The following is a 72,089-nucleotide window of genomic DNA, read 5'->3' as shown; positions in this document are numbered from 1 at the left end:
AGGGTGGAGGGACAGGAGGGAGACACGGGGCATGAGCGGGTGGTGGGGGATACAGGAGGGAGACACGGGGCATGAGTGGGGGTGGGGGAACAGGAAAGAGACGCGGGGCATGAGCAGGGGTGAAGGGGACAGGACGGACACAGGCATGGGCCGTGGTGGGGAGGTCCACGAGGGAGACATGGGGCATGAGCGGGGGGTGGGGGGTACACGAGGGAGACACGAGGCATGAGCGGGGGGTGGTGGGCGAAAGAAGAGAGACACGGGCATGAGCGGGGGTTTGGGGGGTGGAAAGAAGGGAGACACCGGGCATGAGCTGGGGGTGGGGGGAAAGAAGGGAGACACGGGTCATGAGCGGGATTGGGGGGGATGAAGGGAGACACGGGGCATGAGCGGGGGGTTGGGGGGAAAGAAGGGAGACACGGGGCATGAGCGGGGGAGGGGGTGAACACGGGAGACAGACACAGAGCATGACCGGGGGTGAACAGGGGAGACACGGGGCATGAGCGGGGGTGGGGGGAACACGAGGGAGACACGGGGCATGAGTGGGGGAACACGAGGGAGACACTGGGCATTAGCGAGGGTGGTAGGTAACACGACAGAGACACGGGAATGAGCGGGGCGTGGGGGGACATTTCAGACACGGGGCATGCGCGTGGGGTGGGGGGGACACGGGGCATGAGCAGCGGGTTTGGGGGACACGGGACATGAGCGGGGGGTGGGGGGACACAAGGGATTGAGACACAGGGCATGAACAGGGGGTGGGGGGTACACGAGGGAGACTCGGGGCATGAGCAGGGGGTGGCTGGAACAGGATGGAGACACGGGGCATGAGTGGGGGGGTGGGGGTACAGGAGGGAGACACAGGACATGAGCAGGGGGTGGGGGGTACAGGAGGGAGACATGGGGCATGAGCAGGGGATGGGGAACAAGAGGGAGACACGGGGCATGAGAGGGGGTGGGGGGATCAGGGCCGACACGGGTCATGAGCGGGGTGTGGGGGGCGAAAGAAGGGAGACACGGGGCATGAGCGGGGGGTGAGGTGGGACAAAAGGGAGACACAGGGCATGAGCAGGGGTGGGGGGCTGAAGGGAGGCACGGGGCATGAGCTGGGGGTGGGGGGAAAGAAGGGAGACACAGGGCATGAGCAGGGGTGGGGGGCTGAAGGGAGACACGGGGCATGAGCAGGGGGTGGGGGGAAAGAAGGGAGACACGGGGCATGAGTGGGGGTGGGGGTGCACAGGGGAGACACGGGCCATGAGCGTGGGTGGAGGGAAAAGGAGGGAGATAGACACAGAGCATGAGAGGGGGTGAACAGGGGAGACACGGGGCATGAGGGGGCGTGGGGGGAACATGAGGGAGACACGGGGCATGAGCGGGGGGTGGGGGGAACACGAAGGAGACACTGGGCATGAGCAGGGGGTGGTCGGTAACACGACAGAGACACGGGGCATGAGCGGGGGGTAGGGGGAACAGGGCAGACACAGGACCATGAGCAGGGGCGGGGGGACACGGGGCATGAGCGGCGGGTGGGGGGGACATGGGACATGAGAGGGGGGTGGGGGGACATGAGGGATTGAGACACAGGGCATGAGTGGGGGGTGGGGGGTACACAAGGGAGATACGGGGCATGAAGAGGGGGTGGCGGGAACAGGAAGGGACACAGGGCATGAGCAGGGGTTGGGGGGAACAGGGCAGACATGGGGCATGAGCGGGGGGTGGTGGGGTACACATGGGAGACATGGGGCATGAGCGGGTGGTGGGGGGAACACGAGGGAGACACTGGGCATTAGCGAGGGTGGTGGGTAACACGACAGAGACACGGGAATGAGCGGGGTGTAGGGGGAACAGGGCAGACACGGGGCATGCGCGTGGGGGGAACACGGGGCATGAGCAGCGGGTGGGGGGACACGGGACATGAGCGGGGGGTGGGGGGACACGAGGGATTGAGATAAAGGGCATGAGCAGGGGGTGGGGGGTACACGAGGGAGACACAGGGCATGAGCAGGGGTGGGGGAGAAAGAAGGGAGACATGGGGAATGAGCGGGGCTGGGGGGGAAAGAACGGAGACACAGGGCATGAGCAGGGGTGGGGGGAAAGAAGGGAGACATGGGGCATGAGCGGGGAGTGGGGGGGAAGAAAGGAGACACAGGGCATGAGCGGGGGTGAGGGGAAAGAAGGGAGGCACAGGGCATGGGGTGTGGGGGACAAAGAAGGGAGGCACAGGGCATGAGCGGGGGGTGGAGGGGAATAAGGGAGACACGGGGCATGAGTGGGGGGAAAGAAGGGAGACACAGGGCATGAGCGGGGGTTGGGGGAAGAAGGGAGACACGGGGCATCTGCAGGGGGAAAGAAGGGAGACACGGGGCATGAGTGGGAGGTGGGGGGAAAGAAGGGAGACACAGGGCATGAGCGGGAGGTGGGGGGAAGAAGGGAGACATGGAGCATGAATGGGGGGAAGGAAGGGAGACACGGGGCATGAGCGGGGAGTGGGGGGAAAGAAGGGAGACATGGGGCATGAGCGGGGGTGGGAGGTGGAAAGAAGGGAGACATGGGGCATGAGCAGTGGTTGGGGGTAAAAGAAGGGGACACAGGGCATGAGCGGAGGTGGTGGGGGACACGGGGCATGAGCGGGTGGTGGGGGGGACACGGGGCATGAGCAGGGGGTGGGGGTACACGAGGGAGAGAGACATGGGGCATGAGCAGGGGGGTGGGGGTACACGAGGGAGACACGGGGCATGAACGGGGGTGGGAGGGAACAGGAAGGAGACACGGGGCATGAGCTGGGGGTGGGAGGAGCAGGGCAGACACGGGGCATGAGCGGGGGTGCGGGGTACAGGAGGAAGACACGGGGCATGAACGGGGGTGGGAGGGAACAAGAGGGAGACATGGGGCATCAGGGGGAGTGGGGGAACAGGGCAGACACGGGGCATGAGCAGGGGTGCGGGGTACAGGAGGGAGACTTGGGACATGAGCGGGGGGTGGGGGGAACAGGGCAGACACGGGGCATGAGAGGGGGGTGGGGGGTAACACGAGGGTGACACGGGGCATGAGCGGGGGGTGGGGGGAACACGAGGGAGACACGGGGCATGAGTGGGGGGATGGGGGTACAGGAGGGAATCACGGGGCATGAGCGGGGGTGGGGGGAACAGGAAAGAGACACAGGGCATGAGCGGGGTGGGGGAGACAGGAGGGAGACACGGGGCATGAGCGGGGGGTGGCGGGGTACACAAGGGAGACATGGGAGACATGGGGCATGAGTGGGTGGTGGGGGGATACACGAGGGAGACACCGGGCATGAGCGAAGGGTGGGGGAACAAGAGGGAGACATGGGGAATGAGTGGGTTGGGGGGAACAGGGCAGACATGGGGCATGAGCCGGGGTGGGGGTCGAAAGAAGGGAGACACAGGGCATGAGTATAAGAAGGGAGACACGGGGCATGAGCGGGGGTGGGGGGGAAGGGAGATACGGGGCATGAGCGGGGGGTGGGGGGAGAAGGGAGACACGGGGCATGAGCGGGGGCTGGGGGGAAAGAAGGGAGACACGGGGCATGAACGGGGAGTGGGGGTGAACAGGGGATACACGGAGCATGAACGGGGTGAGCAGGGGAGACACAGGGCATGAATGGGGGTGGGGGGGAAGAAGGGAGACACGGGGCATGAGTGGGGGTGGGGGGAACAGGGGAGACACTGGGCATGAGCGGGGGGTGGGAGCGAACAGTGGAGACATGGGGCATGAGCGGAGGGTGGAGGGACAGGAGGGAGACACGGGGCATGAGTGGGGGTGGGGGAACAGGAAAGAGACGCGGGGCATGAGCAGGGGTGAAGGGGACAGGAGGGAGACACGGGCATGGGCCGGGGTGGGGAGGTCCACGAGGGAGACATGGGGCATGAGCGGGGGGTGGGGGGTACACGAGGGAGACACGAGGCATGAGCGTGGGGTGGTGGGCAAAAGAAGAGAGACACGGGGCATGAGCGGGGGTTTGGGGGGTGGAAAGAAGGGAGACACCGGGCATGAGCTGGGGGTGGTTGGAAAGAAGGGAGACACGGGTCATGAGCGGGAGTGGGGGGATGAAGGGAGACACGGGGCATGAGCGGGGGGTTGGGGGAAAGAAGGGAGACACGGGGCATGAGCGGGGGAGGGGGTGAACATGGGAGACAGACACAGAGCATGACCGGGGGTGAACAGGGGAGACACGGGGCATGAGCGGGGGTGGGGAAGAACACGAGGGAGAAACGGGCATGAGTGGGGGAACACAAGGGAGACACTGGGCATTAGCGAGGGTGGTGGGTAACACGACAGAGACACGGGAATGAGCGGGGCGTGGGGGGAACATGGCAGACACGGGGCATGCGCGTGGGGTGGGGGGGACACGGGGCATGAGCAGCGGGTTTGGGGGACACGGGACATGAATGGGGGGTGGGGGGACACGAGGGATTGAGACACAGGGCATGAGCAGGGAGTGGGGGGTACACGAGGGAGACACGGGGCATGAGCAGGGGGTGGCTGGAACAGGATGGAGACACGGGGCATGAGTGGGGGGGTGGGGGTACAGGAGGGAGACACAGAACATGAGCAGGGGGTGGTGTCATGATCTCTGCTTCCAAAAGGTCAGGGTTTTCCCAACTCCCTTGGAAGCAGATCCATAACCCAGGTTCCGAGTGCCAACCAGTCCCAATTGGGACCTTTTGGACCCAGTCCTGGCGCCAGTGGCACCAGGCTCATAAATATGCCCAGTCCCAGCGCTGGAAGCGCCGGGCTCATAATGCTTGGGTGGACTTATCTGCAGCAGACCATGCTGCTTACTTGCCTGCCAGTTGAGTCTCTGATCCTCTTCTGTTTGGAACTACTTTTCCTGTTGGGTGGGGCAGGAGCCACTCCCTAGATTCAGAACACTGGAACTCTTCTGGAAAGCAGGAACTCTTTTCTTACCTAGGCGTGGCTGTGGAAGGAGACACCTAAGCACTACAGGAGGCTATTTAAACCACACCCGATGGATGAATCTTGCTTTGCGTTATTCTGCATCCTCAGCAGCAGAACGCTCATCGTGTCTTCTGCATCTGATCCTGGGCCTAAGGAAAAAGGCTTACCATTCTGAATCCAGTCTTCAGCAACACCTATAAAGACAAGAAAGAACAGGTTAGCATTACGGACTTCAGTGACAGCTCTTCACTTACCTGGTCCATCGGCTGTCACCAACGCCTCGCGCTGCATTCCGGCATCTGAAAGACAAAGGCTTACCTACTCTTCGTGCGCTCCGGAGGTCTTCACACTGCATTCCGGCATCTGAAAGACAAAAGCTTACCAACTCTTCGCACGCTCCGGAGGCCTTCGGCGCTGCATCCCGCATCTGAAAGACAAAACAAGGTGCATTTAAAGACATTGGGGAACTTTAATACTCACGTGCCATTACTCCTTTCCACATCTAACCCAGTGGGTATTCCGGCACCCTGCAGCCGCCCCGAACTTGTACCTGCAAAATAAAAAGACAGTTAGAGTGCATCGTGAAGCAGACAACAAGCGCTTACTTACGTGCTTCCAGGCGCTTCTATTCATCACATGGGCTCCATCTTCAACTCACTTCAGCCCGCCATCCGCCATCGCCGGAACCCTGCAAAACAAGAGACATCATTACTAAAAGACATTAGAATTACTCGAAACTTACAGTTCGTGCAGTAAACGACGGACAGCAGTCCTCTGAAGTCAAGAGGCCTGCTCCCCTTATCCAGTGAAGAAACTGGTTACAGCACCCTGCCCCGAGGCAGATGGAGAGCACAGCGTTCACTTACCTAAGGTGAGAGCGTTAACCTTTGGGGTTCTACAGGAGAAGAGAAAGGGAAGAAGAGAGAGACATTCAATAACCCAGTTCATTAATCCCACATTTTCTATCTGCAGACATCTTACCCTTCGAGCCAGACATACAGTGCACAGAGGTCCAGCCCGAAGAGCCAGCCGTGTGTTACACATCACCTTTGAAGATACGGTATACGCCCAGTCAAGACCGGCGCCTCTACGGGAATCAGGTGAGCGTTACAGAACGCAAAGCCTACCACAAAACTCCCGTCCAGGCGCTATGGAAACCTCGGATACCGACCAGCTAGCCCAGTTACTTGGGGAACTAAGGGCAGAAGTGCATGCAGCCCGTCAGGAAACGAACGCTCTAAGAAGGGAACTGGTTATTTCCAAGGAGCGAACAGATGATCTCGCTAGACAATTGCTACAGTCACAAGCCGGACAGACCCCGTTACCCGCATCTGGGGGAAATCTTTCTTCTACATCCTCTATGAATCCAGTGCAGATCAACCTACCTGGGAATGTACCTCTGGCTCCGCCCGAACGATTTTCTGGTGACCCAAAGAGGTTTGCAGTATTTATCAATCAGTGCCGGTTGCATTTCTTATGCCGGCCAGCAGCCTTTCCAACTGATCAAGCTAAAGTAGCTTTCGTGCTTTCGTACCTTAGTGGCAATGTGGCAGACTGGTCGATCCCTCTAGTAAATCAAGATGATCCAGTCCTCCATGATTTTCAAGCTTTTCAGCTCAGTATGGAAAAACTGTTCGCAAGACATTCACAGGGGCAGGCCTTGGACAATGAGCTTCTTTCGTTGCGACAAGGTAATCAAGACCTTTTGGCTTATATTGCGTCTTTCAACAGACTAATAGTGGAAACTCACTGGCCTGAGGACAAAAGGATTACGCTGTTTTATAGAGGTCTACGCGGAGAGCTCAGAGATGTGTTAGCCCAAGTAGTGAATCCCCCACAAGATTGTTCGGACTATATAGACTTAGTCGTTCAAATAGATCACAGACTGCAGAACAGGAAGGCCGATCGTTCCAAGTTTGATGCTCGAGTATTTTCCAAACCGCCAACTCCTTCCAAAGGAGTAGACTCCGGGGAACCCATGCAAATAGGGGGTCTGAAAGGTCCTCTAACACAAAAGGAGCGGGAAAGGATAAAACAGTTGCAATTATGCCTCTATTGCGGAAACTCAGGGCACTTTCTTCGAGACTGTCCGGTGAAACCTGCCAAGAAGGCAGTAGGAGCTGCAGTTACCAAAGTTACAAACTCTGAGCAGGGAAACGACCTCGCCCGACAAGAATAGAGGTCCTCTTGCCGAGCGTGAAAACCAGTTCCGTGACCTCGCATTTCGTGATACCTATGGTCCTCATTAGCCCTGATAATCCGGATCGATTACATGCAATTGAAGCTTACGTCGACAGCGGTGCCATCGGCAATTATGTGGATCATGAAATGGTTTTGAGGATGAATCTAACTCTTTGTCCCAAGGCTGTAAAGGACGTCATTACTACGGTGGATGGTACGGAGATAGCCTCCGGGCCAGTAACGCATACCACTCAAGAAGTGACGCTAGTAAGTCAAGATGGACACCATGAGAAGATCGTGTTCGATGTGATCAAGGCCCCTCAGTTTCAGATTATTCTAGGAACACCTTGGTTAGAGAAACACAATCCTCTGATCGATTGGCGAGCAAGAACGGTCCAGTTTCCAGAATGTGTCTCTACTTGTCACCCTCCACAAGGTGTTGCACTGGCAGCAATTTCTTCAGAGACTCCCCAGTTACCTCCCGAATACCTAGAATACCAAGATGTTTTCCGGAAGGATCAGGCTAACTCTCTACCTCCTCATAGGTCTTATGACTGCCAGATCGACCTGATACCTGGATCTACTCCTCCTTGTAGTAGAATTTATGCCCTCACCGAGCCTGAGAACCTTCACCTTCGACAATACCTGGATCAATACCTGGCAAATGGGTTTATTCGTCCTTCCAAGTCCCCTGCTTCTTCAGCTTTGTTCTTCGTTTCAAAAAAGGAAGGAGACCTTAGAACTTGTATAGATTATCGCTCCCTGAACCAGATCACCGTTAAGAATAGATATCCGTTACCTTTGATCCCTGAACTCCTGGACCAAGTCAGAAAAGCATGCATATATACAAAGCTGGATCTTAGAGGAGCTTACCACTTGGTACGAGTAAAAGAGGGCGATGAATGGAAGACGGCCTTCCGCACCAAGTATGGGCTATTTGAATATCAGTTCATGCCCTTTGGACTTTGCAATGCCCCGGCCGCCTTTCAATATTTTATGAGCGATGTCCTCAGAGAGCTCATAGATGTGTGTGTTGTTGTTTACATTGACGACATCCTCGTTTATTCTTCATCGGAATCTGAACATCGGAAACAGGTGAAAATGGTCCTCGAAAGATTGCGTCAACACAAACTTTTCGCTAAGTTGGAAAAATGTGTTTTCAACGTGACTGAAGTTGAATTCTTGGGATTCATATTATCACCTGGCGGAGTGCGTATGGATTCAAAGAAGGTCGATGCAGTTCTCAAATGGCCATCACCATCCTCCGTAAAAGGTGTGCAAAGCATGTTAGGCTTCGCTAACTTTTACCGCAGGTTTATCCCCGAATTCTCTCGAATAGTCCAGCCCATCACTGCCTTGTTAAAGAAAAACAAACGTTTTGAATGGTCTACCGAGGCGGAACAAGCTTTCCAGGATTTGAAGACTAAATTTATCTCTGCACCAATCTTAAAACATCCTCGCCCCGAACTCCCCTACATCGTGGAAACTGATGCTTCAAGCCTTGCCATGGGGGCAGTTCTATCACAAAAGGACCCGGTAACCAATCAGTTGCATCCCGTGGCATTTTGGTCCCGCAAATTCTCGCCTCCTGAAATCAATTACTGACAAGGAACTTCTGGCTATCAAGTCTGCCTTTAAGGCTTGGCGGCATTATCTGCTGGGGGCCCGACACACCGTTACTGTGATTACGGATCACCGAAACCTGCAATATTTGAAAACCGCAAAAGCCCAATCCTCTAGACAACTCCGTTGGGCATTATTCTTTGCCGAGTTTGACTTCATAATTACCTATCGACCTGGTACAAAAAACGATAAAGCTGATGCCCTTTCTCGGATGGGAGTGGAAGAACACTTGATCAACCCTAAACCTGTACCAATCATTCCCGAACAAAGAATTCTGGGTGTAATCGCCACAGAATCCATAGAGGAAGTTAAGGATAAAGCCAGGCAACTTGTAACTCCAGCAGACATACAGAATTGGCATCTGCAGGGAAAGGACTTTGCAGTAAAGGACAACTTATTGTATTTCCAAGAACGATTATACCTACCCAGCACAGATTTACAGAAAAAAGTAATCTCTTGCTATCACGATTCTTTAATGGAAGGACATCCCGGTATGGCCAAGACCTCAGAAAAGATCAAGCGCTACTTCTGGTGGCCGTCTTGGAAAAAAGATATCAGAGACTTTATAATGTCCTGTGGAGTATGCGCCCAAAACAAGAGTCAAAAGGAAAGACCAGCAGGCCTCTTACGCCCTATTGACATCCCACCTCGCCCTTGGCATACGCTTTCTATGGACTTCATCACCGATCTACCTCCATGCTCCGGATACAATACGATTCTAGTAATCGTGGACTTATTCTCCAAGATGGCGCATTTCATTCCGCTCAAAGGCTTGCCAACAGCAGCAACTCTGGCCCGAGAATTTCTCGAAAAAATCATCCGGCTGCACGGTTTTCCTTCGGTTCTAATTTCGGATCGAGGTAGTCAATTTATTTCTCATTTTTGGCGAAGTTGCTGTCGGTCGGCTCAAATTGATGTGAGACTATCGACCAGTCACCACCCTCAGACCGACAGACAAACCGAGAGGACCAATCAAACTCTGGAACAGTATTTACGCTGCATGCTGCAACAAACTGAAAAAACTTGGAAAGACATCCTTTGGATAGCCGAATATGCCTACAATAACTCTGTCCATTTGGGAACTGGGAAAACCCCGTTTTTTCTTTTGTACGGCAGTCACCCTCGAACCTCGGAGTTGGATCCCCTCCAAGATCTTGAAACACCAGCAGTAGACTACCTGCATTCTACAATCACCCAAGCCTTTAAGGAAGCTGTTTCTCACCTTCAAAGGGCTAAAGAACAATACAAGAAAGGAGCAGATCAACATCGGAAGGAAGCCCCTCAATATCAAGTAGGGGATCAAGTCTGGTTATCCACCAAATATCTACCTCTAAAAGGGCCACGCACATTCAACCCAAGATACCTTGGTCCCTATTCCATCACTACCATAGTAAACCCAGTAGCGGTCAAGTTGGACTTGCCCCCGCACATGAAGATACATCCGGTCTTCCACGTCTCTCTATTAAAACCCGTGCAACCTCAAACCCGACTAACTAAATCTCCAAAACCTATCTTAGTTGATGGAGAACTCGAGTTTGAAGTCAAAAGCATTCTGGACTCCAAGATCTCCAAATCTAAACTATTCTACCTAATTGACTGGAAAGGCTACGGCCCCCAAGAGAGATCCTGGGAACCTGCTGAATATGTCCACGCTCCTCGCCTAATCAAAAGATTTCACCGAACATTTCCTGACAAGCCAAAACCCCCGGAGAAGCCCGGTTTGGGAGGGGCCTTGAGGGGGGGTACTGTCATGATCTCTGCTTCCAAAAGGTCAGGGTTTTCCCAACTCCCTTGGAAGCAGATCCATAACCCAGGTTCCGAGTGCCAACCAGTCCCAATTGGGACCTTTTGGACCCAGTCCTGGCGCCAGTGGCACCAGGCTCATAAATATGCCCAGTCCCAGCGCTGGAAGCGCCGGGCTCATAATGCTTGGGTGGACTTACCTGCAGCAGGCCATGATGCTTATTTGCCTGCCAGTTGAGTCTCTGATCCTCTTCTGTTTGGAACTACTTTTCCTGTTGGGTGGGGCAGGAGCCACTCCCTAGATTCAGAACACTGGAACTCTTCTGGAAAGCAGGAACTCTTTTCTTACCTAGGCGTGGCTGTGGAAGGAGACACCTAAGCACTACAGGAGGCTATTTAAACCACACCCGATGGATGAATCTTGCTTTGCGTTATTCTGCATCCTCAGCAGCAGAACGCTCATCGTGTCTTCTGCATCTGATCCTGGGCCTAAGGAAAAAGGCTTACCATTCTGAATCCAGTCTTCAGCAACACCTATAAAGACAAGAAAGAACAGGTTAGCATTACGGTCTTCAGTGACAGCTCTTCACTTACCTGGTCCATCGGCTGTCACCAACGCCTTGCGCTGCATTCCGGCATCTGAAAGACAAAGGCTTACCTACTCTTCGTGCACTCCGGAGGTCTTCACACTGCATTCCGGCATCTGAAAGACAAAAGCTTACCAACTCTTCGCACGCTCCGGAGGCCTTCGGCGCTGCATCCCGCATCTGAAAGACAAAACAAGGTGCGTTTAAAGACATTGGGGAACTTTAATACTCACGTGCCATTACTCCTTTCCACATCTAACCCAGTGGGTATTCCGGCACCCTGCAGCCGCCCCGAACTTGTACCTGCAAAATAAAAAGACAGTTAGAGCGCATCGTGAAGCAGGCAACAAGCGCTTACTTACGTGCTTCCAGGCGCTTCTATTCATCACACGGGCTCCATCTTCAACTCACTTCAGCCCGCCATCCGCCATCGCCGGAACCCTGCAAAACAAGAGACATCATTACTAAAGACTTTAAAGACATTAGAATTACTCGAAACTTACAGTTCGTGCAGTAAACGACGGACAGCAGTCCTCTGAAGTCAAGAGGCCTGCTCCCCTTATCCAGTGAAGAAACTGGTTACAGCACCCTGCCTCGAGGCAGATGGAGAGCACGGCGTTCACTTACCTAAGGTGAGAGCGTTAACCTTTGGGGTTCTACAGGAGAAGAGAAAGGGAAGAAGAGAGAGACATTCAATAACCCAGTTCATTAATCCCACATTTTCTATCTGCAGACGTCTTACCCTTCGAGCCAGACATACAGTGCACAGAGGTCCAGCCCAAAGAGCCAGCCGTGTGTTACACATCACCTTTGAAGATACGGTATACGCCCAATCAAGACCGGTGCCTCTACGGGAATCAGGTGAGCGTTACAGCTGGGGGGTACAGGAGGGAGACATGGGGCATGAACAGGGGATGGGAAACAAGAGGGAGACACGGGGCTTGAGAGGGGGTGGGGGGAACAGGGCAGACACGGGTCATGAGCGGGGTGTGGGGGGCGAAAGAAGGGAGACACGGGGCATGAGCGGGGGGGTGAGGTGGGAAAAAAGGGAGACACGGGGCATGAGCGGGGGTTGGGGGGGTGGAAAAAGGGAGGCACGGGGCATGAGCTGGGGGTGGGGGGAAAGAAGGGAGACACAGGGCATGAGCAGGGGTGGGGGGATGAAGGGAGACACGGGGCATGAGCAGGGGGTGGGGGGAAAGAAGGGAGACACGGGGCATGAGTGGGGGTGGGGTGCACAGGGGAGACACGGGGCATGAGCGGGGGGTGGGGGGAAAACGAAGGAGACACTGGGCATGAGCAGGGGGTGGTGGGTAACACGACAGAGACACGGGGCATGAGCAGGGGGTAGGGGGAACAGGGCAGACACAGGACCATGAGCGGGGGTGGGGGGACACGGGGCATGAGCGGCAGGTGGGGGGGACATGGGACATGAGAGGGGGGTGGGGGGACATGAGGGATTGAGACACAGGGCATGAGTGGGGGGTGGGGGGTACACGAGGGAGACACGGGGCATGAAGAGGGGGTGGCAGGAACAGGAGGAAGACATGGGGCATGAGCAGGGGTTGGGGGAACAGATCAGACATGGGGCATGAGCGGGGGGTGGGGTGTAACACAAGGGAGACATGGGGCATGAGCTGGGGGTGGGGGGAACACGAGGGAGACACAGGGCATGAGTGGGGGGTGGGTGTACAGGAGGGAGACACAGGACATGAGCAGGGGGTGGGGGGTACAGGAGGGAGACATGGGGCATGAGCAGGGGGTGGGGGGAACAGAGCAGACACAGGGCATGAGCGGGGGGTGGGGGGTAACACGAGAGAGACACGGGAAATGAGTGGGGGGTGGAGGGACACCAGGCATTGAGACACAGGGCATGAGCAGGGGGTGGGGGGCACACGAGGGAGCCACGGGGCATGAGCAGAGGGTGGCGGGAACAGGAGGGAGACACGGCATGAATGGGGGTGGGGGGTAACACAGGGCATGAGCAGGGGGTGGGGGGAACAGGGCAGACATGGTGCATGAGCAGGGGGTAGGGGGTAACACGGTAACACGAGGGAGACATTTGGCATGAGCTGGAGTGGGGGGAACTCGAGGGAGACACAGGGCATGAGCGGGGGTGGGAGAGACTGGAGGGAGACATGGGGCATGAGCAGGGGGTCGGGGGGTACACGAGGGAGACATGGGGCATGAGCGGGTGGTGGTGGGATATATGAGGGAGACACGGGGCATGAGCGAAGGGTGGGGGAACAAGAGGGAGACACAGGGAATGAGCGGGGGGTGGGGGGTAAAGGAGGGAGACATGGGGCAAGAGCGGGGGTGGGGGGTAAAGGAGGGAGACACGGGGCATGAGCAGGGTGTGGGGGGGAAGAAGGGAGACAAGCGTCGTGAGCGGGGTGTGTCGGGGGAAAGAAGGGAGACACGGGGCATAAACGGGGGTGGGGGAAAGCAGGGAGACACAGGGTATGAGTGGGGGGTGGGGGGAAAGAAGGGAGACACGGGGCATGAGCGGGGGGTGGGGGGAGAAGAAGGGAGACACAGGCATGAGCAGGGGGTGGGGGGAAAGAAGTGAGACACGGGGTATGAGCGGGGGGTAGTGGGGAAGAAGGGAGACACGGGGCATGAGTGGGGGAAAGAAGTGAGATATGGGGCATGAGCAGGGGGTGGGGGGAAAGAAGGGAGACACGGGGCATGAGTGGGGGGTGGGGGGGGGAAGAAGGGAGACACGGAGTGGGGGAAAAAGGGAGACACGAGGCATGAGTGGGGGGTGGGGGGAAAGAAGGGAGACATTGGGCATGAGCGGGGGGTGGGGGAAGAAGGGAGACATGGGGCATGAGCGGGGGGTGGGGGGAGAAGGGAGACACGGGGCATGAGCGGGGGGTGGGGGAAAGAAGGGAGACACGGGGCATGAGCGGGGTGGAAAGAAGGGAGACACAGGGCATGAACGGGGGGTGGGGGGGAAGAAGGGAGACACGGGTAATGAGCAGGGGTGAGGGGAAACAAGGTTGACACGGGGCATGAGCGGGACTGAGGGGAAGAAGGGAGACATGGGGCATGAGCGGGGGGTGGGGGGAAAGAAAGGAGACACGGGTCATGAGCGGGGGAGGGGGAAGAAGGGAGACACAGGGCATGAGCAGGGGGTGGCGGAAAGAAGGGAGACACGGGGCATGAGTGGGAGGTGGGGGAAAGAAGGGAGACACGGGGCTTGAGCGGGGGGTGGGGGGAAAGAAGGGAGATACAGGGCATGAGCGGGGGTGGGGGCAAGAACGGAGACACGGGGCATGAGTGGGAGTGGGGGGGAAGATGGGAGACACGGGGCATGAGCGGGGGGTGGGGGAAGAAGAGAGACACAGTGTTAGGGAGAATTCTCTGTTTAGGCTGAATTTCCTAACCTAGTGAGTCCCCCAGCAGCTTTGCTGGATTTCGGGAGTTTGTTTTTTCCATCGGGCCAAGAGTGAGAGTCTTTTTCTCCCACTCTTGGACATGTATGTGTGTAATTCCTTCAAATGTCAATGTGTTCGATGGGCTATGGGTTCTTTTACTCCATAGGGTCTCATATGTTTTTCTATGTGTGTTACACCGCACCCTACGTGCTGTAACACGAGGGCGTCCTAGCGGATCCCCCACCATAGACTCAATACCCGGGGACTGACTACTGTCTCCCCGGGCATGTAAAGTCACCATTGGCTTTACTAGACCTAAATTTACTAACATGACTAGTACCAACCATCTTATTGTGGACGTACTAGTAGGGGTAATTCGATTACTCCTGGATATGTTACTCGAGGGGGAACTGTCCCGTCCCCCCTCGTCGAGTTTTGGCTGGTGGCAGTGGAAACTACTTGTTATGTTCGACCCCGGACATAACCCTATGGGATTCGTCCCATTGTTGGAGATTGATACTTTTTCTCGTTAATCTCTAACGTACCACCGGTCTACTTATCTTAAATAAGTTTACCGGATGGTATTTTCTGCCAGAACTCGTTTTTTAAAATGGCGTATGTTTTCGTCTCTGTGACTCCTAAACCAAAGGTTGAGCCCTTTGTTCCGCTTTTGGCGGGTTCTGTACAGAGACCCTCCAAAGTGGTGCCATTCTGTCTGGGTTACCACAGGGGTGTGGGAGGGGGTTTAGGCACCTTGGACCGAGTTGCCTTGCCAACTCCGGCCGCACTCTGGAGTGATTGGCCCAGGTGGTGAGCCTTCCCGCTCACCACTTAGCATGTGTTGATTGACAGCTAGGCTGAATGAATGGGGGTTTTCTGCATAAAAGCAGGGCTTTTGGGACTGGATCTTCAGAAGTCGCCACAGGACCTAAGAATCCGACGAGGGTAACGCTGAGCCGACCTGCACGACGACACCTCCGGTGGAGCCCTGCGGAACCGACCCACCACTTCCCGACGACAGAGGAGATCTCCCTGCCGGAGAGTCTCTTCCCCTGACTGGTGGAAACAACCAGTCCCCTTTGCTTTTTATTCGCCTCAAGACACAGTGGTCGAATTGCCCGTGCAGAGCACCTCGGCAACCGGATAGCCACTACCCCTGAACCGCGACCAAAAGGTGGTGCCTTGTGACGGAGCACTCCGCGGCTGGTCTATTCCCTGGTGGTGCACCGGACTTCACTTTTCTTCGACGACGAGATCATCTCTACTCTTGGCAAAGACCCGACGTGCATCCACCACCAGGAACAACTGCCCCCGCCGGAGCTGCCCTCCACAACAAGGTACCTTGTCCGCCTGGCTTCCCTTTCTATTGGTTCGAGTGAGGTGTCTTAATCCTCTCCGTTCCGTTGGGTCGCCTCCAAGCTTTTCTCATTCTTTGTTCTGAACTTGTTCAATCTGCCGATAACAATTTGCTATAAAGACTTGAATGCATCTCCACTAGAGACTTTTCGGTACATCGCGCCTTGCCTCTCTCCGAGTGGGCCTGGCCTCTGAACTTTGTGATTCTTGCCTTCCTGCCTTGCATTTTATCCTCGTAGGATTGAACTGTGTTGATTTCATAACTTGCCTATCTTTTTCTCTCCCGTCCTAACAAATATTCGAGTGTCCTCTAGGTTGAGGTATACACCTCTGTCTGAAAATAAGTGGTACCGGTAGAACCTAGAGTTGTCGATATATTGCTAGGGGGATTGATCGTTTTCTACTTCGTAGAGTAATTGTGTTTGATTTGTTTGCCGTGATTTGCCTTAGTGTTTTCCATAGATGTTTCATTATAAATAAATACCGTAATATCTTTACACTAAGTCTCGTTGCCTGTTTACTTGTCTTGCTGTGAAGGATTGCCCTATTTTGTATACTCCACATAATGCTCAACTCTTCTTGAGGGAAGTCTGACTGCTCAGCCACAGCTACCAAGTGAATTTGTGTGGTACAGACTGCTACCAAGTGGGTTCACCGCCCAACACCTGTAGTCCTAAATCTTTTGCAGTGGTCCCAGAGGGAACTGCACAGGTTTCCGCCTAACACACAGGGCATGAGTGGGGGTGGGGGGGAAAGAAGGGAGACATGGGGCATGAGCGGGGGTGGGGGGAAAGAATGGAGACATGGGGCATGAGCAGGGGTGGGGGAGAAAGAAGGGAGACATGGGGAATGAGCGGGGGGTGGGGGGAAAGAAGAGAAACACCGGGCATGAGCGGAGGGTGGGCGGGTAAGAAGGCAGACATGGGCATGAGCGGGGGTGGGGGAATGGAAAGAAGGGAGACACAGGGCATGAACGGGGGGTGGGGCGGAAGAAGGGAGACACGGGGCATGAGCGGGGCAAAGAAGGTAGACATGGGGCATGAGCAGGGGGAAGAAGGGAGACACGGGGCAAGAGCGGGGGGTAGGGGGGAAGATGGGAGACACAGGTCATGAGCGGGGTGTGGGGAGGAAAGAAGGGAGACACAGGGCATGAGGGGGGTGGGGGGGAAGAAGGGAGACATGGGGCATGAGCGGGGGCTGGGGAGGGAAGAAGGAAGACATGGGGCATGAGCGGGGGGTGGCGGGCAGAAGGGAGACACGGGGCATGAGCAGGGGTTGGGGGGAAGAAGGGAGACATGGGGCATGAGCAGGGGTGGGTGGAAAGAAGGGAGACACTGGGCATGAGCGGGGGTGGGGGGAAAGAAGGGAGACATGGGGCATGAGCGGGGGATGGGGGAAAGAAGGGAGATATGGGTCATGAGTGGGGGTGAGGGGAAAGAAGGGAGACACATGGCATGAGCGGAGGGTGGGGGGGAAGGAAGTGAGACATGGGGCATGAGCGGGGGGTGGAGGGGAAAGAAGGGAGACACCGGGCATGAGCGGGGGTGAGAGGAGAAAGAAGGGAGACATGGGGCATGGGGGGTGGGAGGGAAAGAAGGGAGGCACGAGGCATGAGCGGGGGGTGGAGGGGAATAAGGGAGACACGGGGCATGAGCAGGGGGTGGGGGGAAAGAAGGGAGACACAGGGCATGAGCTAGGGGTGGGGGGAAGAAGGGAGACACGGGGCATCTGCGGGGGGAAAGAAGGGAGACATGGGGCATGAGCGGGGGTGGGGGGAAAGAAGGGAGACATGGGGCATGAGCGGGGGGTGACTGGAAAGAAAGGAGACATGGGGCATGTGCGGGGTAAAAGAAGGGAGACGTGGGGCATGAGCGGGGGTTGGGGGAAAGAAGGGAGACACTGGGCATGAGCGGGGTGTGGGGGGTGGAAAGAAGGGAGACACAGGGCATGAGCAGGGGGTGGGGATGAACAGGGGAAACACAGGCCATGAGCGGGGGTGGGGGGAAAAGGAGGGAGACACAGGCCATGAGAGGGGGTGGGGGGTAACATGACGGAGACACGGGCATGAGCGGGTGTGGGGGAACAGGGCAGACATGGGGCATGAGCGGGGGGTGGTGGGGGGCACGGGGCATGAGCGGGTGGTGTGGGGCACACGGGGCATGAGCAGGGGGTGGGGGGACACGGGGCATGTGCAGGGGGTGGGGGGTACACGAGGGAGAGAGACATGGGGCATGAGCGGGGGGTGGAGGGGTACATGAGGGAGACACGGGTCATGAGAGGGGGGTGGGGGGAACAGGAGGAAGCCATGGGGCATGAACAGGGAGTGGGAGGGAACAGGAGGGAGACACGGTGCATGGGGGGAAAAGGGCCGACATGGGACATGATTTGAGGTGCGGGGTACAGGAACGAGACTCGGGACATGAGCGGGGGTGGGGGGAACAGGGCAGACACGGGGCATGAGCGGGGGTGTGTGGGAACACGAGGGAGATACGGGGCATGAGCAGGGGCTGGGGGGTACAGGAGGGAAACACGGGGCATGAGCGGGGATGGGGGGAACAGGAAAGAGACGCAGGGCATGAGCAGGGGTGGGGTGACAGGAGGGAGACACAGGGCATGAGCAGGGGGTGGGGGGTACAGGAGGGAAACATGGGGCATGAGCGGGGATGGGGGGAACAGGAAAGCGATGCAGGGCATGAGCAGGGGTGGGGTGACAGGAGGGAGACACAGGGCATGAGCGGGGGGTGGGGGGAACAGGGGGAAGACATGGGGCATGAACGGGGGCTGGGAGGGAACAGGAGGGAGACATGCGGCATGGGGGGTTGGGAGGAACAGGGCAGACACGGGACATGAGCGGGAATCCGGGCTACAGGCGGGAGACTCTGGACATGAGCGTTGGGTGGGCGGAACAGGGCAGACACGGGGCATGAGAGGGGGGTTGGGGGTAACACGAGGGTGACACGGGGCATGAACGGGGGTAACGTTGAGCCGACCTGCACGACGACACCTCCGGTGGAGCCCTGCGGAACCGACCCACCACTTCCCGACGACAGAGGAGATCTCCCTGCCGGAGAGTCTCTTCCCCTGACTGGTGGAAACAACCAGTCCCCTTTGCTTTTTATTCGCCTCAAGACACAGTGGTCGAATTGCCCGTGCAGAGCACCTCGGCAACCGGATAGCCACTACCCCTGAACCGCGACCAAAAGGTGGTGCCTTGTGACGGAGCACTCCGCGGCTGGTCTATTCCCTGGTGGTGCACCGGACTTCACTTTTCTTCGACGACGAGATCATCTCTACTCTTGGCAAAGACCCGACGTGCATCCACCACCAGGAACAACTGCCCCCGCCGGAGCTGCCCTCCACAACAAGGTACCTTGTCCGCCTGGCTTCCCTTTCTATTGGTTCGAGTGAGGTGTCTTAATCCTCTCCGTTCCGTTGGGTCGCCTCCAAGCTTTTCTCATTCTTTGTTCTGAACTTGTTCAATCTGCCGATAACAATTTGCTATAAAGACTTGAATGCATCTCCACTAGAGACTTTTCGGTACATCGCACCTTGCCTCTCTCCGAGTGGGCCTGGCCTCTGAACTTTATGATCTATTGTGATTCTTGCCTTCCTGCCTTGCATTTTATCCTCGTAGGATTGAACTGTGTTGATTTCATAACTTGCCTATCTTTTTCTCTCCCGTCCTAACAAATATTCGAGTGTCCTCTAGGTTGAGGTATACACCTCTGTCTGAAAATAAGTGGTACCGGTAGAACCTAGAGTTGTCGATATATTGCTAGGGGGATTGATTGTTTTCTACTTCGTAGAGTAATTGTGTTTGATTTGTTTGCCGTGATTTGCCTTATTGTTTTCCATAGATGTTTCATTATAAATAAATACCGTAATATCTTTACACTAAGTCTCGTTGCCTGTTTACTTGTCTTGCTGTGAAGGATTGCCCTATTTTGTATACGCCACATACTGCTCAACTCTTCTTGAGGGAAGTCTGACTGCTCAGCCACAGCTACCAAGTGAATCTGTGTGGTACAGACTGCTACCAAGTGGGTTCACCGCCCAACACCTGTAGTCCTAAATCTTTTGCAGTGGTCCCAGAGGGAACTGCACAGGTTTCCGCCTAACACACAGGGCATAAGCGGGGGTGGGGGGGAAAGAAGGGAGACATGGGGCATGAGCAGGGGTGGGGGAGAAAGAAGGGAGACATGGGGAATGAGCGGGGGGTGGGGGGAAAGAAGAGAAACACCGGGCATGAGCGGAGGGTGGGCGGGTAAGAAGGCAGACATGGGCATGAGCGGGGGGTGGGGGAATGGAAAGAAGGGAGACACAGGGCATGAACGGGGGTGGGGCGGAAGAAGGGAGACACGGGGCATGAGCGGGGCAAAGAAGGTAGACATGGGGCATGAGCAGGGGGAAGAAGGGAGACACGGGGCAAGAGCGGGGGGTAGGGGGGAAGATGGGAGACACGGGTCATGAGCGGGGTGTGGGGAGGAAAGAAGGGAGACACAGGGCATGAGGGGGGTGGGGGGGAAGAAGGGAGACACGGGGCATGAGCGGGGGCTGGGGAGGGAAGAAGGAAGACATGGGGCATGAGCGGGGGGTGGCGGGCCGAAGGGAGACACGGGGCATGAGCAGGGGTTGGGGGGAAGAAGGGAGACATGGGGCATGAGCAGGGGTGGGGGGAAAGAAGGGAGACACTGGGCATGAGCGGGGGTGGGGGGAAAGAAGGGAGACATGGGGCATGAGCGGGGGATGGGGGGAAAGAAGGGAGATATGGGTCATGAGTGGGGGTGAGGGGAAAGAAGGGAGACACATGGCATGAGCGGAGGGTGGGGGGGAAGGAAGTGAGACATGGGGCATGAGCGGGGGGTGGAGGGGAAAGAAGGGAGACACCGGGCATGAGCGGGGGTGAGAGGAGAAAGAAGGGAGACATGGGGCTTCAAAGAAGGGAGGCACGAGGCATGAGCGGGGGGTGGAGGGGAATAAGGGAGACACGGGGCATGAGCGGGGGGTGGGGGGAAAGAAGGGAGACACAGGGCATGAGCTAGGGGTGGGGGGAAGAAGGGAGACACGGGGCATCTGCGGGGGGAAAGAAGGGAGACATGGGGCATGAGCGGGGGTGGGGGGAAAGAAGGGAGACATGGGGCATGAGCGGGGGGTGACTGGAAAGAAAGGAGACATGGAGCATGTGCGGGGTAAAAGAAGGGAGACGCGGGGCATGAGCGGGGGTTGGGGGAAAGAAGGGAGACACTGGGCATGAGCGGGGTGTGGGGGGTGGAAAGAAGGGAGACACAGGGCATGAGCAGGGGGTGGGGATGAAGAGGGGAAACACAGGCCATGAGCGGGGGTGGGGGGAAAAGGAGGGAGACACAGGGCATGAGAGGGGGGTGGGGGGTAACATGACGGAGACACGGGCATGAGCGGGGTGTGGGGGAACAGGGCAGACATGGGGCATGAGCGGGGGGTGGTGGGGGACACGGGGTATGAGCGGGTGGTGTGGGGCACACGGGGCATGAGCAGGGGGTGGGGGGACACGGGGCATGTGCAGGGGGTGGGGGGTACACGAGGGAGAGAGACATGGGGCATGAGCGGGGGGTGGAGGGGTACATGAGGGAGACACGGGTCATGAGAGGGGGGTGGGGGGAACAGGAGGAAGCCATGGGGCATGAACAGGGAGTGGGAGGGAACAGGAGGGAGACACGGTGCATGGGGGGAAAAGGGCCGACATGGGACATGATTTGAGGTGCGGGGTACAGGAACGAGACTCGGGACATGAGCGGGGGTGGGGGGAACAGGGCAGACACGGGGCATGAGCGGGGGTGTGTGGGAACACGAGGGAGATACGGGGCATGAGCAGGGGCTGGGGGGTACAGGAGGGAAACACGGGGCATGAGCGGGGATGGGGGAACAGGAAAGAGACGCAGGGCATGAGCAGGGGTGGGGTGACAGGAGGGAGACACAGGGCATGAGCAGGGGGTGGGGGGTACAGGAGGGAAACATGGGGCATGAGCGGGGATGGGGGAACAGGAAAGCGATGCAGGGCATGAGCAGGGGTGGGGTGACAGGAGGGAGACACAGGGCATGAGCGGGGGGTGGGGGGAACAGGGGGAAGACATGGGGCATGAACAGGGGCTGGGAGGGAACAGGAGGGAGACATGCGGCATGGGGGGTTGGGGGGAACAGGGCAGACACGGGACATGAGCGGGATTCCGGGCTACAGGCGGGAGACTCTGGACATGAGCGTTGGGTGGGGGGAACAGGGCAGACACGGGGCATGAGAGGGGGGTTGGGGGTAACACGAGGGTGACACGGGGCATGAACGGGGGTGGGGGGAACACGAGGGAGACACAGGGCATGAGCGGGGGTGGGGGTTACAGGAGGGAAACACGGGGCATGAGCGGGGATGGGGGAACAAGAGGGTGACACGGGGAATGAGCGGGGGTGGGGGAACAGGGCAGACATGGGGGCAAAAGAAGGGAGACACGGGGCATGAGCAGGGGGTGAGGTGGGAAAGAAGGGAGACACAGGGCATGAGCGTAAGAAGGGAGACAAGGGGCATGAGCAGGGGTGGGGGGAAAGAAGGGAGACAGGGGGCATGAGCGGGGGGTGGGGCGGAAGAAGGGAGACACGGGGCATGAGCGGGGGCTGGGGGGAAGAAGGGAGACACGGGGCATGAGCTGGGGATGGGGGTGAACAGGGGAGACACGGGCCATGAGCGAGGGGTGGCAGGAAAAGGAGGGATACAGACACGGAACATGAGCGAGGATGAACAGGGGAGACACAGGGCATGAGTGGGGGTGGAGGGAAGAAGGGAGACATGGGGCATGAGTGGGGGGTGGGGGGAACAGGGGAGACACGGGGCATGAGTGGGGGTGGGTGTGAACAGGGGAGACAAGGGGCATGAGCGGAGGGTGGGGGGACAGGAGGGAGACACGGGGCATGAGCAGGTGGTGGGGGGTACAGGAGGGAGACACGGGGCATGAGCCGGGGGTGGGGGGAACAGGAAAGAGACACGGGGCATGAGCAGGGGTGGGGGGGCAGTAGGGAAACACGGGGCATGAGCCAGGGGTGAGGGGTACACGAGGGAGACACGGGGCATGAGCGGGGGATGGGGGAACAAGCGGGAAACATGGGACATGAGTGGGTGGAGGGAACAGGGCATACACGGGTCATGAGCGGGGTGTGAGGGGCGAAAGAAGGGAGACACCACGGGGCATGAGCGGGGAGTGAAGTGGGAAAGAAGAGAGACACGGGGCATGAGCTGGGGGCGGGGGGTGGAGGGGTGGAAAGAAGGGAGACACAGGGCATGAGCGGGGGGTGGGGGGAACAGGGCAGACATGGGGCATGAGCTGGGGAGCGGGGTACAGGAGGGAGATTCGGGACATGAGCGGGGGGTGGGGGGAACAGGGCATGAGAGGGGGGGTTGGGGGTAACACGAGGGAGACACAGGGCATGAGCGGGGGTTGGGGGAACACGAGGGAGACACTGGGCATGAGCAGGGAGTGGGGGTACAGGAGGGAAACACGAGGCATGAGCGGGGGTGGGGGGAACAGGAAAGAGACGCAGAGCATGAGCGGGGGTGGGGGTGACTGGAGGGAGACACGGGGCATGAGTGGGGGGTGGAGGGGTACACGAGGGAGACATGGGGCATGAGTGGGGGGTGGGGGGTACATGAGGGAGACACGGGGCATGAGCGAAGGGTGGGGGGAACAAGAGGGAGATATGGGGCATGAGCGGGGGTGGGGGGTACATGAGGGAGACACAGGGCATGAGCGGGGGTGGGGGGTACATGAGGGAGACACGGGGCATGAGCGGGGGGTGAGGGGCGAAAGAAGGGAGACACGGGGCATGAGCGGGGAGTGAAGTGGGAAAGAAGGGAGACACAGGGCATGAGCGGGGGGTGGGAGGAAAGAAGGGAGACACGGGGCATGAGCGGGAGGTGGGGGGAACAGGGCAGACATGGGGCAGGAGCTGGGGTGCGGGGTACAGGAGGGAGATTCGGGACATGAGCGGGGGGTGGGGGGAACAGGGCATGAGAGGGGGGGTTGGGGGTAACACGAGGGAGACACAGGGCATGAGCGGGGGTGGGGGGAACACGAGGGAGACACGGGGCATGAGCGGGGGATGGGGGTACAGGAGGGAAACACAGGGCATGAGCGGGGGCCGGGGGAACAGGAAAGAGACACAGAGCATGAGTGGGGGTGGAGGTGACAGGAGGGAGACACGGGGCATGAGTGGGGGGTGGGGGGAACAAGGGAGACACGGGGCATGAGCAGGGGTGGGGGGGACAGGAGGGAGACACGGGGCATGAGCCGGGGGTGGGGGGGTACATGAGGCATGAGCGGGGGGTGGGGGGTACTTGAGGGAGACACGGGTCATGAGCAGCGGATGGGGGAACAAGAGGGAGACACAGGGCATGAGCGGGGGTGGGGGAACAGGGCAGACACGGGGCATGAGCGGGTGTTGGGGGGTGAAATAAGGGAGACACAGGGCATGAGCAGGGGTGATGTGCAAAAGAAGGGAGACGCGGGGCATGAGCGTGGGTGGGGGGTGGAAAGAAGGGAGACACGGGGCATGAGCGGGGGATGGAGGGGGAAGAAGTGAGACACGGGGCATGACCGGGGGGTGGGGGGAAAGAAGGGAGACACGGGGCATGAGCGGGTGGTGGGGGAACAGGGCAGACATGGGGCATGAGCTGGGGTGCGGGGTACAGGAGGGAGATTCGGGACATGAGCGGGGGGTGGAGGGAACAGGGCATGAGAGGGGAGGTTGGGGGTAACACGAGGGAGACACAGGGCATGAGCGGGGGTGGGGGGAACACGAGGGAGACACAGGGCATGAGCGGGGGTGGGGGTACAGGAGGGAAACACAGGGCATGAGCGGGGGTCGGGGAACAGGAAAGAGATGCAGAGCATGGGTGGGGGTGACAGGAGGGAGACACGGGGCATAAGTGGGGGTGGGGGGAACAAGGGAGACACAGGGCATGAGCAGGGGGTGGGGGTGAACTGGGGAGACATCGGGGCATGAGCGGAGGGTGGGGGGACAGGAGGGAGACACAGGGCATGAGCGGGGGTGGGGGGAACAGGAAAGAGACACGGGGCATGAGCAGGGGTTGGGGTGACAGAAGGGAGACACGGGGCATGAGCCGGGGGTGGGGGGTACATGAGGGAGACATGGGGCATGAGCGGGGGGTACTTGAGGGAGACTTGAGGGAAAGAAGGCTGACATAGGGCATGAACGGGGGGTGGGGGGAAAGAAGGGAGACACGGGGCATGAGCATGGGGTGGGGGGATGAAGGGAGACACAGGGCATGAGTGGGGGGTGGGGGGAAAGGCGGGAGACACGGGGCATGAGTCAAGGTGGTGGGAATTAAGGGCGACACAGGGCATGAGCGGGGGTTATGGGGAAGATGGGAGACTTGGGGCATGAGCGGGGGAAAAGAAGGGAGACACGGGGCATGAGCGGGGGTGGGGGGAAAGAAGGGAGACAAGGGGCATGAGCGGGGGATGGGGTGGAAAGAAGGGAGACACAGGGCATGAGCGGGGGGTGGGGGGACAGGAGGGAGACACAGGGCATGAGCGGGGGTGGGGAGAACAGGAAAGAGACACGGGGCATGAGCAGGGGTGGGGGGCGACAGGAGGGAGACACGGGGCATGACCTGGGGGTGGGGGGGTACATGAGGGAGACATGGGGCATGAGCGGGGGGTGGGGGTACTTGAGGGCGACACGTGTCAAGAGCAGCGGATGGGGGAACAAGAAGGAGACAAGGGGCATGAACGGGGCTGGGGGGAACATGGCAGACACGGGGCATGAGAGGGGGGTGGGGTGTGAAAGAAGGGAGACACGGGACATGAGCGGAGGTGACGTGCAAAAGAAGGGAGACACGGGGCATGAGCGGGGTCGGGGGGGTGGAAAGAAGGGAGACACGGGGCATGAGCGGGGGGTGGGGGGAAGAAGGGAGACACGGGGCATGAGCAGGGGGTGGGGGTGAACAGGGGAGACACGGGCCATGAGCAGGGGGTGGGGGAAAAGGAGGGAGACAGACACAGAGCATGAGCGGGGGTGAACAGGGGAGACACGGGGCATGTGCGGGGGGTGGGAGGAACATGAGGGAGACATGGGGCATGAGCGGGGGGTTGGGGGAACACGAGGGAGACACTGGGCATGAACGGGGGTGGTGGGTAACACGACAGAGACATGAGGAATGAGCGGGGTTGAGGGGAACAGGGCAGACACGGGGCATGAGCGGCGGGTGGGGGGAATGAGGGATTGAGACACAGGGCATGAGTGGGGGGTGGGGGGTACACGAGGGAGACAAGGGGCATGAGCGGGGGGTGGGGGGAACAGGAGGGAGACACAGGGCATGAACAGGGGGTGGGGGTAACACGAGGGAGACACGGGGCATGAGCGGGGGGTGAGGGGAACAGCGCAGACACGGGTCATGAGCGGGGGGTGGGGGGTAACATAAGGGAGACACGGGGCATGAGCGGGGGGTGGGGGAACACAAGGTAGACACGGGGCATGAACCGGGAGTGTGGGTACAGGAGGACAGGAGGGAGACATGGGAAATTAGCAGGGGTGGGGGTTACAGGAGGGAGACACGGGGCATGAGCAGGGGGGAACAGGGCAGACACGGGGCATGAGCGGGGGCTGGCGGTTAACACGAGGTAGACACAGGGCATGAGCAGGGGGTGGGGGGGTACAGGAGGGAGACACGGGGCATGAGCGGGGGGGTGGGGGTACAGGAGGGAGACACAGGACATGAGTGGGGTGTGGGGGGAGAAGGGAGACAAGGGGCATGAGGGGAGTATGGAGGGGGAAAGAAGGCAGACACGGGGCATGAGCTGGGGGTGGGGGGGAAAGAAGGGAGAAACGGGGCATGAGCGGGGGGTGGGGGTAAGAAGGGAGACACAGGGCATGAGTGGGGGGTGGGGGGAAAGAAGGGAGACACAGGGCATGAGCGGGGGTTGGGTGGGAAGAAGGGAGACAAGGGGCATGAGCAGGGGGTGGGGGAGAGAAGGGAGACACGGGGCATGAGCAGGGGAGAAAGAAGGGAGACACGGGGCATGAGCGGGGGGTGGGGGGAACAGGGCATGAGAGGGGGGTTGGGGGTAACACGAGGGCGACACAGGGCATGAGCGGGGGTGGGGGGAACACGAGGGAGACACAGGGCATGAGCAGGGGGTGGGGGAAAAGGAGGGAGACAGACACAGAGCATGAGCGGGGGTGAACAGGGGAGACACGGGGCATGTGCGGGGGGTGGGAGGAACATGAGGGAGACACGGGGCATGAGCGGGGGGTTGGGGGAACACGAGGGAGACACTGGGCATGAACGGGGGTGGTGGGTAACACGACAGAGACATGAGGAATGAGCGGGGTTGAGGGGAACAGGGCAGACACGGGGCATGAGCGGCGGGTGGGGGGACACGGGGCATGACCGGCACATGGGGGGACACAGGACATGAGCGGCGGGTGGGGGGACATGAGGGATTGAGACACAGGGCATGAGTGGGGGGTGGGGGGTACACGAGGGAGACAAGGGGCATGAGCGGGGGGTGGGGGGAACAGGAGGGAGACACAGGGCATGAACAGGGCGTGGGGGTAACACGAGGGAGACACGGGGCATGAGCGGGGGGTGAGGGGAACAGCGCAGACACGGGTCATGAGCGGGGGGTGGGGGGTAACATAAGGGAGACACGGGGCATGAGCGGGGGGTGGGGGAACACAAGGTAGACACGGGGCATGAACCGGGAGTGTGGGTACAGGAGGACAGGAGGGAGACATGGGAAATTAGCAGGGGTGGGGGTTACAGGAGGGAGACACGGGGCATGAGCAGGGGGGGAACAGGGCAGACACGGGGCATGAGCGGGGGCTGGCGGTTAACACGAGGTAGACACAGGGCATGAGCAGGGGGTGGGGGGGTACAGGAGGGAGACACGGGGCATGAGCGGGGGGTGGGGGTACAGGAGGGAGACACAGGACATGAGTGGGGTGTGGGGGGAGAAGGGAGACAAGGGGCATGAGGGGAGTATGGAGGGGGAAAGAAGGCAGACACGGGGCATGAGCTGGGGGTGGGGGGGAAAGAAGGGAGAAACGGGGCATGAGCGGGGGGTGGGGGTAAGAAGGGAGACACAGGGCATGAGTGGGGGGTGGGGGGAAAGAAGGGAGACACAGGGCATGAGCGGGGGTTGGGTGGGAAGAAGGGAGACAAGGGGCATGAGCAGGGGGTGGGGGAGAGAAGGGAGACACGGGGCATGAGCAGGGGAGAAAGAAGGGAGACACGGGGCATGAGCGGGGGGTGGGGGGAACAGGGCATGAGAGGGGGGTTGGGGGTAACACGAGGGCGACACAGGGCATGAGCGGGGGTGGGGGGAACACGAGGGAGACACAGGGCATGAGCTGGGGGTGGGGGTGACAGGAGGGAAACACAGGGCATGAGCGGGGGGTGGAGGGGTACACGAGGGAGACATGGGGCATGAGTGGGGGGTGGGGGGTACATGAGGGAGACACGGGGCATGAGCGAAGGGTGGGGGGAACAAGAGGGAGACACAGGGAATGAGCGGGGTGGGGGGAACAGGGAGACACGGGGCATGAGCGGGGGATGAGGTGGGAAAGAAGGGAGACACAGGGCATGAGCGTAAGCAGGGAGACACGGGGCATGAGCGGGGGTGGGGTGAAAGAAGGGAGACACGGGGCATGAGCGGGGGGTGGGGGGGAAGAAGGGAGACATGGGGCATGAGCGGGGGCTGGGGGGGAAGCATGGAGACACGGTGCATGAGCAGTGTGTGGGGGTGAACAGGGGAGACACAGCCATGAGCGAGGGGTGGAGGGAAAAGGAGGGATACAGACACGGAGCATGAGCGGGGGTGAACAGGGGAGACACATGGCATGAGTGGGGGTGGGGGGAAGAAGGGAGACACAAGGCATGAGTGGGGGGTAGGGGGAATAGGGGAGACACGGGCATGAGTGGGGGGTGGGGGTGAACAGGGGAGACAGGGGGCATGAGTGGGGGGTGGGGGGGACAGGAGGGAGACACGGGGCATGAGCGGGTGGTGGGGTTACAGGAGGGAGACACAGGGCATGAGCGGGGGGTGGGGGGAACAGGAAAGAGACACAAGGCATGAGCGGGGGTGGGGGGGACAGGAGGGAGACACGGGGCATGAGCCGTGGGATGGGGGTACACGAGGGAGACATGGGGCATGAGCGGGGGGTGGGGGGTACACGAGGGAGACATGGGGCATGAGCGGGGGATGGGGGAACAAGAGGGAGACACGGGGCATGAGCGGGGTGTGGGGGGGTGGAAAGAAGGCTGACATAGGGCATGAACGGGGGGTGGGGGGAAAGAAGGGAGACACGGGGCATGAGCATGGGGTGGGGGGATGAAGGGAGACACAGGGCATGAGTGGGGGGTGGGGGGGAAGGAGGGAGACACGGGGCATGAGCGGGGGGGTTGGGGTGAACAGGGGAGACACAGGCCATGAGCAGGGGCTGGTGGAAAAGGAGGGAGACAGACACAGAGCATGAGCGGGGTGAGGGAACAGGGCAGACACGGGGCATGAGAGGGGGGTGGGGGACACAGGACATGAGCCGGGAGGGGGACACGAGGGATTGAGACACAGGGCATGAGTGGGGGGTGGGGGCATACACGAGGGAGACCCGGGGCATGAGCAGGGGGTGGGGGGAACAGGGCAGACACAGGACATGAGCGGGGGTGGGGGGTAATACGAGGGAGACACGGGCATGAGCGGGGGGTGGGTGGAACACGAGGGAGACACGGGGCATGAGCGGGGTGGTGGGGGTACAGGAGGGAGACACAGGACATGGGCGGGGGTGGGGGTAGAGGAGGGAGACACGGGGCATGAGCGGGGGTGGGGGGAACAGGGCAGACACGGGGCATGAGCGGGGGGTGGGGGATAACACGAGGGAGACACGGGGCATGAGCGGGGGGTGGGGGGTACAGGAGGGAGACACAGGGCATGAGTGGGGGTGTGGGGGGTACAGGAGGGAGACACGGGACATGAGCGGGGGGTGGGGGGTACAGGAGGGAGACACGGGGCATGAGCGGGGTGTGGGGGGGAGAAGGGAGACAAGGGCCATGAGCAGGGTGTGGAGGGGGGAAAGAAGGATGACACGGGGGGGGAAGTAGGGAGACACAGGGCATGAGTGGTGGGTTGGGGGGAAAGAAGGGAGACACGGGGCATGAGTGGGGGGTGGAGGGGAAGAAGGGAGACACGGGGCATGAGCGGGGGGTGGGGGGAAGAAGGGAGACATGGTATATGAGCGGGGCCTGGGGGGGAAGAATGGAGACACGGGGCATGAGTGGGGGTTGGGGGGGAAAGAAGGGAGACAGTGGGTGGGGGAAAGAAGGGAGGCATGGGGCATGAGTGGGGGGTGGAGGGGAATAAGGGAGACACGGGGCATGTGCGAAGGGTGGTGGGAATTAAGGGAGACACAGGGCATGAGCGGGGGGTTAGGGGGAAGATGGGAGACTTGGGGCATGAGCGAGGGAAAAGAAGGGAGACACGGGGCATGAGCGGGGGGTGGGGGGAAAAAAGGGAGACATGGGGCATGAGCGGAGGATGGGGTGGAAAGAAGGAAGACACAGGGCATGAGCGGGGGGTGGGGGGACAGGAGGGAGACACAGGGCATGAGCGGGGGTGGGGGGAACAGGAAAGAGACACGGGGCAGGGGTGGGGGCGACAGGAGGGAGACACGGGGCATGACCTGGGGGTGAGGGGGTACATGAGGGAGACATGGGGCATGAGCAGGGGGTGGGGGGTACTTGAGGGAGACACGGGTCATGAGCAGCGGATGGGGGAACAAGAGGGAGACAAGGGGCATGAGCGGGGGTGGGGGGAACATGGCAGACACGGGGCATTAGCAGGAGGGTGGGGGGTGAAAGAAGGGAGACACGGGGCATGAGCGGGGGTCAGGGGAAAGAAGGGAGAAACGGGGCATGAGCGAGGGGTGGGGGGATGAAGGGAGACATGGGGCATGAGCGGGGGGTGGGGGAAGAAGGGAGACACGGGGCATGAGCAGGGGTTGGGGGTGAACAGGGGAGACACGTGCCATGAGCGGGGGCTGGGGGAAAAGGAGGGAGACAGACACAGAGCATGAGCGTGGGTGAACAGGGGAGACACGGGGCATGAGCGGGGGGTGGGTGGAACATGAGGGGGACACGGGGCATGAGCGGGGGGTGGGGGGAACATGAGGGAGACATTGGGCATGAACGGGGGTTGTGGGTAACACGACGGAGACATTGGGAATGAGCGGGGGTGAGGGGAACAGGGCAGACACGGGGCATGAGCGGCGGGTGGGGGGACAGGAGGGAGACACAGGGCATGAGCGGGGGTGGGGGGAACAGGAAAGAGACACGGGGCATGAGCAGGGGTGGGGGCGACAGGAGGGAGACACGGGGCATGACCTGGGGGTGGGGGGTACATGAGGGAGACATGGGGCATGAGCAGGGGGTGGGGGGTACTTGAGGAAGACATGGGTCATGAGCAGCGGATGGGGGAACAAGAGGGAGACAAGGGGCATGAGCGGGGGTGGGGGGAACATGGCAGACACGGGGCATGAGCGGGGGGTGGGGGGTGAAAGAAGGGAGACACGGGGCATGAGCGGGGGTGACGTGCGAAAGAAGGGAGACACGGGGCATGAGCAGGGGTCAGGGGAAAGAAGGGAGACACGGGGCATGAACGAGGGGTGGGGGGATGAAGGGAGACACGGGGCATGAGCGGGGGGTGGGGGAAGAAGGGAGACACGGGCCATGAGCGGGAGCTGGGGGAAAAGGAGGGAGACAGACACAGAGCATGAGCGTAGGTGAACAGGGGAGACACGGGGCATGAGCGGGGGGTGGGGGGAACATGAGGGGGACACTGGGCATGAGCGGGGGGTGGGGGGAACATGAGGGAGACACTATGCATGAATGGGGGTGGTGGGTAACACGACGGAGACATGGGGAATGAGCGGGGGTGAGGGGAACAGGGCAGACACGGGGCATGAGCGGCGGGTGGGGGGACACGGGGCATGACCGGCGCATGGGGGGACACAGGACATGAGCGGCGGGTGGGGGGACATGAGGTATTGAGACACAGGGCATGAGTGGGGGGTGGGGGGTACACGAGGGAGACATGGGGCATGAGTGGGGGGTGGGGGGAACAGGGGGGAGACACAGGGCATGAACGGGGGGTTGGGGTAACACGGGGCATGAGCGGGGGTTGGGGGAACAGCGCAGACATGGGTCATGAGCGTGGGGTGGGGGGTAACACAAGGGAGACACGGGGCATGAGCGGGGGTGGGGGAACATGAGGGAGACACAGGGCATGAACGGGGGGTGTGGGTACAGGAGGACAGGAGGGAGACATGGGAAATTAGTGGGGGTGGGGGTTACAGGAGGGAGACACGGGGCATGAGCAGGGGGAACAGGGCAGACACGGGGAATGAGCGGGGGGTGGGGGGTAACACGAGGGAGACACAGGGCATGAGCAGGGGGTGGGGGGTACAGGAGGGAGACACGGTGCATGAGCGGGGGGTGGTGGTACAGGAGGGAGACACAGGACATGAGTGGGGTGTGGGGGGAGAAGGGAGACAAGGGGCATGAGTGGGGTATGGAGGGGGAAAGGGGGCAGACACGGGGCATGAGCTGGGGGTGGGGGGGAAAGAAGGGAGAAACGGGGCATGAGCGGGGGGTGGGGGAAAGAAGGGAGACACAGGGCATGAGCGGGGGTGGGGGGGAAGAACAGAGACACGGGGCATGAGCGGGGGTTGGGGGGGAGATGGGAGACACGGGACATGAGCGGGGGTGGGGAGACAAAGGGCATGAGCGGGGTGGGGGGGAAGAAGGGAGACACTGGCCATGAGCGGGGGTGGGGGAAAGAAGGGAGACACGTTTCATGAGCAGGGGTGGGGGAGAAAAAGGGGAGACACGGGGAATGAGCGGGGGTTGGGGGCGAAAGAAGGGAGACACAGAGCATGAGCGGGGGGTCGGGGGGAAAGAAGAGAGACACCGGGCATGAGCAGAGGGTGGGCGGGTAAGAAGGGAGACATGGGGCATGAGCGGGGGTGAGGGGATCAGGGCAGACACGGGGCATGAGCGGCGGGTGGGGGGACACGGGGCATGACCGGCACATGGGGGGACACAGGACATGAGCGGCGGGTGGGGGGACATGAGGGATTGAGACACAGGGCATGAGTGGGGGGTATGGGGTACTCGAGGGAGACATGGGGCATGAGCAGGGGGTGGGGGGAACAGGAGGGAGACACAGGGCATGAACGGGGGGTGGGGGTAACACGGGGCATGAGCGGGGGGTGAGGGGAACAGCGCAGACACGGGTCATGAGCGGGGGGTGGGGGGTAACATAAGGGAGACACGGGGCATGAGCGGGGGGTGGGGGAACACAAGGTAGACACGGGGCATGAACCGGGAGTGTGGGTACAGGAGGACAGGAGGGAGACATGGGAAATTAGCAGGGGTGGGGGTTACAGGAGGGAGACACCGGGCATGAGCAGGGGGGGAACAGGGCAGACACGGGGCATGAGCGGGGCTGGCGGGTAACACGAGGTAGACACAGGGCATGAGCAGGGGGTGGGGGGGTACAGGAGGGAGACACGGGGCATGAGCGGGGGGGGTGGGGGTACAGGAGGGAGACACAGGACATGAGTGGGGTGTGGGGGGAGAAGGGAGACAAGGGGCATGAGGGGGGTATGGAGGGGGAAAGAAGGCAGACACGGGGCATGAGCTGGGGGTGGGGGGGAAAGAAGGGAGAAATGGGGCATGAGCGGGGGGTGGGGGAAAGAAGGGAGACACAGGGCATGAGTGGGGGGTGGGGGGAAAGAAGGGAGACACAGGGCATGAGCGGGGGTTGGGTGGGAAGAAGGGAGACAAGGGGCATGAGCAGGGGGTGGGGGAGAGAAGGGAGACACGGGGCATGAGCAGGGGAGAAAGAAGGGAGACACGGGCATGAGCGGGGGGTGGGGGGAACAGGGCATGAGAGGGGGGTTGGGGGTAACACGAGGGCGACACAGGGCATGAGCGGGGGTGGGGGGAACAGAAGGGAGACACAGGGCATGAGCTGGGGGTGGGGGTGACCGGAGGGAAACACAGGGCATGAGCGGGGGTGGAGGGGTACACGACGGAGACATGGGCATGAGTGGGGGGTGGGGGTACATGAGGGAGACACGGGGCATGAGCGAAGGGTGGGGGGAACAAGAGGGAGACACAGGGAATGAGCGGGGTGGGGGGAACAGGGAGACACGGGGCATGAGCGGGGGATGAGGTGGGAAAGAAGGGAGACACAGGGCATGAGCGTAAGCAGGGAGACACGGGGCATGAGCGGGGGTGGGGTGAAAGAAGGAGACACGGGGCATGAGCGGGGGGTGGGGGGGAAGAAGGGAGACATGGGGCATGAGCGGGGGCTGGGGGGAAGCATGAGACACGGAGCATGAGCGGGGGTGAACAGGGGAGACACATGGCATGAGTGGGGGTGGGGGGAAGAAGGGAGACACAAGGCATGAGTGGGGGGTAGGGGGAATAGTGGAGACACGGGCATGAGTGGGGGGTGGGGGTGAACAGGGGAGACAGGGGGCATGAGCGGGGGGTGGGGGGACAGGAGGGAGACACGGGGCATGAGCGGGTGTGGGGTTACAGGAGGGAGACACAGGGCATGAGCGGGGGTGGGGGGAACAGGAAAGAGACACAGGGCATGAGCGGGGGTGGGGGGGACAGGAGGGAGACACGGGGCATGAGCCGTGGGAGGGGGGTACACGAGGGAGACATGGGGCATGAGCGGGGGGTGGGGGGTACACGAGGGAGACATGGGGCATGAGCGGGGGATGGGGGAACAGAGGGAGACACGGGGCATGAGCCGGGGTGTGGGGGGTGGAAAGAAGGCTGACATAGGGCATGAACGGGGGGTGGGGGAAAGAAGGGAGACACGGGGCATGAGCATGGGGTGGGGGGATGAAGGGAGACACAGGGCATGAGTGGGGGGTGGGGGGGAAGGAGGGAGACACGGGGCATGAGCGGGGGGTTGGGGTGAACAGGGGAGACACAGGCCATGAGCAGGGGCTGGTGAGAAAAGGAGGGAGACAGACACAGAGCATGAGCGGGGTGGGGGAACAGGGCAGACACGGGGCATGAGAGGGGGGTGGGGGACACAGGACATGAGCCGGGAGGGGGACACGAGGGATTGAGACACAGGGCATGAGTGGGGGGTGGGGGCATACACGAGGGAGACCCGGGGAATGAGCAGGGGGTGGGGGGAACAGGGCAGACACAGGACATGAGCGGGGGTGGGGGGTAATACGAGGGAGACACGGGCATGAGCGGGGGGTGGGTGGAACACGAGGGAGACACGGGGCATGAGCGGGGTGGTGGGGGTACAGGAGGGAGACACGGGGCATGAGCGGGGTTGGGGGGAACAGGGCAGACACGGGGCATGAGCGGGGGGTGGGGGATAACACGAGGGAGACACGGGGCATGAGCGGGGGGTGGGGGGTACAGGAGGGAGACACAGGGCATGAGTGGGGGTGTGGGGTACAGGAGGGAGACACGGGACATGAGCGGGGGGTGGGGGTACAGGAGGGAGACACGGGGCATGAGCGGGGTGTGGGGGGGAGAAGGGAGACAAGGGCCATGAGCAGGGTGTGGAGGGGGGAAAGAAGGGAGACACGGGGGGGAAGTAGGTTGACACAGGGCATGAGTGGTGGGTTGGGGGGAAAGAAGGGAGACACGGGGCATGAGTGGGGGTGGAGGGGGAAGAAGGGAGACACGGGGCATGAGCGGGGGTTGGGGGAAAGAAGGGAGACAGTGGGTGGGGGAAAGAAGGGAGGCATGGGGGCATGAGTGGGGGGTGGAGGGGAATAAGGGAGACACGGGGCATTTGCGAAGGGTGGTGGGAATTAAGGGAGACACAGGGCATGAGCGGGGGGTTAGGGGGAAGATGGGAGACTTGGGGCATGAGCGAGGGAAAAGAAGGGAGACACGGGGCATGAGCGGGGGGTGGGGGGAAAGAAGGGAGACATGGGCATGAGCGGGGGATGGGTGGAAAGAAGGAAGACACAGGGCATGAGCGGGGGATGGGGGACAGGAGGGAGACACAGGGCATGAGCGGGGGTGGGGGGAACAGGAAAGAGACACGGGGCAGGGGTGGGGGCGACAGGAGGGAGACACGGGGCATGACCTGGGGGTGAGGGGTACATGAGGGAGACATGGGGCATGAGCAGGGGGTGGGGGGTACTTGAGGGAGACACGGGTCATGAGCAGCGGATGGGGGAACAAGAGGGAGACAAGGGGCATGAGCGGGGGTGGGGGGAACATGGCAGACACGGGGCATTAGCAGGAGGGTGGGGGGTGAAAGAAGGGAGACACGGGGCATGAGCGGGGGTGACGTGCGAAAGAAGGGAGACACGGGGCATGAGCGGGGGTCAGGGAAAGAAGGGAGAAACGGGGCATGAGCGAGGGGTGGGGGGATGAAGGGAGACATGGGGCATGAGCGGGGGTGGGGGAAGAAGGGAGACACGGGGCATGAGCAGGGGTTGGGGGTGAACAGGGAGACACGTGCCATGAGCGGGGGCTGGGGGAAAAGGAGGGAGACAGACACAGAGCATGAGCGTGGGTGAACATGGGAGACACGGGGCATGAGCGGGGGTGGGTGGAACATGAGGGGGACACGGGGCATGAGCGGGGGGTGGGGGGAACATGAGGGAGACACTGGGCATGAACGGGGGTTGTGGGTAACACGACGGAGACATTGGGAATGAGCGGGGGTGAGGGGAACAGGGCAGACACGGGGCATGAGCGGCGGGTGGGGGGACAGGAGGGAGACACAGGGCATGAGCGGGGGTGGGGGGAACAGGAAAGAGACACGGGGCATGAGCAGGGGTGGGGGCGACAGGAGGGAGACACGGGGCATGACCTGGGGGTGGGGGGTACATGAGGGAGACATGGGGCATGAGCAGGGGGTGGGGGGTACTTGAGGGAGACATGGGTCATGAGCAGCGGATGGGAGAACAAGAGGGAGACAAGGGGCATGAGCGGGGGTGGGGGAACATGGCAGACACGGGGCATGAGCGGGGGGTGGGGGGTGAAAGAAGGGAGACACGGGGCATGAGCGGGGGTGACGTGCGAAAGAAGGGAGACACGGGGCATGAGCAGGGGTCAGGGGAAAGAAGGGAGACACGGGGCATGAGCGAGGGGTGGGGGATGAAGGAGACACGGGGCATGAGCGGGGGGGTGGGGGAAGAAGGGAGACACGGGCCATGAGCGGGAGCTGGGGGAAAAGGAGGGAGACAGACACAGAGCATGAGCGTGGGTGAACAGGGGAGACACGGGGCATGAGCGGGGGGTGGGGGGAACATGAGGGGGACACTGGGCATGAGCGGGGGGTGGGGGGAACATGAGGGAGACACTATGCATGAATGGGGGTGGTGGGTAACACGACGGAGACATGGGGAATGAGCGGGGGTGAGGGGAACAGGGCAGACACGGGGCATGAGTGGCGGGGTGGGGGGACACGGGGCATGACCGGCGCATGGGGGGACACAGGACATGAGCGGCGGGTGGGGGGACATGAGGTATTGAGACACAGGGCATGAGTGGGGGGTGGGGGGTACACGAGGGAGACATGGGGCATGAGCGGGGGGTGGGGGGGAACAGGGGGAGACACAGGGCATGAACGGGGGGTTGGGGTAACACGGGGCATGAGCGGGGGTTGGGGGAACAGCGCAGACATGGGTCATGAGCCGGGGGTGGTGGGTAACACAAGGGAGACACGGGGCATGAGCGGGGGTGGGGGAACATGAGGGAGACACAGGGCATGAACGGGGGGTGTGGGTACAGGAGGACAGGAGGGAGACATGGGAAATTAGTGGGGGTGGGGGTTACAGGAGGGAGACACGGGGCATGAGCAGGGGGAACAGGGCAGACACGGGGAATGAGCGGGGGGTGGGGGGGTAACACGAGGGAGACACAGGGCATGAGCAGGGGGGTGGGGGGTACAGGAGGGAGACACAGTGCATGAGCGGGGGGGTGGTGGTACAGGAGGGAGACACAGGACATGAGTGGGGTGTGGGGGGAGAAGGGAGACAAGGGGCATGAGTGGGGTATGGAGGGGGAAAGAGGGCAGACACGGGGCATGATCTGGGGGTGGGGGGGAAAGAAGGGAGAAACGGGGCATGAGCGGGGGGTGGGGGAAAGAAGGGAGACACAGGGCATGAGCGGGGGTGGGGGGGAAGAACAGAGACACGGGGCATGAGCGGGGGTTGGGGGGGAGATGGGAGACACGGGACATGAGCGGGGGTGGGGAGACAAAGGGCATGAGCGGGGTGGGGGGGAAGAAGGGAGACACTGGCCATGAGCGGGGGTGGGGGAAAGAAGGGAGACACGTTTCATGAGCAGGGGTGGGGGAGAAAAAGGGGAGACACGGGGAATGAGCGGGGGTTGGGGGCGAAAGAAGGGAGACACAGAACATGAGCGGGGGGTCGGGGGGAAAGAAGAGAGACACCGGGCATGAGCAGAGGGTGGGCGGGTAAGAAGGGAGACATGGGGCATGAGCGGGGGTGAGGGGATCAGGGCAGACACGGGGCATGAGCGGCGGGTGGGGGGACACGGGGCATGACCGGCACATGGGGGGACACAGGACATGAGCGGCGGGTGGGGGGACATGAGGGATTGAGACACAGGGCATGAGTGGGGGTATGGGGTACTCGAGGGAGACATGGGGCATGAGCAGGGGGTGGGGGAACAGGAGGGAGACACAGGGCATGAACGGGGGGTGGGGGTAACACGGGGCATGAGCGGGGGTTGGGGGAACAGCGCAGACATGGGTCATGAGCGGGGGGTGGGGGGTAACACAAGGGAGACACGGGGCATGAGCGGGGGTGGGAGAACACGAGGGAGACATGGGGCATGAACGGGGGGTGTGGGTACAGGAGGGCAGGAGGGAGACATGGGAAATTAGTGGGGGTGGGGGTTACAGGAGGGAGACACGGGGCATGAACAGGGGGGGAACAGGGCAGACACGGGGAATGAGCGGGGGTGGGGGGTAACACAAGGGTGACACAGGGCATGAGCAGGGGGTGGGGGGTACAGGAGGGAGACACGGGGCATGAGCAGGGGGGTGGTGGTACAGGAGGGAGACACAGGACATGAGTGGGGTGTGGGGGGAGAAGGGAGACAAGGGGCATGAGTGGGGTATGGAGGGGGAAAGAAGGGAGAAACGGGGCATGAGCGGGGGGTGGGGGAAAGAAGGGAGACACAGGGCATGAGCGGGGGTGGGGGGGAGGAACAGAGACACGGGGCATGAGCGGTGGTTGGGGGGGAGATGGGAGACACGGGACATGAGCGGGGGTGGGGAGACATAGGGCATGAGCGGGGGTGGGGGGGAAGAAGGGAGACACTGGCCATGAGCAGGGGTGGGGGAAAGAAGGGAGACACGGTTCATGAGCAGGGGTGGGGGAGAAAAAGGGGAGACACGGGGAATGAGCGGGGGTTGGGGGCGAAAGAAGGGAGAAACAGAGCATGAGCAGGGGGTGGGGGGGAAAGAAGAGAGACACCGGGCATGAGCAGAGGGTGGGCGGGTAAGAAGGGAGACACGGATCATGAGCGGGGGATGGGCGTAAGAAGGGAGACACAGGGCATGAGTGGGCGGTGGGGAGAAGAAGGGAGACACGGGGCATGAGCGGAGGGGAAAGAATGTAGGCACGTGTCATTTGCAGGGGGAATAAGGGAGACACGGAGCATGAGCGGGGGTGGGGGTGGAAAGAAGGGAGACATGGGGCATGAGTGGGGGTGGGGGGGAAGAAAGGAGACACAGGGCATGAGCGGGGGTAGGGGGGAAGAAGGGAGACACGGGTCATGAGCGGGGGTTGGGGGAGAAAGAAGGGAGACACGAGGCATGAGCAGCGTGTGGGGGTCAGAACGGAGACAAGGGGGCAGGGGTGGGGGTGAACAGGGGAGACACGGTGCATGAGCGGGGGGTGTGGGGTACAGGAGGGAGACACGGGGCATGATTGGGGGTGGGGGGTACAGGAGGGAGACAGAGGGCATGAGCGGGGGGTGGGGGTAGAAGGGAGACACGGGGCATGAGCGGGGAGTGGAGTGGGGAAAGAAGGGAGACACGGGGCATGAGTGGGGGTTGGCGGGGAAAGAAGGGAGACAGTGGGTGGGGGTAAAGAAGGGAGGCATGGGGCATGAGCGGGGGGTGGAGGGGAATAAGGGAGACACGGGGCATGAGCGAAGGGTGGTGGGAATTAAGGGAGACACAGGGCATGAGCGGGGGGTTAGGGGGAAGATGGGAGACTTGGGGCATGAGCGGGGGAAAAGAAGGGAGACACGGGGCATGAGCGGGGGGTGGGGGGAAAGAAGGGAGACACGGGTCATGAGCGGGGGATGGGGTAGAAAGAAGGGAGACACAGGGCATGAGCGGGGGTGGGGGGACAGGAGGGAGACACAGGGCATGAGCGGGGGTGGGGGGAACAGGAAAGAGACACGGGGCATGACCCAGGGGTGGGGGGGTACATGAGGGAGACATGGGGCATGAGCGGGGGGTGGGGGGTACTTGAGGGAGACACGGGTCATGAGCAGCGGATGGGGGAACAAGAGGGAGACAAGGGGCATGAGCGGGGGTGGGGGGAACATGGCAGACACGGGGCATGAGCGGGAGGTGGGGGTGAAAGAAGGGAGACACGGGGCATGAGCGGGGGTTGGGGGGGAGATGGGAGACACGGGACATGAGCGGGGGGTGGGGAGACATAGGGCATGAGCGGGGGTGGGGGGGAAGAAGGGAGACACTGGCCATGAACAGGGGTGGGGGAAAGAAGGGAGACACGGTTCATGAGCAGGGGTGGGGGAGAAAAAGGGGAGACACGGGGAATGAGCGGGGGTTGGGGGCGAAAGAAGGGAGAAACAGAGCATGAGCGGGGGTGGGGGGGAAAGAAGAGAGACACCGGGCATGAGCAGAGGGTGGGCGGGTAAGAAGGGAGACACGGATCATGAGCGGGGGATGGGGGTAAGAAGGGAGAAACAGGGCATGAGTGGGCGGTGGGGAGAAGAAGGGAGACACGGGGCATGAGCGGAGGGGAAAGAATGTAGGCACGTGTCATTTGCAGGGGGAAGAAGGGAGACACGGGGCATGAGCGGGGGTGGGGGTGGAAAGAAGGGAGACATGGGGCATGAGTGGGGGTGGGGGGGAAGAAAGGAGACACAGGGCATGAGCGGGGGTAGGGGGGAAGAAGGGAGACACGGGTCATGAGCGGGGGTTGGGGGAGAAAGAAGGGAGACACGAGGCATGAGCAGGGTGTGGGGGTCAGAACGGAGACAAGGGGGCAGGGGTGGGGGTGAACAGGGGAGACACGGTGCATGAGCGGGGGTGTGGGGTACAGGAGGGAGACACGGGGCATGAGTGGGGGTGGGGGGTACAGGAGGGAGACAGAGGGCATGAGCGGGGGGTGGGGGTAGAAGGGAGACATGGGGCATGAGCGGGGAGTGGAGTGGGGAAAGAAGGGAGACACGGGGCATGAGTGGGGGTTGGCGGGGAAAGAAGGGAGACAGTGGGTGGGGGTAAAGAAGGGAGGCATGGGGCATGAGCGGGGGGTGGAGGGGAATAAGGAAGACACGGGGCATGAGCGAAGGGTGGTGGGAATTAAGGGAGACACAGGGCATGAGCGGGGGGTTAGGGGGAAGATGGGAGACTTGGGGCATGAGCGGGGGAAAAGAAGGGAGACACGGGGCATGAGCGGGGGGTGGGGGGAAAGAAGGGAGACACGGGGCATGAGCGGGGGATGGGGTGGAAAGAAGGGAGACACAGGGCATGAGCGGGGGTGGGGGGACAGGAGGGAGACACAGGGCATGAGCGGGGGTGGGGGGAACAGGAAAGAGACACGGGGCATGACCCGGGGGTGGGGGGGTACATGAGGGAGACATGGGGCATGAGCGGGGGGTACTTGAGGGAGACACGGGTCATGAGCAGCGGATGGGGGAACAAGAGGGAGACAAGGGGCATGAGCGGGGGTGGGGGGAACATGGCAGACACGGGGCATGAGCGGGAGGTGGGGGTGAAAGAAGGGAGACACGGGGCATGAGCGGGGGTGACGTGCGAAAGAAGGGAGACACGGGGCATGACCGGGTTTGGGGGGGTGGAAAGAAGGGAGACACGGGGCATGAGCGGGGGTGGGGGGAAAGAAGGGAGACACAGGGCATGATCAGGGGGTGCGGGGATGAAGGGAGACACGGGGCATGAGCGGGGGTGGGGGAAAAGGAGGGAGACAGACACAGAGCATGAGCGGGGGTGAACAGGGGAGACACGGGGCATGAGCGGGGGGTGGGGGAAAATGAGGGAGACATGCGGCATGAGCGGGGGTGGGGGGAACACGAGGGAGACACTGGGCATGAACGGGGGTGGTGGGTAACACGCAGAGACATGGGGAATGAGCGGGGGTGAGGGGAACAGGGCAGACACGGGGCATGAGCGGCGGGTGGGGGGACACGGGGCATGACCGGCGCATGGGGGGACACAGGACATGAGCGGCGGGTGGGGGGACATGAGGGATTGAGACACAGGGCATGAGTGGGGGGTGGGGGGTACACGAGGGAGACATGGGGCATGAGCGGGGGGTGGGGGGAACAGGAGGGAGACACAGGGCATGAACGGGGGGTGGGGGTAACACGAGGGAGACACGGGGCATGAGCGGGGGGTGGGGGAACAGCGCAGACACGGGTCATGAGCGGGGGGTAACACAAGGGAGACACGGGTCATGAGCGGGGGGTGGGGGTACAGGAGGACAGGAGGGAGACATGGGAAATTAGCTGGGGTGGGGGTTACAGGAAGGAGACACGGGGCATGAGCTGGGGGGAACAGGGCAGACACGGGGCATGAGCAGGGGGTGGGGGGTAAAACGAGGGAGACACAGGGCATGAGCAGGGGTTGGGGGGGTACAGGAGGGAGACACGGGGCATGAGCGGGGGGTGGGGGTACAGGAGGACAAGAGGGAGACATGGGAAATTAGCGGGGGTGGGGGTTACAGGAAGGAGACACGGGGCATGAGCTGGGGGGGAACAGGGCAGACACGGGGCATGAGCGGGGGATGGGGGTAAAACGAGGGAGACACAGGGCATGAGCAGGGGGTGGAGGGGTACAGGAGGGAGACATGGGGCATGAGCGGAGGGGTGGGGGTACAGGAGGGAGACACAGGACATGAGTGGGGTGTGGGGGGAGAAGGGAGACAAGGGGCATGAGTGGGGTATGCAGGGGGAAAGAAGGCAGACACGGGGCATGAGCTGGGGGTGGGGAGGAAAGAAGGGAGAAACGGGGCATGAGCAGGGGGTGGGGGATAGAAGGGAGACACAGGGCATGAGCGGGGGGTGGGGAGACACAGGGCATGAGCGGGGGTGGAGGGGAAGAAGGGAGACACTGGCCATGAGCGGGGGTGGGGGCAAAGAAGGGAGACACGGTTCATGAGCAGGGGTGGGGGAGAAAGAGGGGAGATACGGGGAATGAGCGGGGGTTGGGGGCGAAAGAAGGGAGACACAGGGCATGAGTGCGCGGTGGTGGGAAGAAGGGAGACACGGGGCATGAGCGGAGGGGAAAGAATGTAGACACGGGTCATTCGCAGGGGGAAGAAGGGAGACACGGGGCATGAGCGGGGGGTGGGGGTGGAAAGAAGGGACACATGGGGCATGAGCGGGGGTAGGGGGGAAGAAAAGAGACACGGGTCATGAGCGGGGGTTGGGGGAGAAAGAAGGGAGACACGAGGCATGAGCAGGGCGTGGGGGTCAGAAGGGAGACAAGGTGGCAGGGGTGGCACGGTGCATGAGGGGGTGCTGGGGGTACAGGACGGAGACACAGGGCATGAGCGGGGTGTGTGGGGTACAGGAGGGAGACACGGGGCATGAGTGGGGGTGGGGGGTACAGGAGGGAGACACAGGGCATGAGCGGGGGGTGGGGGAAGAAGGGAGACACAGGGCATGAGCGGGGAGTGGAGTGGGGAAAGAAGGGAGACACAGGGCATGAGCGAGGGGTGGGGGGGAAAGAAGGGAGACAAGGGGCATGAGTGGGGTTGGGGGAAGAAAGGAGACACAAGGCATGAGCTGGGGTAGGGGGGAAGAAGGGAGACACAGGGCATGAGCGGGGGTAGGGGGGAAAAAGGGAGACACAGGTCATGACCGGGGGTTGGGGGAGAAAGAAGGGAGACATGGGGAATGAGCAGGGGGTGGGGGTAAACAGGAGAGACAAGGGGCATGAGGGGTTGCTGGGGGTGCAGGACAGAGACACAGGGCATGAGCAGGGGGTGTGGGGTACAGCAGGGAGACACGGGGCATGAGTGGGGGTGGAGGGTACAGGAGGGAGACACAGGGCATGAGCGGGGGGTGGGGGAAGAAGGGAGACATGGGGCATGAGCAGGGTGTGGATTGGGGAAAGAAGGGAGACACAGGGCATGAGCGGGGGGTGGGGCGGAAAGAAGGGAGACAAGGGGCATGAGTGGTTGGTGGGGGAAGAAAGGAGACACAGTGCATGAGCTGGGGTAGGGGGGAAGAAGGGAGACACAGGGCATGAGCGGGGGTAGGGGGGAAGAAGGGAGACACGGGGCATGAGCGGGGGATGGGGAGATGGGAAACACAGGGCATGAGTGGGGGGTGGGGGGAAGAAGGGAGACACGGGGTGGGTGAAAGGGAGACACGGGGCTTGAGCGGTGGGTGGGGGAGGAAAGAAGGGAGACATGGGGCATGAGCGGGGGTAGGGAGGAAGAAGGGAGACACAGGACATGAGCGGGGGTGGAGGGGGAAGAAGGGAGGCACGGGTCATGATCGAGGGGTGGGGGAAATAAGGGAGACATGGGGCATGAGGGGGGGTAGGGGGGAATAAGGGAGACATGGGGCATGAGGGGGGTAGGGGGGAATAAGGGAGACATGGGGCATGAGCGGGAGTGGGGGGGAAAGAAGGGAGACATTGGGCATGGGGGTGGGGGAACAGGGCAGACACGAGCATGAGCGGGGGGTGGGGGGTACAGGAGGGAGACGTGGGGCATGAGCAGGGAGTGGTGGAACATGGTAGACACGGGGCATGAGCAGGGGGTTGGGGGTAACATGAGGGAGACACAGGGCATGAGCGGGGGGTTGGGGGAACAGGGCAGACATGGGGCATGAACAGGGGGTGGGGGGAGAAGGGAGACACGGGGCATGAGGGGGGTTGGGGGGAAGAAGGGAGACACGGGGCATGAGTGGGGGGTAGGGGGGAATAAGGGAGACATGGGGCATGAGCGGGGGGTGGGGGAACAGGGCAGACACGGAGCAAAAGCGGGGGGTGGGGGGTACAGAAGGGAGACATGTGGCATGAGCAGGGAGTGGGGTAACAGGGTAGACACGGGGCATGAGCAGGGGGTTGGGGGTAACACAAGGGAGACACGGGGCATGAGCGGGGGTGGGGGTACAGGGCAGACATGGGGCATGAGCAGGGGGTGGGGGGAGAAGGGAGACACGGGGCATGAGCGGGGGTGTGGGGGAACAGGGGAGACACGGGGCATGAGCGGGGGTTGGGGGTGAACAGGGGAGACACAGGGCATGAGCGGGGGGTGTGGGGTACAGGAGGGAGACACGGGGCATGAGTGGGGGTGGGGGGTACAGGAGGGAGACACAGGGCATGAGCCGGGGGTGGGGGAAGAAGGGAGACACGGGGCATGAGCGGGGAGTGGAGTGGGGAAAGAAGGGAGACACAGGGCATGAGCGAGGGGTGGGGGGAAGAAGGGAGACAAGGGGCATGAGTGGGGGTGGGGGTAAGAAAGGAGACACAGGGCAAGAGCGGGGGTAGGGGGAGGAATGGAGACACAGGGCATGAGCGGGGGTAGGGAGGAAGAAGGGAGACATGGGTCATGACTGGGGGTTGGGGAGAAAGAAGGGAGACATGGGGCATGATCGGGGAGTGGGGGTAAACAGGAGAGACAAGGGGCATGAGGGGGTGCTGGGGTAAAGGACAGAGACACAGGGCATGAGCGGGGGGTGTGGGGTACACGAGGGAGACACGGGGCATGAGTGGGGGTGGAGGGTACAGGAGGGAGACACAGGGCATGAGCGGGGTGTGGGGGAAGAAGGGAGACATGGGGCATGAGCAGGGTGTGGAGTGGGGATAGAAGGGAGACACAGGGCATGAGCGGGGGGTGGGGGGAAAGAAGGGAGACAAGAGGCATGAGTGGTTGGTGGGGGAAAGAAGGGAGACACGGGGCATGAGCGGGGGATGGGGAGAAGGGAAACACAGGGCATGAGTGGGGGGTGGGGGGAAGAAGGGAGACACGGGGTGGGGGAAAGGGAAACATGGGGCATGAGCAGTGGGTGGGGGAGGAAAGAAGGGAGACACAGCACATGAGCGGGGGTGGAGGGGGAAGAAGGGAGGCACGGGTCATGATCGAGGGGTGGGGGAAATAAGGGAGACATGGGGCATGAGGGGGGTAGGGGGGAATAAGGGAGACATGGGGCATGAGGGGGGTAGGGGGGAATAAGGGAGACATGGGGCATGAGCGGGGGTGGGGGGGGAAGAAGGGAGACATTGGGAATGGGGGTGGGGGAACAGGGCAGACACCGAGCATGAGCGGGGGGTGGGGGGTACAGGAGGGAGACATGGGGCATGAGCAGGGAGTGGGGGAACAGGGTAGACACGGGGCATGAGCAGGGGGTTGGGGTTAACATGAGGGAGACACGGGGCATGAGCGGGGGGTTGGGGGAACAGTGCAGACATGGGGCATGAACAGGGGGTGGGGGGAGAAGGGAGACACGGGGCATGAGCGGGGGGTGGGGGAAGAAGGGAGACACAGGACATGAGCGGGGGTGGAGGGGGAAGAAGGGAGGCACGGGTCATGATCGAGGGGTGGGGGAAATAAGGGAGACATGGGGCATGAAGAGGGGTAGGGGGGAATAAGGGAGACATGGGGCATGAGGGGGTAGGGGGGAATAAGGGAGACATGGGGCATGAGCGGCGGTGGGGGGAAAGAAGGGAGACATTGGGCATGGGGGTGGGGGAACAGGGCAGACACCGAGCATGAGCGGGGGGTGGGGTACAGGAGGGAGACATGGGGCATGAGCAGTGAGTGGGGGAACAGGGTAGACACGGGGCATGAGCAGGGGGTTGGTGGTAACATGAGGGAGACACGGGGCATGAGCGGGGGTTGGGGGAACAGGGCAGACATGGGGCATGAACAGGGGGTGGGGGAGAAGGGAGACACAGGGCATGAGGGGGGTTTGGGGGGAAGAAGGGAGACACGGGGCATGAGTGGGGGTAGGGGGGAATAAGGGAGACATGGGGCATGAGCGGGGGTGGGGGAAAGAAGGGAGACATGGGGCATGAGCATGGGGTGGGGGAACAGGGCAGACACGGAGCAAAAGCGGGGGGTGGGGGTACAGGAGGGAGACATGTGGCATGAGCAGGGAGTGGGGGAACAGGGTAGACACGGGGCATGAGCAGGGGGTTGGGGATAACACAAGGGAGACACGGGGCATGAGCGGGGATGGGGGTACAGGGCAGAAATGGGGCATGAGCAGGGGGTGGGGGGGAGAAGGGAGACACGGGGCATGAGCGGGGGTGTGGGGGAACAGGGGAGACACGGGGCATGAGCGGGGGTTGGGGGTGAACAGGGGAGACACGGGGCATGAGCGGGTGTTGGGGGTACAGGAGGGGGACCCGGGGCATGAGCGGGGGTGGGGGTACAGTAGGGGGACAAGGGGCATGAGCGTGGGGTGGGGGGAAGAAGGGACACACAGGGCATGAGTGGGGTGCAGGGGGGAAGAAGGGATAAACGGGGCATGAGCGGGGGGTGGGGGGGAAAGAAGGGAGACATGGAGCATGAGTGGTGGGTGGGGGGAAAGAAGGGAGACACGGGGCATGAGCGGCAGGTGGGGGGAGAAGGGAGAAACGGGGCAAGAGCAGGGGGTGTCGGGGGAAGAAGGGAGACACGGGGCATGAGCGTGGGGTGGGGGAAAGAAGGGAGACACAGGACATGAGCGGGGGTGGGGGAAAGAAGGGAGACACGGGTCATGAGCGGGGGGTGGGGGAAGAAGGGAGACACGGGGCATGAGGGGGAGCGGGGGTAAGAAGGGAGACACGGGGCATGAGCGGGGGCGGGGGGTGGGGGGAAGACGGGAGTTATGGGGCATGAGCGGGGTTGGGGGGAAAGAAGGGAGTCACGGGGCATGAGCGGGGGTTGGGTGGAAGAAGTGAGACATGGGGCATGAGCGGGGGGTGGGGGGGAAGAAGGGAGACACGGGGCATGATCGGTGGGTGGGAGGAAGAAGGGAGACACGGGGCATGAGTGCGGGGTGGGGGGAAAGAAGAGAGACACGGGGCATGAGCAGGGGGTGGGGAACAGGGCAGACATGGGGCATGAGCTGGGGGTGGGGTGAACAGGGGAGACATGGGGTATGAGCGGGTGCTGAGGGGTACAGGAGGGAGACATGGGGCATGAGCGAGGGGTGGGGGGTACAGTAGGGAGACACAGGGCATGAGCGGGGGGTGGGGGGGAAGAAGGGAGACACAGGGCATGAGTGGGGTGTGGAGGGGGGAAAGAAGGGAGACACGGGGCATGAGCGGGGGTGGCGGGAAAGAAGGGAGACACGGCGCATTAGTGGTGGGTGGGGGGGAAAGAATGGAGACTCGGGCATGAGCGGAGGGTGGGGGGGAGAAGGGAGACACAGGGCATGAGCGGGGGGTGTTGGGGGAAGAAAGGAGACCGGGGCATGAGCGGGGGGTGGGGGGAAGAAGGGAGACACGGGGCATGAGTGGGGGAAAGAAGGGAGACACAGGGCATGAGCAGGTGCTGGGGGGTACAGGAGGGAGACACGGGGCATGACCGGGGGATGGGGGTACAGTAGGGAGACAAGGGGCATGAGCGAGGGTTGGGGAGACGAAGGGAGACACAGGGCATGAGTGGGGTGTGGAGGGGGGAAAGAAGGGAGATACTGGGCATGAGCGGGGGGTGGGGGGTAAAGAAGGGAGACACGGTGCATGAGTGGTGGGTGGGGGGAAAGAAGGGAGACACGGGGCATGAGTGGCAGGTGGGGGGAGAAGGGAGACACGGGGCAAGAGCGGGGGTGTCGGGGGAAGAAGGGAGACACGGGGCATGAGCGGGGGGTGGGGGGAAGAAGGGAGACATGGGGCATGAGTGGGGGAAAGAAGGGAGACACAGGGCATGAGTGGTGGTGGGGGGGAATGAAGGGAGACACGGGGCATGAGCGGGCAGTGGGGGGGAAAGAAGGGAGACATGGGGCATGAGTGGGTGGTGGGGGAAGAAGGGAGACACTGGGCATGAGTGGGGGGTGGGGGTGGAAAGAAGGGAGACACGGGGTATGAGCGGGGGTGGGGGAAAGAAGGGAGACACGGGGCATGAGCAGGGGGTGGGGGTTCAAGAAGGGAGACACGGGGCATGAGCAGGGGGTGGAGGGGAAGAAGGGAGACATGGGGCAGGAGCTGGGGTGGGGGGAAAAAAGGGAGACACGGGGCATGAACGGGGGAAAGAAGGGAGACACGGGGCATGAGTGGGTGGTGGGGGAAGAAGGGAGAGACTGGGCATGAGTGGGCGGTTGGGGTGGAAAGAAGGGAGACACGGGGTATGAGCGGGGGTGGGGGAAAGAAGGGAGACACGGGGCATGAGCGGGGGGTGGGGGGAAAGAAGGGAGGCACGGGTCATGAGCGGGGGTTGGGGGGGAAAGAAGGGAGACACGGGGCATGCTCCGGGTCTGGGGGTTTAAGAAGGGAGACACGGGGCATGAGCGGGAGGTTAGGGGGAAGAAGGGAGTCACGGGGCATGAGCGGGGGGAAAGAAGGGAGACACAGGGCATGAGCGGGGGGTGGGGAACAGGGCAGACATGGGGCATGAGCTGGGGGTGGGGGTGAACAGGAGAGACACAGGGTATGAGCGGGTGCTGAGGGGTACAGGAGGGAGACATGGGGCATGAGCGAGGGGTGGGGGGTACAGTAGGGAGACACAGGGCATGAGCGGGGGGTGGGGGGGAAGAAGGGAGACACAGGGCATGAGTGGGGTGTGGAGGGGGGAAAGAAGGGAGACACGGGGCATGAGCGGGGGTGGCGGGAAAGAAGGGAGACACGGCGCATTAGTGGTGGGTGGGGGGGAAAGAATGGAGACTCGGGCATGAGCGGAGGGTGGGGGGGAGAAGGGAGACACAGGGCATGAGCGGGGGGTGTTGGGGGAAGAAAGGAGACCGGGGCATGAGCGGGGGGTGGGGGGAAGAAGGGAGACACGGGGCATGAGTGGGGGAAAGAAGGGAGACACAGGGCATGAGCAGGTGCTGGGGGGTACAGGAGGGAGACACGGGGCATGACCGGGGGATGGGGGTACAGTAGGGAGACAAGGGGCATGAGCGAGGGTTGGGGAGACGAAGGGAGACACAGGGCATGAGTGGGGTGTGGAGGGGGGAAAGAAGGGAGATACTGGGCATGAGCGGGGGGTGGGGGGTAAAGAAGGGAGACACGGTGCATGAGTGGTGGGTGGGGGGAAAGAAGGGAGACACGGGGCATGAGTGGCAGGTGGGGGGAGAAGGGAGACACGGGGCAAGAGCGGGGGTGTCGGGGGAAGAAGGGAGACACGGGGCATGAGCGGGGGGTGGGGGGAAGAAGGGAGACATGGGGCATGAGTGGGGGAAAGAAGGGAGACACAGGGCATGAGTGGTGGTGGGGGGGAATGAAGGGAGACACGGGGCATGAGCGGGCAGTGGGGGGGAAAGAAGGGAGACATGGGGCATGAGTGGGTGGTGGGGGAAGAAGGGAGACACTGGGCATGAGTGGGGGGTGGGGGTGGAAAGAAGGGAGACACGGGGTATGAGCGGGGGTGGGGGAAAGAAGGGAGACACGGGGCATGAGCAGGGGGTGGGGGTTCAAGAAGGGAGACACGGGGCATGAGCAGGGGGTGGAGGGGAAGAAGGGAGACATGGGGCAGGAGCTGGGGTGGGGGGAAAAAAGGGAGACACGGGGCATGAACGGGGGAAAGAAGGGAGACACGGGGCATGAGTGGGTGGTGGGGGAAGAAGGGAGAGACTGGGCATGAGTGGGCGGTTGGGGTGGAAAGAAGGGAGACACGGGGTATGAGCGGGGGTGGGGGAAAGAAGGGAGACACGGGGCATGAGCGGGGGGTGGGGGGAAAGAAGGGAGGCACGGGTCATGAGCGGGGGTTGGGGGGGAAAGAAGGGAGACACGGGGCATGCTCCGGGTCTGGGGGTTTAAGAAGGGAGACACGGGGCATGAGCGGGAGGTTAGGGGGAAGAAGGGAGTCACGGGGCATGAGCGGGGGGAAAGAAGGGAGACACGGGGCATGAGCGAGGGTGGGGGAAAAGAAGGGAGACACAGGGCATGAGCGTGGGGTGGGGGAAAGAAGGGAGACACAGGACATGAGCGGGGGTGGGGGGAAGAAGGGAGACACGGGTCATGAGCGGGGGATGGGAAGAAGGGAGACACGGGGCATGAGGGGGGGTGGGGGAAGAAGGGAGTTATGGGGCATGAGCGGGGGGTGGGGGGGAAGAAGGGAGACACGGGGCATGAGCGGGGGTTGGGTGGAAGAAGTGAGACATGGGGCATGAGCGGGGGTGGGGGGAAAGAAGGGAGACACGGGGCATGAGCAGGGGTTTGGAGAAGAAGGGAGACACGGGGCATGAGCGCGGAGTGGGGGGAAAGAAGGGAGACACGGGGCATGAGCGGGGGGTGGGGAACAGGGCAGACATGGGGCATGAGCTGGGGGTGGGGGTGAACAGGGGAGACACGGGGTATGAGCGGGTGCTGAGGGGTACAGGAGGGAGACACGGGGCATGAGCGAGGGGTGGGGGTACAGTAGGGAGACACGGGGCATGAGCGGGGGGTGGGGGGGAAGAAGGGAGACACAGGGCATGAGTGGGGTGTGGAGGGGGAAAGAAGGGAGACACGGGGCATGAGCGGGCATGGGGGGAAAGAAGGGAGACACAGCGCATTAGTGGTGGGTGGGGGGGAAAGAATGGAGACTCGGGGCATGAGAGGAGGGTGGAGGGAGAAGGGAGACACAGGGCATGAGCGGTGGGTGTTGGGGGAAGAAAGGAGACACGGGGCATGAGCGGGGGGTGGGGTGAAGAAGGGAGACACGGGGCATGAATGGGGGAAAGAAGGGAGACACGGGGCATGAGCGGGGTTGCGGGGGAAAGAAGGGAGACACGGGGCATGAACAGGCGGTGGGGGGAAAGAAGGGAGACACGGGGCATGAGTAGGGTGTGGGGGGTAAAGAAGGGAGACACGGGGCATGAGCGGGGTGGGGGGAAGAAGGGAGACACGGGGCATGAGCTGGGGTGGGGGGGAAGAAGGGAGACACGGGGCATGAGCGGGGGAGAAAGAAGGGAGACACGAGGCATGAGTGGGGGGTGGGTGGGAAAGAAGGGAGACACGGGCATGAGCGGGGGGTGGGGGGAAAGAAGCGAGACACGAGTCATGAGCGGGGGTTGGGGTGGAAAGAAGGGAGACACGGGGCATGCGCCGGGGCTGGGGGGTTTAAGAAGGGATACACGGTGCATGAGCGGGGGGTGGGGGGTATAGAAGGGCGACACGGGGCATGAGCAGGGGTTGGGAGAAGAAGTGAGACATGGGGCATGAGCGGGGGGTGGGAGGGAAAGAAGGGAGATATGGGGCATGAGCGGGGGGTGGGGGGAAGAAGGGAGACACAGGCCTAGAGCGCGGGGTGGGGGAAAGAAGGGAGACACAGGGCATGAGCGGGGGGTGGGAGGAACAGGGAGACACGGGGCATGAGCGGGGGGTGCAGGGGGGAAAGAAGGTAGACACGGGGCATGAGCGGGGGGTGGGGTGAACAGGGAGACACGGGGCATGAGCGGGGGGTGCAGGGGGGAAAGAAGGTAGACACGGGGCATGATCGGGGGGGGAGACATGGAAGGGAGACATGGGGCATGAGCGGGGGGTGGGGGTGAACATGGGAGTCACGGGATATGAGTGGGAGGTGGGGGTGAACAGGGGAGACACGGGCCACGAGCGGGGGGAATGTGAGGAAGACACAGGGCATGAGCGCGGGTGGGGGGAAAAGGAGGGGGACAGACAGGTAGCATGAGCAGGGGGTGGGGGTGAACAGGGGAGACAAGGGCCTTGAGTGGGGGAACGTGAGGAAGACACGGGGCATGAGCGGGGGTGGGGGGAACGGGAGGAAGACACGGGGCCTGAGCTAACTATGCAGGCAGCAGATCCCGCTCCTCGGCCCTCCGCAGGCCAACGTGTGCCGATGGCGTGAGCGGGGGTGGAGGAACAAAAGAGAGACACGGGGCATGAGGGGGGACAGGAGGAAGACACGGGGCATGAGCGAGGGGTGGGGGAACGAGAAGAAGACACAGGCATGAGTGGGTTGGGGGAACGGGAGGAAGACACAGGACCTGAACTTACTATGTAGGCGGCAGATCCCGCTCCTGAAATGATCAACAAAGATGGGCATCTCTGAAAATAAGAATCACTGCATGCTTCACTGCAGCCAATGAGAGGGCACGTCAGATGTCCGCGGACATCACGCAAGCCGCTTGCCCAATCCCCGTCCTGTCCATGGAGCGAACAGGGAAGTGTGTCCGCGAAGCGGACACAGATATCACTAATTTTTTTAGACCTACTTTTTAGTCATTTTAAAAGAAACTACTGGACAGATTTTCACCAAATTTGCAAAAGCACGCTTTCGGGACCAAGCCGCTGCTCCTGGTTCACATTTGGTGAAAATCCATCCAGCGGTTTGGGCTGTAGGCATGAGCAAAGTTTTTTTCCCATTCAGTCTATGGGAAAAAATAAATTTGGGACCTCCCTATAACTTTGCCCACCCTGGACCAAACCTCACCAGACTTTGCAAATAAATTCAGAGTGGGCCATGTACTTTTTTTGCAAAGTTTAGTGTGGATTCGTCCAGGGGTAGCGAAGTTATAAGCCGCCCAAAAAGTGCTCTTCCTTTGGAAACAGCAATTTAACCATAACTACGCTGCCTTATTACACGGCCACGGTAGTTGCTGTTTCCATAGGAAGAGCACTTTTTGGGTTGCATTTCTTTTTTTAACATTGTTTCATTGAATTTGGAACAGCTTGCAAGAGTTGGCATTAAGGCCATACAATTGATATTTTTGTGCGTTAATTGTCCCATAACATCAGTAGCACATGCGTTATCACCATAAAGTGCATGTATGTGCCGTTCTTTTCAGTTTGTTGTTTGTCAATTGTTAAAGGAACTTGCTGATGATTTTGATTAAGAATGTTTTGCCTGAACCAGCTTCACCACTGACGTACATCAGTATAGGTTTGTAATTTTGGCAGGTACATTCTTTATTTTCGTGTTGTACACCATATGCAGTTTCTTTTGTTACTTCTTCAAAAATGGTGCGCTGGTCTTTGTTAAGTTTTGATTGTAGTACAGTTAGGTCTTCTGTAACTTCCTCATAGTGACACATGGTGTTTTCCACTTCTGTCATAGCTAATTCTGCCTCATTTGCTATTAGTGGCTGTCCTATTGGTTCTTGGCTTCCTGTTACAGAGGGTTGACTACTGTCAGAAGTGTCCTTATCTAGTTGGGTCTGGAGTTCTTCTTCGTGTTGATGTTCATTGTGCTCTATTGTTTTGTACTGCATAAAGTTCACATCGGGGATATGAGCGGGGGGAAAGAAGGGAGACACGGGGCATGAGCGGGGGTGGGGGGAATGAGGGGAGACACGGGCATGAGCGTGGGGTGGGGGAAAGAAGGGAGACACAGGACATGAGCGGGGGTGGGGGGAAGAAGGGAGACACGGGGCATGAGGGGGGTGGGGGGAAGAAGGAAGTTATGGGGCATTAGCGGGGGTGGGGAGGAAGAAGGGAGACACGGGGCATGAGCAGGGGTTGGGTGGAAGAAGTGAGACATGGGGCATGAGCGGGGGTGGGGGGGGAAAGAAGGGAGACACGGGGCATGAGTGGTGGGTGGGAGAAGAAGGGAGACACGGGGCATGAGCGCGGAGTGGGGGAAAGAAGGGAGACACAGGGCATGAGCGGGGGGTGGGGAACAGGGCAGACATGGGGCATGAGCTGGGGGTGGGGGTGAACAGGAGAGACACAGGGTATGAGCGGGTGCTAAGGGGTACAGGAGGGAGACACGGGGCATGAGCAAGGGGTGGGGGGTACAGTAGGGAGACACGGGGCATGAGCGGGGGCTGGGGGGGAAGAAGGGAGACACAGGGCATGAGTGGGGTGTGTAGGGGGGAAAGAAGGGAGACACGGGGCATGAGCGGGCATGGGGGGAAAGAAGGGAGACACGGCGCATTAGTGGTGGGTGGGTGGGAAAGAATGGAGACTCGGGGCATGAGCGGTGGGTGTTGGGGGAAGAAAGGAGACACGGGGCATGAGCGGTGGGTGGGGGGAAGAAGGGAGACACGGGGCATGAATGGGGGAAAAAAAGGAGACACAGGGCATGAGCGGGGGTGCGGGGGAAAGAAGGGAGACATGGGGCATGAGCAGGCGTTGGGGGGGAAAGAAGGGAGACACGGGGCATGAGTGGGGTGTGGGGGGGAAAGAAGGGAGACACGAGGTGGGGGAGATGGAGACACGGGGCATGAGCGGGGGGTGGGGGGGAAAGAAGGGAGACACGGGGCATGAGCGGGGGTGGGGGGAAGAAGGGAGACACGGGTCATGAGCTGGGGGTGGGGGTGAAAGAAGGGAGACACGAGGCATGAGTTGGGGGTGGGGGGGAAAGAAGGGAGACACTGTCATGATCTCTGCTTCCAAAAGGCCAGGACTTACCCAACTCCCTTGGAAGCAGACCCATAACCCAGGTTCCGAGTGCCAGCCAGTCCCAATTGGGACCTTTTGGACCCTGTCCTGGCGCCAGTGACGCCAGGCTCATAAATATGCCCAGTCCCAGCGCTGCAAGCGCCGGGCTCATAATGCTTGGGTGGATTTACCTGCAGCAGACCATGCTGCTTACTTACCTGCCAGTTGAACCCCTGATCCTCTTCTGTTTGGGACTACTTTTCCTGTTGGGTGGGGCAGGAGCCACTCCCTAGGTTCAGAACACTGGAACTCTTCTGGAAAGCAGGAACTCTTTTCTTACCTAGGCGTGGCTGTGGAAGGAGACACCTAAGCACTACAGGAGGCTATTTAAACCACACCCGATGGATGAATCTTGCTTTGCGTTATTCTGCATCCTCTGCAGCAGAACGCTCATCGTGTCTTCTGCATCTGATCCTGGGCCTAAAGGAATAATGCTTACCATCCTGAATCCAGTCTTCAGCAACATCTATAAAGACAAGAAAGAACAGGTTAGCACTACGGTCTTCAGTGACAGCGCATCTCTTACCTGGTCCATCGGCTGTCATCAACGCCTCGCGCAGCATTCCTGCATCTGAAAGACAAAGGCTTACCTACTCTTCACGCGCTCCGGAGGTCATCGCACTGCATTCCGGCATCTGAAAGACAAAAGCTTACCAACTCTTCGCACGCTCCGGAGGCCTTCGGCGCTGCATCCCGCATCTGTAAGACAAAAGAAGGTGCGTTTAAAGACATTGGGTAACGTTCAATACTCACATGCCATTACTCCATCCACGCCGAACTCAGTGGGCATTCCGGCATCCTTCAGCAGCTCCGAACTGGTACCTGCAAAATAAAAGGACAGTTAGTGCGCATCGTGAAGCAAGCAACAAGCGCTTACTTACGCGCTTCCAGGCGCTTCTATTCCGCATACGGGTCCATCCTCAACTCACTTCAGCCAGTCAACCGCCATCGCCGGAACCCTGCAAAATAAGAGACAGCATTACAAAAGACTTTTAAAGACATTTGAAATATTCGGAACTCACCGTTCGTGAAGTAAACGACGGACAGCAGTCCTCTGAAGTCAAGAGGCCTGCGCTACCTATCCAGTGAAGAAACTGGTCACAGCACCCTGCCCCGAGGCAGATGGAGAGCTCGGCATTCACTTACCTAAGGTGAGAGTGTTAACCTTTGGGGTTCTACAGGAGAGGAGAAAAGGAAAGAGATAGGGACACCCCAATAACCCCAGTTCATTAATCCCATATTTTCTATCTGCAGACATCTTACTCTTCGAGTCAGGCATACAGTGCACAGAGGTCCAGCCCAAAGAGCCAACCGGGTGGTGCACATCACTTTTGAAGATACGGTAGTCGCCCAGTCAAGACCGGCGCCTCTGCGAGAATCAGGTGAGCGTTACAGACACGGGGCATGAGCGGGGAGTGGGGGGAAAGAAGGGAGACACGAGTCATGAGCGGGGGTTGGGGGGGAAAGAAGGGAGACACGGGGCATGAGCGTGGGAGAAAGAAGGGAGACACGGGGCATGAGCGGGGGAAAGAAGGGAGACACAGGGCATGAGCGAGGGTGGGGGGAAAGAAGGGAGACACGGGGCATGAGCAGGGGTAGGGGGGAGAAGGGAGACACCGGGCATGATGAGGGAGTGGGGGAAAGAAGGGAGCCACGGGGCATGAGTGGGGGTGGCGGGCAGAAGGGAGACACGGGTCATCAACGGGGGTGGGGGGAAAGAAGGGAGACACGGTGCATGAGGGGGGGTGGGGGGAAGAAGGGAGATACAGGGCATGAGCGGGGGTGGGGGGGAAGAAGGGAGACACGGGGCCTGAGCAGGGGTTGGGAGAAGAAGTGAGACATGGGGCATGAGCGGGGGGTGGGAGGGAAAGAAGGGAGATATGGGGCATGAGCGGGGGGTGGGGGGAAGAAGGGAGACACGGGGCATGAGCGCGGGGTGGGGGGAAAGAAGGGAGACACAGGGCATGAGCGGGGGGTGGGGGGAACAGGAGGGAGACACAGGACATGAACGGGGGTGGGGTGAACAGGAGGTAGACACGGGGAATGAGCAGGCGGTGGGGGGAACAGGGCACACACATGGCATGAGCGGTGGTGGGAGGTACGGGAGGGAGACACGGGGCAGGGGGTGGGGAACAGGGCAGACATGAGGCATGAGCGCGGGGTGGAGGGTAACACGAGGGAGACACGGGACATGAGCGGGGGGTGGGGGTGAACATGGGAGACACGGGCCATGAGCAGGGGGAATGTGAGGAAGACACGGGCCATGAGCGCGGGTGGGGGGAAAAGGAGGGGGACAGACACGTAGCATGAGCAGGGGGTGGGGTGAACAGGGGAGACAAGGGCCTTGAGTGGGGGAACGTGAGGAAGACACGGGGCATGAGCGGGGGTGGGGGAACGGGAGGAAGACACGGGGCCTGAGCTAACAATGCAAGCAGCAGATCCCGCTCCTCGGCCCTCCGCAGGCCAACGTGTGCCGATGGCGTGAGCGGGGGTGGAGGAACAAAAGAGAGACACGGGGCATGAGGGGGGACAGGAGGAAGACACGTGGCATGAGCGGGGGGTGGGGGAACGAGAGGAAGACACGGGCATGAGTGGGTTGGGGGAACGGGAGGAAGACACAGGACCTGAACTTACTATGTAGGCGGCAGATCCCGCTCCTGAAATGATCAACAAAGATGGGCATCTCTGAAAATAAGAATCACTGCACGCTTTACTGCAGCCAATGAGAGGGCACGTCAGATGTCCGCGGACATCACGCAAGCCCCTTGCCCAATCCCCGTCCTGTCCACGGTGCGAACAAGGAAGTGTGTCCGCGAAGCGGACACAGATATCACTCATTTTTTTAGACCTACTTTTTGGTCATTTTAAAAGAAACTAATGGACGGATTTTCACCAAATTTGCAAAAGCACGCTTTCGGGACCAAGCCGCTGCTCCTGGTTCACATTTGGTGAAAATCCGTCCAGCGGTTTGGGCTGTAGGCATGAGCAAAGTTTTTTTCACATTCAGTCTATGGGAAAAAAAAAATTTGGGACCTCCCTATAACTTTGCCCACCATGGACCAAACCTCACCAGACTTTGCAAATAAATTCAGAGTGGGCCATGTACTTTTTTTGCAAAGTTTGGTGTGGATTCGTCCAGGGGTAGCGAAGTTATAAGCCGCCCAAAAAGTGCTCTTCCTTTGGAAACAGCAATTTAACCATAACGCTCATCGTGTCTTCTGCATCTGATCCTGGGCCTAAAGGAATAATGCTTACCATCCTGAATCCAGTCTTCAGCAACATCTATAAAGACAAGAAAGAACAGGTTAGCACTACGGTCTTCAGTGACAGCGCATCTCTTACCTGGTCCATCGGCTGTCATCAACGCCTCGCGCAGCATTCCTGCATCTGAAAGACAAAGGCTTACCTACTCTTCACGCGCTCCGGAGGTCATCGCACTGCATTCCGGCATCTGAAAGACAAAAGCTTACCAACTCTTCGCACGCTCCGGAGGCCTTCGGCGCTGCATCCCGCATCTGTAAGACAAAAGAAGGTGCGTTTAAAGACATTGGGTAACGTTCAATACTCACATGCCATTACTCCATCCACGCCGAACTCAGTGGGCATTCCGGCATCCTTCAGCAGCTCCGAACTGGTACCTGCAAAATAAAAGGACAGTTAGTGCGCATCGTGAAGCAAGCAACAAGCGCTTACTTACGCGCTTCCAGGCGCTTCTATTCCGCATACGGGTCCATCCTCAACTCACTTCAGCCAGTCAACCGCCATCGCCGGAACCCTGCAAAATAAGAGACAGCATTACAAAAGACTTTTAAAGACATTTGAAATATTCGGAACTCACCGTTCGTGAAGTAAACGACGGACAGCAGTCCTCTGAAGTCAAGAGGCCTGCGCTACCTATCCAGTGAAGAAACTGGTCACAGCACCCTGCCCCGAGGCAGATGGAGAGCTCGGCATTCACTTACCTAAGGTGAGAGCGTTAACCTTTGGGGTTCTACAGGAGAGGAGAAAAGGAAAGAGATAGGGACACCCCAATAACCCCAGTTCATTAATCCCATATTTTCTATCTGCAGACATCTTACTCTTCGAGTCAGGCATACAGTGCACAGAGGTCCAGCCCAAAGAGCCAACCGGGTGGTGCACATCACTTTTGAAGATACGGTAGTCGCCCAGTCAAGACCGGCGCCTCTGCGAGAATCAGGTGAGCGTTACAGACACGGGGCATGAGCGGGGAGTGGGGGGAAAGAAGGGAGACACGAGTCATGAGCGGGGGTTGAGGGGGAAAGAAGGGAGACACGGGGCATGAGCGTGGGAGAAAGAAGGGAGACACGGGGCATGAGCGGGGGAAAGAAGGGAGACACAGGGCATGAGCGAGGGTGGGGGGAAAGAAGGGAGACACGGGGCATGAGCGGGGGTAGGGGGGAGAAGGGAGACACCGGGCATGATGAGGGAGTGGGGGAAAGAAGGGAGCCACGGGGCATGAGTGGGGGTGGCGGGCAGAAGGGAGACACGGGTCATCAATGGGGGTGGGGGGAAAGAAGGGAGACACGGTGCATGAGGGGGGGTGGGGGGAAGAAGGGAGATACAGGGCATGAGCGGGGGTGGGGGGGAAGAAGGGAGACACAGGGCCTGAGCAGGGGTTGGGAGAAGAAGTGAGACATGGGGCATGAGCGGGGGGTGGGAGGGAAAGAAGGGAGATATGGGGCATGAGCGGGGGGTGGGGGGAAGAAGGGAGACACGGGGCATGAGAGCGGGGTGGGGGGAAAGAAGGGAGACACAGGGCATGAGCGGGGGGTGGGGGGAACAGGAGGGAGACACAGGACATGAACGGGGGTGGGGTGAACAGGAGGTAGACACGGGGAATGAGCAGGCGGTGGGGGGAACAGGGCACACACATGGCATGAGCGGTGGTGGGAGGTACAGGAGGGAGACACGGGGCATGGGCAGGGGGTGGGGAACAGGGCAGACATGAGGCATGAGCGCGGGGTGGAGGGTAACACGAGGGAGACACGGGACATGAGCGGGGGGTGGGGGTGAACATGGGAGACACGGGCCATGAGCAGGGGGAATGTGAGGAAGACACGGGCCATGAGCGCGGGTGGGGGGAAAAGGAGGGGGACAGACACGTAGCATGAGCAGGGGGTGGGGTGAACAGGGGAGACAAGGGCCTTGAGTGGGGGAACGTGAGGAAGACACGGGGCATGAGCGGGGGTGGGGGAACGGGAGGAAGACACGGGGCCTGAGCTAACAATGCAAGCAGCAGATCCCGCTCCTCGGCCCTCCGCAGGCCAACGTGTGCCGATGGCGTGAGCGGGGGTGGAGGAACAAAAGAGAGACACGGGGCATGAGGGGGGACAGGAGGAAGACACGTGGCATGAGCGGGGGGTGAGGGAACGAGAGGAAGACACGGGCATGAGTGGGTTGGGGGAACGGGAGGAAGACACAGGACCTGAACTTACTATGTAGGCGGCAGATCCCGCTCCTGAAATGATCAACAAAGATGGGCATCTCTGAAAATAAGAATCACTGCACGCTTTACTGCAGCCAATGAGAGGGCACGTCAGATGTCCGCGGACATCACGCAAGCCCCTTGCCCAATCCCCGTCCTGTCCACGGTGCGAACAGGGAAGTGTGTCCGCGAAGCGGACACAGATATCACTCATTTTTTTAGACCTACTTTTTGGTCATTTTAAAAGAAACTAATGGACGGATTTTCACCAAATTTGCAAAAGCACGCTTTCGGGACCAAGCCGCTGCTCCTGGTTCACATTTGGTGAAAATCCGTCCAGCGGTTTGGGCTGTAGGCATGAGCAAAGTTTTTTTCACATTCAGTCTATGGGAAAAAAAAAATTTGGGACCTCCCTATAACTTTGCCCACCATGGACCAAACCTCACCAGACTTTGCAAATAAATTCAGAGTGGGCCATGTACTTTTTTTGCAAAGTTTGGTGTGGATTCGTCCAGGGGTAGCGAAGTTATAAGCCGCCCAAAAAAGTGCTCTTCCTTTGGAAACAGCAATTTAACCATAACTACGCTGCCTTATTACACGGCCACGGTAGTTGCTGTTTCCATAGGAAGAGCACTTTTTGGGTTGCATTTCTTTTTTTTAAGATTGTTTCATTGAATTTGGAACAGCTTGCAAGAGTTGGCATTAAGGCCATACAATTGATATTTTTGTGCGCTAATTGTCCCATAACATCAGTAGCACATGCGTTATCACCATAAAGTGCATGTATGTGCCATTTTTTTCAATATTGCTTGCACTTCTTGAGATAGTACACCAATTCTAATACTTTTTAAAATGTTGGCGTAAGTGAGGTCTGCAGATTGACGCATGTTTTCTGTTAATTCTCTGTAATGGAAATGTTGCCAAAGGCTGTCATGTCCTATGCTGCCAACAGTTTTACGGCAGAGTTTGTGTCCTAAGGTTTTAAAAATAGGATCACCTTTCACTGGTGTCAATTGTAGAAGATCTCTGAAAATGATCATGTATTTTCCTGCAAAGTGTTCTTTGTAGTTTGTTTTAAGTACTTCTTGCAATCTGAGGTGTATCAAAGCCAACAATAGGTTGGAGACCATGCCCACGTCATCTATCAGTAGCATTTACATTTGTTTTAATACTCTGCGTAGTTCCATTGCAGCTTCTGTAGAAAGTTTGTAATAGTCTCATTTGTTTTGGTGTTCTACTGGAAGGAGTAATAATCTGTGTAAAGTGACACTGCCTATGTTGTAGTTACTGAACCTCTGGGGGCATTTACAACAGCTGAAAGTTTGTTGTTTGTCAATTGTTAAAGGAACTTGCTGATGATTTTGATTAAGAATGTTTTGCCTGAACCAGCTTCACCACTGACGTACATCAGTATAGATTTGTAATTTTGGCAGGTACATTCTTTATTTTCGTGTTGTACACCATATGCAGTTTCTTTTGTTACCCCTTCAAAAATGGTGCGCTGGTCTTTGTTAAGTTTTGATTGTAGTACAGTTAGGTCTTCTGTAACTTCCTCATAGTGACACATGGTGTTATCCACTTCTGTCATAGCTAATTCTACCTCATTTGCTATTAGTGGCTGTCCTAGTGGTTCTTGGCTTCCTGTTACAGAGGGTTGACTACTGTCAGAAGTGTCCTTATCTAGTTGGGTCTGGAGTTCTTCTTCGTGTTGATGTTCATTGTGCTATATTGTTTTGTACTGCATAAAGTTCACATCGGGGATAGCGCTGTCATTTGCTTTGAAAGCGTCTTCATAGCAGTCATAGTTATCTAGCATCTCTTCCTCTTTTCTCCATGGTATAAAAATGTTGTACCAAGGACATGTAATATAGTTCTTTCTGTTGAGGGGTTTTTAATGACAATTTGAAATTATTAAATAAGCTTTGTTTGGTAAGTTTCACTAAGCTGCCTTCACAATCCCTCACTCTATATCTACCATTGCTTTCATCAGGTTTTATATTATTTTTGTATGCACAGTTTTGGGCTATTTGGTATAGACACATGGTTTCCAAAGTGGCACTCCTGTTCGGGTAGTATGTGTCTAGTTAATTGTTTTTCAAAAAGTCTTGGCTGTTGGGTTCATTTTTGGCTGTTGTTTCTATGTCCTCATATGATTTGAGAACTCTTTTTCTAGATTTAGCAGGACCAAGACTTAGTCATACTATATTTTCAGATTTTCCATACAAAGCAGTACCGGTTAAACAATCTTCAGCTTCTTAGGCACCACATTCTCTATGAGAGAGCATTTTTATGTCCAGGCTGTACAATTCCTGAGATAGTGTTTTGTCTGATGATAGGTCATTCCAGAGGTCTTGCAGCTCTGTTTTTTTCTGCTTTTGTTAATTTGGCTAGAACATATTGTGGAACTGCAGTGGAATTGTTTGCAATGTACTGTACATCTATGTTTGCATCCCATAAGAGGGAAATTATTGCATTGTAATCATTGATATATTTTGATTTTTCTGTTCTTTTTATGTAATATGTGTTCTTAGGTGATTTACCTTTAACACTATGTCGAACTGAAGACATGAAGTTGTTCATTTCACCTGTTTCTGTAATTGGTCCAGTGAAACCAAAGCGGCATTTGGTGTAGTATTTCTCTTTGCTTTGTATTTGCGATGACAATATTTGCCACATTTGTGTCTTTGAAATTGTACAATTTGTCCATGAAGGTCACTATGTGTCCTTTGTGAAAGGATATCACAAGTGACATATTTTTGGATGAACTGCAAAATAGTGGCATCACAGTCCTGACCAAATTTAGGTGCACCTTTAATCCATAAAAGCATGTGGCTATGTGGTGTTCCTCTGGCTTCGTATTCTTTTCTCCAAAAGAAGTGTTGCACTTCTCCAATGGAAGGAATAGTTTTATTACAAATAAAGAGTAGCATAGCAATGAAACAATGGTGGAAATATCTTGAAACATTACCAGGATCGAGAGCAAAGTTCTCCAGGTGTTTGTATATCTATGTTGTTTCTTTTGTTGTTTGATATGCATAGGAAATCATGTAAATCTTCACATGCATATTCTGCACAACTTAATGTAACAAACCAAGAGGGTGGATCATACAACATAGATCTCTGTGACGCCGGAACCAGTATTCTTTCATACCACGCATGTTTGCAAACAGATTTATTATGCTTGATTGTAAAACCTCAGCTTTTTTCTTGCACTTTTTGTATTAATTGCATAGTTGACATATTTTGAAAGTGGGTTCCAGATTTCAATATGTGTGCAACTCCGTACATAGGGTTGCTAGTTCACTTTCAAAGAGTAGGTGGAATATGTATTCCACATTTTGTCTAAATCTGGGAATCTTCAGAATACATTCGTAATGAGCGGTATTCTGATGCTGTTATCTGAGTGGGTCTATCATCATATTTTCCTCCTTTGCCAGTAGGACATAGTAGTTGAAAAGCATGTGCTTCTATACTTTTTTCCCATATGCTCATTGGTGACCTTTTGGTTTGTCACAATTGGTAAGTTTCTAGTGCATCATGTATGCTCTCATTAGAGTGCAATGGATGACATGCATAATGGTCCAAACGAGTGGATACAGCAGCAGGACCCAGCAGTTCAAATTGACCAGTTTCTGTTGACTCTTGAATTATGTCAGTTGTTTCCCTTAACCTTTCTTCAATATTTATTTCTTTGTAGTATTCATTATTGTCTTTCAGATATTGCAAGGCTTGTCTAACTGTATGTAAGTCCACGAGTTGTTGCCAAATGTTTTTGTCTTTTGTTGGTACACCATTTATTAAGACAATTAAAGAATGCTCTATTGGACGTTGCACTCCTAGAGTGTACACATTTTCAGTCAGATCTAATGGCAAATAAACTACTTTGCCACAAATGCGTTTCACCAATTCAGATGGAGGTAATTTTGCAGTTTTTGGTTGAAGGCGTATTATTGGTTGAGATGGGTGTACTGTTTGAAGTATGATGCTCTCATACAAATTGAGTTGTTGCAGGGGTATTGGTAGTGGGAATAATTCCAAATTATTTGTGATAGCACGTGAAGGAGTTTGGTTGTTGTCAAGATTTGTAGTGCAGTAACTGCAACATATTAGGGGTTCACTTATTTCGTACTTGGTTTCTGCTAAAAGGTAGAGAGCTAATTCAAACTATTTGGAATCTTCATTGTCTTCTATTTTGGATGTTATGTCTATAGTTTTTGTGTTACTTTTGTAAAAAGTTCTGTGGCAACACACACATACACGGTTTGGTACTTCAGCGGATGTACTTTTAAATGTTAGTGTTTCTTTTTTGTATGTGTGTCATAGAAGGTTGCCATGTGCAGAATTGTTGCTATCTGTTCTGAAGCTATTGCATTTTGTAAGTGCCTTTCACTTCCAAAATATTTTCTCTGGAAACGGTTGATTTCTTCTTGTAGATATTTGGGTGAACCATGCAGAAGAGTGTTATTTAAATTGGCTAGTTCTAAAGCTGGACTTTTAGCATAGTACAGTTTATACACTAGGGGCCTCATTACGACCCAGGCGGTAAGTTACCGCCTGGGCCGTGACTTTACCACCATGGCGTAAACTACGTTTACGCCATGATGGTTGGCGGACTTACCGCCCCATTCCGACCTTGGCGGGGCGGTAAGTCCCCAATCCCCATTTACCCTTCCCCATTCCCATTTTTGCCCCATAGGGCATAATGGGAGTGGGGAAGGCGTTAATTACGCCACCGTAAATTACGGTGGCGTAATTAACTCCATGGTCCCTTAGCGCCATGGATTTTAACACCTGCTAAAAGCAGGTGTTAAAAGCACCATGGCGCTAGGGGACCTCGTAATTGGCGGTAAGGGGTCGGCGCAGCTAACGCTGGCGTAAACCCCTTACCGCCAGGGTCGTAATGAGGCCCAAGGTCTCTTACATTTGAATGATGTGTTAATATCATTTTGATATCATGGAAGTAGCTTTTTGCAATAGGTCCTTAAATGCAGGCTAATTAATGCCCTTGTAGTCCAGTGTATTTGCGCACTGGACAGGTATCCATATTTTGCAGCACTTTCATTTTCATGTTGTCTTTACCTTTCAAATACTGATTGAGGAACTGCCGTAAAGATTTGAAAGATTTGTTGGGAATGTTACACATTGACTTGCATGGCCATTTGTATACTGGACGGTCTGGTTCAGTCGTATGGAGAGGTAATTCTGAGTTTTCTGGGGATACTTTTGTAAGCAGTGTTTCTTCTTCCATGTTGGTATTATTGATTTTTTCATATCCTCGTCCACTGCTATTGATGGCAACTGTGTTTGTTTGGTTTTGTTTGTATGCTTCTTCATTAAAATATGGTTCTGTGGTCATTGTGTGACTCCATTCACCTCCACAAATATTTACGAAGTTATTTTTGTTGACATTCCATTTATTTAGAAGTTTCTTTTGTACTTTAGTACTTAGTTTTGTTAGTGCTTTCATCCTGTTTAAAACTAAAATAAATAACTTCCTTTTGAGAAGGATTGCACTGTCTACGAGAGCTTCTAGTATTAATTTTCTATGGTAGGTTTTAAGGGTTGTGGATGATATTGCTCCTCTTCTTATTAGATTCTGAAGGACTCTGTGGCGGAACATTTTTGATAAAATACTTTTTTTACTATGGTTTCTAGCTAGTATATGCAGATTTATAGGAGCAGTGTTAGCAGTAGTGGCAGCCGAATTCTTGTTAAGCATTTTCTGTTTCGTGCCACATTTTGATAGAGGAGGCAAAGTTTCTGTAGTTGAAGCTTCCTTTGTTTCGGTAAATGAGTGCATTCGCTTTTTTGTTTCAATGTTTTGTACAAACTCTGGTAGAGATAGATGCTTACTTTGGCCACTTTTATTTTCATTTGCTCTATCTTTGCGTTCCTTTCCACGAACTTGCTTTTTGGTAGGCATTCTTTGGGGTCTGTTGAAAAAAAAGAAGGTATGGGTTGGTCTGTTTTACAATGTATGTGTTCTGTGTGCATGCGTGTATGAGTTTGATGGGGAAGATGTTTGTGGTGGTGTGTGAATGTGCATTAGGCAGTTACAATGAGTTGGGGAGGCTATTTTTCTTTTTGTATGTTACTACACTGTGCTTCAGATGAGAGTAGAAAGTGAGCTAGTGTTGAGGAGAAGCAGTAATAGTAAACGTAATGGTATAAAATTAAAACATGTATTTGTTTTGTAGTACTAACATTCTAAGGCTTGTGTATGATATTTGTATTATTTTTTGTGGAATGACCAGGTTTCTTCGGATATGTTGTTTGTAGTGTAGATGCTGTTGATTTGAAGGAGAGTGGTTTTCACTGCAATTCTAAAAGGAAGAAGTTAGTAATTTTGTTTGTTTAAAGCAGTGATGTTAATGTACACATTTATTTTTAAGCTTTCGTGGAAGTATTCTTGTTTCATATCTCAACACAGTGTATGCGTGCATTTCATTTGTCTATGTGCAGCCTTCATATGTTATTTGCCGTATGTTAGTTGAACCTGCTTCGCAAATTAGTACAATTTTAAGTTAATGAAATTCCCTTGTTTTCTTCAGCTGTGTTGTGGGTAGCAGAGAGGTTTGGAAGTGATAGGTCATTATAGTAGATGGGAAAAATTTGAATGCTTTCATATTATAAGTAGGAATGCGAAAAATCAGGAACACCTGAGAGGGAGATGTCACCACAGGAATCGGGAACGTTTATTTTTCTCATATGATCGCATTGGAAGTAGCATTAATTTAGCCGGAAGACAGTAAAAAATTGTGACTTTTTTTAATGAAAAATTGAGTTTCGCACGTAAATCGGGAGGGTTGGTACATATGTATAGGTTATGCGGGAGATAGTAAAAAGTAGTGCGATTTTTCAATGAAAAATCAGAAGTCTTGCGCTTAAAGTGGGATCGTTGGGATGTATGTATTGGCTATGCAGATCTAGTGGTATTAATTTCTTTAAATGGCATCATAAGAGTTGCACATGTACTCTGAATAAAATATCCATACCTGTACTTTGTAATCATGCATGTGGGTATGCATGGAGCTGTAAGTAGAAATCCTCGAGACTTGCACAGTAGTTTTTGTAGTAGGTGCTTTGCAATGATATGAGACTTGTATTCAGAGTGATCAACAGTACATTTGAAGTGCAGAACTCTGATTATGGAGTTAGATGTAGAGGTCTTGGATGTGATTGGTGGATGGTTGTGTGACTGATTAGCTGTGTCCAATGAGGGAATGGATTTGTGAGTGATGAGGAAAGGGTAGAAGGGCTGGCTAAGAGTTACGAGCCGCGCGGACACCGCCCCTGTACGCGGCTAGGACATGCCACATATGAGGTTTTACAGTAAATCCAGCATGGAAAGGGGCTGTAGGGATCAGCCAATCAGATGTTGACATTGTTGATTTGTGTAGAAAGAGAGTGTGTGTAGTGAAGATTGCAGAGGTGGAGACAGTCAGGGTATTGGTGCTCGGAGATATTTTTGTCCAAGGTTTACAGCGCTATTCTGAATGTAGGCATGTGGCAAACAATTTCAATGTATGAGGAGTGGAGGTGGTGTGGAGTGCTACGACTGACTTCAATGTAGAGGCAATTCTCCAAGTTTGCAGAGATATGCGTAGGATGAACAGTCCCCATGTGGTAGTTTTGCACTATGCTGTTTTCCATTGGGCTACGTGAGTTCACCTACTTTGTTGGGAGATTTGGAACAGTTGGTTCAAGCAGTCATCAACATCTTTCCAACTGCGAAAGTATTTTTTTCTGGCTTACTGCCTAGAGCAAAATGGGACAACAGTTCTGTTTTTTGTCCAGATCAAAGTATTGGTAGGTGTGCAATCAATCCCACCATGTGTGCTTTCATGTTAAGAGCTTGTATGTTTTTCTGTAGCCACGAGAACATTGTTTCCAGTAATGTGGCTTATTTGGGAGCAGATGGTGTTTCTTTATCTTTTTTGGGAAATATCATGTTCTTTTGGAATGTAAGGCTTGCTTTGGAGCAGGTTATGTGATGATTGTAGGAGCAAACTAAGAAGAAAAAAAGAAAAAAAATTCAAAATAACAGGTGTCTTTCGGGCATCTGCAAAAAAAACAAAAAAAGAGCTCTTTTCAGAGCCCACCTTAAAGGGGAAATGGGGAACACTATTGAAATGTACAGTCGTCATGCTCAGATCCTCTACATGTCCCCGGGCACGGCGGTATTCTGCAGGCAGCGCGTATTACATACAGGGATTCTGGGGTGGAGAGGTATGCAAATGAGAATGAGCAGAGCTAGGGAATGGTCAGTAAAGTTCAATGGGTTTGTTGTGAACGGAGAGATTTAGTGAGAATGTCTTTTCCCTGAGAGGAGAACACACAGCTATGGCTGTGTGTGCTTGAAAACAGATTATCTGGATTTTGGGAGACTCATGGATACATTGCTTGAAGGTGCATGCAGAATATTGCGGTATACATGCAGATCTTGGATTCCCTCATGTGGAAGGGCACGGGCATGGAGTGCGTGGAGGAATGAAGTGGCTGGACTTGGTACCTCTCTGTGCTACTTTGACAGAGCATCATCCTGATATAATTATCATTCATTGTGGAGGAAACAGTTGAGGGCATGTGTCTGGAATTTCTTTGCAATTTGCAATGAAAGAAGGACTTGAGAAGGTCATGGACATGTTTCCAAATTGCCACGTAATTTTTTCTTGTATTGCGCAAACACAAATGCAGCTGCGTTCTTCTTTATTTGGTCCAAAAATGGAGAAAGCAAGGCACAATGTCAACAAGGCTGTTTGTGCCTTTTCGAAAAGATTTTGGCATATGCTCTTTCCACAATGAAAATATTATGGTTCGTAGCACATTCATTTTTCGCAGAGATGGAATCCATCTTACGTATGCTGGCAATCAGATTTTTCTTCGAAATGTACAAAATGCATTGCAACATTTTTTGGAACTATAGTCACCTATTTTGGATTACATTTTGACGAATCCAAGTTTTTCAGACACACAAAACACCCCCAAAAGTCTCTTTTCAGACCCACCACTTACTCCCAGAGAAAAGTGCATTGGTTTTGCTACGGTTGCACCCTAAAGTTTTGTCTGTCCTAGGACTGTCTGCTGACTTTTTGAAAAATGCATGGGTGCCTAAACCGTGTACTTGATAGTTCCATTTTTAAACTGAGAAGGCAGCTCTGAAAAGAGCCTTTTTTAAATTTCTGTTTTATATTTTTGTGGGATTTTTTACACACGACACACTAGGAGAGGAGGGGAAAGGAGGGTAAGGAAGGGACACAAACCACAGGGATAAGAAAGGGCAGGTGAAGAGAGAAAGATGTAGGGTGGGCCTTATTTAGGTAGGTAGCAGCTGTTCTGGTGCTCCGTGACCGTAGTCTCTAAAGCACTTTGAAGACTCTCCCCCCCTGCAGAGTACTGCACCACAGTACATACACAATATTGTGTCCCTCGAAAGGTAAGGGTCAACAGCATTGCGAATGGCCTGTGAAGCAGTTGGAGGGATGTGCTCTCCCACAGGAGTGTTTCTTGTGGTGAGAGGATCAGAAACGGAGGATGCTGTAGAGGAAGTCAACCTAATATGTTCTTTAAATGGTACATCCTTGTGATGTATGCACCGTGGAACAAAGTTAGGCGTTGCTTCATGGTTTTCATACCAAAGCTGTACGCACCAGGTCTGCCATGACTCAGCACCAACTTGCACTGTTTACAGGTGACCCGGTTCGCACGTGTTTTTGGTACGTTACCATAAACGGTAAACAAATGCCACAACCAATGACTCCTGGTGAGTGCTGGTAGTAGGGAATTCCTCCACCTCATTCTATTCATCTTCTTCTTCCTCGCTCTCTACATACTCACGCATGTTTCCCTCTGCAGGCCCTTGGGGAGGTGGTGGTGGTGGAGGGTTTGCAGTGGTGCTGAGAATGATGTAGCAACAGCAGCCATGGATGCCTTCAGGGTTGGTGAGGTAATCTCTGCTAGAGCACTAAAGGTAGCAAAACTCAATCTACAATCACCAGAAGTACAATGAAGATGAGCTCGGGGGTGTTGCCTTTTATAGGGGTGGAGGGGTTTGCCTCGTGACCTTATCGATCAGTCAAAAGTGTTCAAAAAGTTCCAAACAATATGTGGAAAGCTAGGGCCATTGTATGGGACATGTGAAATGGTGATTTTGTATTGTAAAATTATTTGGCTTGTCTTCATAAGTTCTTTTGAAATGTTGCGGAAGCGGACAAAGTGTGCAAATTAGGAAACACGCTCAGCGTGGGTGCGGTCACATGGTGACGGCATGAACACATCCGCAAAGGAAATGGGTGCCCGCAGGACACCAAATGCACAGGAACGGTTGTGCGCATGCGCGCGGGTGTTCTACCGACAGTGTTCGGGTCCTGAAACTAATTAAAAGTGTGACAAAAGTAAGAAGGATAGTTACGGACAGGCACGATGTTCGCAGGATTTATGGGTGTGGAGCGCATGTGCGTAGATGTTCTGCTGAATGTACAGCCAGGTATAGTGTCCTTAGCACACCTCCATTTTGTTTGACTACGAACATGCCGGACACCGCGCCTGTTCTATGGACAGTTCCATTTTGGCTGCGGACGGTACGGACAGGTATAGGGCCTCATTACGACCCTGGCGGTAAGGGGTTAACGCCAGCGTTAGCTGCGCCGACCCCTTACCGCCAATTCCGAGTTCCCCTAGCGCCATGGAGGTTTTAACACCCGATTTTAGCGGGTGTTAAAATCCATGGCGCTAAGGGACCATGGAGTTAATTACGCCACCGTAATTTACGGTGGCGTAATTAACGCCTTCCCCACTCCCATTATGCCCTATGGGGCAAAAATGGGAATGGGGAAGGGTAAATGGGGATTGGGGACTTACCGCCCCGCCAAGGTCGGAATGGGGCGGTAAGTCCGCCAACCACCATGGTGTAAACGTAGTTTACACCATGGTGGTAAAGTCACGGCCCAGGCGGTAACTTACCGCCTGGGTCGTAATGAGGCCCATAGTGTCTTTAGGACACTCGCATTTTCTTCATTTACGGACATCCCGGACACCTGGTGTGTTCTAAGTACAGTTTCATCTTGGTTGCAAACAGTAC

This window comes from Ambystoma mexicanum, chromosome 3q (assembly GCF_040938575.1).
Source record: "Ambystoma mexicanum isolate Mex_15411 chromosome 3q, UKY_AmexF1_1, whole genome shotgun sequence".
NCBI lineage: Eukaryota > Metazoa > Chordata > Amphibia > Caudata > Ambystomatidae > Ambystoma > Ambystoma mexicanum.
This window is presented reverse-complemented; position numbering follows the sequence as displayed.